General features: G+C 49.7%; 2 protein-coding genes and 1 long non-coding RNA gene across 5 annotated transcripts in view; 1 reads left to right on the top strand and 2 right to left on the bottom strand.

Moving 5' to 3' along the window:
• GTF2A2 (general transcription factor IIA subunit 2) overlaps nt 1-3,970 on the bottom strand; it is a 4,619-nt gene extending 649 nt beyond the window's left edge. Inside the window, exons 1-4 of the mRNA XM_084268092.1 lie at nt 3,934-3,970; nt 3,308-3,451; nt 2,715-2,819; nt 1,292-1,418 (exon numbers count right to left, since the gene is read on the bottom strand). Coding sequence (XP_084124218.1) covers nt 1,292-1,418; nt 2,715-2,819; nt 3,308-3,379 — 304 coding nt within the window. The 5' untranslated portion in view covers nt 3,380-3,451; nt 3,934-3,970. The remainder of the gene's footprint in view (nt 1-1,291; nt 1,419-2,714; nt 2,820-3,307; nt 3,452-3,933) is intronic.
• Nucleotides 3,971-9,519: 5,549 nt separating this feature from the next.
• BNIP2 (BCL2 interacting protein 2) lies at nt 9,520-23,250 on the bottom strand. 3 transcript variants are annotated; one of them, XM_084268090.1, is made up of 11 exons: nt 23,177-23,250; nt 19,847-19,977; nt 19,088-19,155; nt 17,887-18,054; nt 15,923-16,099; nt 15,250-15,352; nt 14,825-14,956; nt 14,156-14,242; nt 13,964-14,062; nt 12,520-12,555; nt 9,520-9,963 (listed from the first exon to the last, which is right to left on the bottom strand). In XM_084268090.1, exons 2-11 carry the CDS (start codon nt 19,894-19,896, stop codon nt 9,915-9,917), a joined length of 969 nt encoding a protein of 322 aa, XP_084124216.1. In that variant the 5' UTR covers nt 19,897-19,977; nt 23,177-23,250; the 3' UTR covers nt 9,520-9,914. The 3 variants fall into 3 exon arrangements, with proteins under 3 accessions (XP_084124216.1, XP_084124215.1, XP_084124217.1); XM_084268089.1 differs by lacking the exon at nt 23,177-23,250 and adding an exon at nt 20,487-20,529; XM_084268091.1 differs by lacking the exons at nt 12,520-12,555; nt 23,177-23,250 and adding an exon at nt 20,487-20,529.
• A 200-nt stretch (nt 23,251-23,450) lies between these two features.
• Nucleotides 23,451-29,079, top strand: LOC311194878. The gene is made up of 4 exons (XR_014617464.1): nt 23,451-23,669; nt 27,924-27,986; nt 28,161-28,216; nt 28,578-29,079. It is a non-coding gene; the product is annotated as an uncharacterized lncRNA (long non-coding RNA).
• Nucleotides 29,080-69,364: the final 40,285 nt, after the last annotated feature.

Consider the following 69,364-nt stretch of genomic DNA (forward strand, 5'->3'; position numbering starts at 1 on the left):
ATGATCTACTAAACAGAAAGGATTTTTCACATCCAGTAGCATAAGCTCCTATGGAGTGTGGTCTACAGTTCATTATGCATTTTGAAACAGATCCAAGAATGAGCATGGTCTTCATGAAATAACTGAGAACAATTCTCTGTCCTGAACTTTTGTCGGAAAGACCAATTAACACCAGTACAATTTCTGGTATTACTACCATTACTGCTGTCCCGTTCTGAGCACTATGGAAAAAAGGTAACTTGGATATGGAGAAAGTCAGTGTTTCCTATGTTCCTTTAGACAACCTCTTGTGGGGGGCAGTAAAAAAAAGGCTGTAATGTTATTAGAAACTTTAAGTCATCCAGTTCTTCAAATCTTATCTGCATAGTTTATCAGGAGTGAAAACAATTAATACTTAGAAAGTAAGGTTTCTTCCCTCTTCTAACTCTAATAAGCACACAAAAAATAAACACAGTAAGATTATGTGCTTGGCTAACACCAGAGGTTGAACAAACAATAAATTCTGTCAGCTCTTTAGAACTGTAACTTAAAGTGACCACTTGAATCACACCAGGATCAGGAAACCAGGAAGAACCTGTTTCAGAGGTGCAGGATATATTTAAAGTCTTTCCATGCTCAGTTCTTCCTTCTAGGGTCTCTCCCCCAGGATGAAACAATTAGCTCCATTTCACACATCTTCAGCAACATTCTGCCATATGGATGGTTTTAAAAGTTATAAACAAGCCGGCCATAGAAGTCAGTAAATTACTTTTTCCAGTAAAGGGTTTCAAGGAACACTGACAAAAGTAATCCAGTGAAGCAGATATGGAATGTAACCTGCCATAAGCAGCGTATAGACAGAGGGCCCCTGGAGCAACATACAAACCTCAGGATTTGCAAATGCTAACCTAAGCTTTTCACGTGCTTCACTTGCCTACCATCAAATCCAGCTAACAGTTGCTTAAACCCTTTTCTGAGACAATTGCTGGCTCAAAGTGATGAAGCACTCCTTCAAGTCAAGAAAACAGATTTATATTAGAAAAATCAGCACAGAAACGTTCAATTGAATTACTTTTAACTTTCTAATCGCTCTAACAGTATGTCTACTCGACAGGTTTACAGCAGACTCTAAGGTTCCCATTTCAGTGCAGACAGCAGCTAGCTTGCTCGTTTCATGTAGGGAAGGAGTGCAGAGTCCTACTTAGGTCTGAATATTACAATCAATCTAGCTTTAATCAGACATTTGGTCAAAGCTTTTGATAAACGATCATGTCTTGTGTCTCAGCTTATTTATATCATATTCCATACTTACTTTTTCCATCACATGCTACAATTTTCACTTTATCCACTTTCACAAGTTCAGTGACCTCCCTAAATTCAACATCATTCAGTACAAATGTCCATACGTTGTCACAGAACCTGTATGTATTCAGAGACCCCTTTAAAAAGACAAGAGACATTTTCTATAGGATGCATCCCAAAAGTAACAGACAATACGATGTTTTCCACGCACTGAACTACATACATTCTAGAACTAGGTTTGACATAAAGCCACCCATGAACCCGAATGCAGACAACTTGGCAAGCAAGCAATTCTGAGGAAAGCTAGTTGAAATGCCCTCCAGTGGCTGACATTTTCATGTAGAGACGTTAAAGTCTGTCCAAGGACAAGCTTCACAGGCATTCTAACAAGTTTTATAACTTTTCTAATGTGCATAAGGAACCAGTTTCAGAAAAGATTTCTTAAAACATGGGCCGTAAGGAAACCCAGTTACAGCAGCGATTGCTTAAACAAAGTGGTTGTTTAAACAAAGTAATAGTTTAAATTAAAAAATAAAGATGACCAGTGACATAAGCTCATGTTTGACGCGTTACTGAGGACATAGATCTGTAAACCTTTTGCATACAATCTTTACATAATCTCAAACTTAAGCTCAAAATAGTTTAAATTTATCGACTAGCCGCATTCTGAGCGGTTTTCTGTACCTTACTACCTTCAAAGAGATAAGCGTGTTAGAGAAGTTACGCCCTTTTAAGCGTATCTATATGGATTAAATATCTAAAATCTTAAGAGCTCGCTTCATTAAAGCATTTTGCAAAGACTGTACAGGCAGTATTAGGACATAATTTAACAGGACAACTGCTTGTTTGTCTGGGTTAGGGTTTTTTTCCTCCCAAAATTATTATCAAGCTGACATTTAATATTTCGCTGTCTATCTGATACTAATTACAGTGGCTGGCTGAAAAAGAAGGCCCAAACTTTGTTTCTTACAATACCTACAAAAATAGCTATAAAATGATCCATTGACCTGCATAAGAGTAAATCTACAACACTCTAGTCTCTCCACATCACACACGGCTGAAAATCTGGCTTGATCTCATTTCTGCAAGGTACAACCAAGACAAGCAAAAGTGTCCCTCCCGGCTGCAAGACACTGAGGATGGCATCAAAGCATTAGTCAAAGCATTTCCCTCTTCCCCTTCTCCTGTTTTCATCCACCCACCAAATCTATTTCTGACTTTTGCATTCCTTAAAAAAAAAAAAAATCCCAGGCAACATAAGAGAACAGCAAGCCTTACAATCACATACAGAAAGCACACGTTAACAGTCACTATTTTAAGTCAAAATGGACCTTCGTAAGTTTTTCCTTAGACCACACAGCTTTTAAGACTGTTGTGTGTCAGCCGCTATTTACTGTAACTCCAGAAGAATTCTGTATATATCGTTATCTTACCCTGAAATTCACTCTGTTCCTGACGCGTTGTGCCAATGCTGAATTTATAGCTTTATCAAACTGCAGTAACACCTGGAGGGCCAGCTGAGGTGTGATTTGCTGCGACTAAAGTAGTTAAAGAAAAAAAGCATTGAGGTGTTTCAAAGCCAACTCCAGAATACAGTAAAAAGTACACTTCAAAATCCCCAGGGAGCAGCTCCCGTAGTATTGCGTTCCTGTGCCTAGTTCCTTTTTCCTATTCGAACCCTAAGAGAAGAAATGGCGTGCGTGCCAGCAGGGGTTCTGTGCTACGCCAGTATTTCTCCTGATATTCACCGGGAAGAACCAGAAGAGCAGAAAGTTGGTTAATGTCACAGAGCAATCTGGCCGTTCGTTTTCTGGGCCATGCAACACGGGATTATGCCATTTACAGAAAACATTTTGCCGCACCAAGAAGGTTAAGAAAAAGACCTCCCACGTGAAGGAGCACCTGTAGCTTTTGATTTCAATCAGTAAGCTTTCCAAACTTGGCCGTCGAGTACCCCTATACAGCTACCACAAACCCATCTCAATCACAAGCCTCCCTCACACAAACTGGCCAGACCCTGACGCACCTGTATGAGCTCGTCCAGGCTCTCCTGAAGGCTGTTCCCCAGCGTGGTGTTCCTGTACAGCTGATAAGCCATGATTTACCCAGATGTGCCGGACTCCTTCCTGATCATCCACGGCTCCGGACGCCAGACGTGTCCTCGCTCTCACTTCAAAAACAAAGCGCAAACAAGAACTTAAAGCATAACCTAAAATCCACGCGGTGCCCTTACTGCGCAACAAGAGCAAACCGAACCCTGAAAGCCGTTCTGCGAGCCCTGAACGACAAGCGGGCCGCCGGGCTAGGGGGCAGGGAGGGAGCCGCTTCGCTGCCGGGCGCGGCAGCCTTTGTTCGCCCCCCGCTCGGCCTCCGAGCCTATCCCGCCCCTCTCGCAGCGCCGGGAGCGCGCTTAGGAGCCGCTGCGCGAACGCAGGGAAGCGCCGGGGCCGGGACATCTCCGTCCCCCCCACCGCCCCGGCGAACCCGGAGAAAGGTGCCGCTCGTCGCAGCACCGCCACGAGCAGCCCCGGCCCGCGGGCGGCGGGTGGTCAGGCCCGCAGGGAGAGGGAGCCGCACACACGGCGCCGACCCGCCGGGCCGAGCTCCAGGGGCCCCCGCGCCAGCAGCCCCCTCCCGCCGCCCCAGCCTCACCCGCTCAGAGCGGCCGGAAGAGGTAGAAGCCCCTTCTCGGCCGCCCCATGGCCCGGAAGCGAAAAGGCGAGGGCGGTGAGCGGGCCCCACCTCTTCCCGCCGCCGGAGAGGGGAGTGCCAGGCTCTTGGCGGAGTGGCGAGGGGCGGGAAGCTCGGGGCCGGGCCTGGTGCGGCGGCGGCGGCGCGCCGGGCTGCTTGGCCTTCCCGGCGCAGCCCCACCCCAGCCCTCAAACGCCGGGTGAGCGCTGGAAAGGGTTAGGGTGAATCCCTAAAATGATGTAACTCCTCAGAACGTCACTGCAGCCGCTGACTGGCACCTACAGTGCTCTGGGAACCAGACGGTCATGTTACTAACAGGGAGCTAGTGTGCGTGCAAGCACAGAAGACTTTCATATTATCAATACATTCCTAAGTGAAATAAAACATTCACACCTCTTCCAAAGACATTGATTGCATAGAGCATTTATTTTTTTTCCTAATTAAAAAGTTTCCCCTAAGTATTAACAGCCAGCACGTTCAGAAACGGGTTTATCACATTACTCCATGACACTGCGGACCAAAGACAGAAAACAGAAGTTCACGTAAATAGAGAGGATCCTAACATTCTGAAGAGGTAGCTAGAGTCTTGTACTTACATAGTTTTGTATTAAAGGGGCAAAGGAAAACAGTCACATCTGTGAAGAATGTTAATTGTCAAGCCAGTTACATCACCTGTGATTCACAAGGTACAGTTCTGCATGAGCTGCATTTTGTTAAATGCTGCACATTTCCCACATACTAAACTTCACTGATGCTAACAGACATCTTTAGCCTTATTCTGGGCAAGAGCCTTCTACTACATGGGCACTTCTTTTTTCATAATTAAAAAAAAAATAAAACCACTGAATAAGAAACACTGCAGTACTGCAGAGCCGCAGGGGACGTAAGCGGCCGTCTTCTGCCCAGAGTATTTTCTGCCGTCGCTAACCTGGAATTCCATGTCATAATTATTAGCCAGCAGCTGAGTAAGTTAGAGTAAGGGGCATGGTGAGATAAGGACTTGCCATCCTGAAAACACTCCAGTAGCTTCTCCTCAGATTATTTTCAGTATGGAAAAAAAAAACCCCAAACCCAATTACAGTAGATCTAAATCAAAGTAACACAGGCAGTCCAGATGGCACAACTGAAAAAGATTCAGTTGAGCAAAGAATGGCTTTGATTTCACTGATCTCAGTCGTGATTCAAGAGAATGCCAAAGAGCTGGAACACGACTGCACCCTCTTCACAAGTGCCCTTTTCCCTGTTAGGTCAACATAGGGAGCAAGATGCGATAAGAAAATGTAGTTTAACTGACAATTCCGAAGCTAGGAAAGCCGCAAAATCTGTCTTTCAGAATATGAGTACTTAAATATTTCCTGTATTTCAGAGGACTACTCTGACTAAATCCAGGTAGCCTTAAAAATGATAGTTAAAGCACTTATTTCAAGCATCTCTGACAACCAGTCAGTAAAGCAAATCCTCTAAAGAATGACCTGCATCCACAAGGATTGAGTAAGAATTTTCAGTGAAAGCTTTGTAAGACTTCGGTGCCTACAAAACACACACAAGCTATTATCCCTCTCCCCACAGTTCCTTGTACAACACTTTACTGAGGGAGACTGCAATGACTTGATAATTAAAATCATCTCCAGAGACAACAGCTTTTGATAAGAGATGCACTTAAGCTATCTTTCTACATAATAAATACCATATAAATGCAGACGATGGACAAACAAATAACACTGGATGAAATACACTTGCCACAAAAAGAGTTATTTGTGACAGATTTAGTTTAGAAAGTGCCCACTGACAATGTAGTTCCATCATTTTCTGATAGCTACAGACATTTCAGTAATGTCATCAGTGAAGCTGACCTATGACTCAGCACCAACACCACACTCTGCTCCCTATGACACACTTTGAGGTCATTTCATAAGATTCCATTACTGCCATCACATAGTCTAATCTTGAATTCTGACGCAAATAAACTGTTGAAAGGATTTAAGCTGTCATTAGAGCATTTAAGTATATAACACAAAAAACCTTCTGAAACACACTAATTAATTCAGGCTATATATACTAATTGTGTGCAATTCAGAATATAACTACGGCTTCTGAGTACAAAATTCCTTGCAGAAAGGAGTACTATTCTCCACTTGTTCACTGAAAACAAAGCAAAAAATATACTCAGCTGCATTGTTATGAAGAAGGCTACATATTCCAACTGGTTTAAGCTTTTTTTGGAACCAAAATTTCTCTATTTTAACATCCCAGAACCTCAAAGACTTCAATCTGCTTCAGCACTAAACCCTTATACAACCCTCTCCATTACCTTTCCCACAGAACATGGCTTAGCCATCGCACACCATGTCAAGAACGTTCAAGCAATCTAAAGTCTACTCACATCAGTTCTTAATGACACTTACTCCAAAATCTTTGCCCCTCTGAACACTTACCCTGTTGTAGAAATCAGTTTACAAAATGTTACATCCGACACAGAGGCACCGCTGGCCCAAAAGTCTCTTCCGGTTGCATGCAGTAACAACCAACGATAACTAACGACTTCTCACCACATACATACATACCTAAGCAAAATAATGAGACCTCCAAATCAAAGGTAAATTAACAACTCATGAAGGTACCTTTTCTTGACAGGGCTCAAGCTGTATTCTTTCACTTTTACAGGGAGGTGCCATGGAAAGGTGAATTACCTACAATACCCTAATTCTTATTACAAAGCATTTCAGGTTTCAAAATAACTTACTGAAGGATGACATTCCAACTTCACATGGCTTTAAATATTAAAATATATTTCTAAATCTGTAAGATAACTTAATATAAGTTTGACAAAAAGTTTTCCATTTGTGTTCAAGATAACTTTGGGACCTCTTCACTTTCTGTAAGCACCCACCTCACCATTAAACAATGAGCTGCACAAGGTGGGAGGGGAGTAATCATTTAGTACACCTTGTTTCCCAAGCTGCCTATCTTTAGGGACAGAAGAACCATTGTCCTCTATATTAATTCACAAAAACTTATACTAGCAAAATAAATCATTAGGTAAGCATCTACACATTTCCAAAAGAAATGTGTAAAGTACTACTGCAGCACAGAATCGTAGAATCACTCAGCCACCAAGAGAGACAACGGTAACAATCCCATCATTTAATTATTTTGCCTATACAGAGGACCAGCTACTCCATACTGCACTATAAACACTGGAAGCAATAGGACACATACAAATACAACCCTTCCGCTAAAAATTATTTTGCTGAGAAGACAACGTCTTTTAATTAGGAAAAATGTGAAACGAGATGATCAGTATGCTTAGCAGGTAGCTTAGGACCCCCACAGGTTCAGTAAAAATCAGGAAGGTTTACAGGTTCGCATGTTCTTACACACTGCACTGTGAAAGCATCCAAAGTAAATAGGCTGTAGGTGTCCTATTTATTGACTGGAACTTTGCAATCATCTGGGCCTTTATCGAAACTGAAGCAGAAGATGAGGCAGCCCCCTTAGCTGTTTCTATCTGTCTCCTGCTTTCAGAGCAAGATCCTAAGCTGTTGAAGCAGATGCAAAGCAACTTGAAATTAGCATTGCCTGTTGAAAGAGAACATCATGCACATTAATCTCAAACAGAAGCTACTACAATAAAAGGGGGTTGGACCCGACGATCTCTCGAGGTCCCTTCCAACCCCTACAATTCTGTGAAAAGCACCTGAAGTGTAGAATTTCACTCCAGAAATATGGGCAGTTTGTCCTCATCTGACATGAATATGGTCTCAGAGTCTATAAACGTATCATTAAGAGACAGTGGATCAATTGTTACTTAGTAATAAATCTTGACAATGGAAATTTCCCCAACTGCTATTTATCAGTGTCAGGCAGCAACCTGGTTGAATGACACTTTGCTCTTTTTTTTTTTTTGGGGGGGGAGAACTGTATAACATTAACTTTTAATGTAATTGAGCACTTATTTTTGGCATCCAGATGAAACGGTGAACACAGAAGCAACAACTGAGTATTTTTGCTGTAATATTGTATTGCTCAACTCCTGGATGGATTTCTGTGCTATCTTCCTGTAGAAACACGTGCATGCAATGATGATCAAAAAACATCTACAAAATATGCACTACTCTCGCCCTGATATACCTATAAACACTAGTTGTCTCCCAGAACACCTGTTACAGACACAAGTTTACTGCCATTGTGGGGAGAAAAAAAAACCCAAAGTGAAATTAGTGCTGGTATCATGTGCCAAACTAACTTTAAAAATGGATGTTTCACCTACAAGGATAACACAGGTAGCATAAGGCTTCCCATACCTCTGCAATCAATGAATTATGGCTAGGGTATCTGTAACTCCCAAGCTGTACTGAGTATGGCCATAGTTCCTACTGGTGACAACCAATATTCATCCAGGAAGAACTTCAATGAACTCATTTCCTACTGAGGGCCAAGAGATTCTGCTTCCGTGAACCAAGGCTAAAATCACAACTTCTGTTGAGAAAGGTCTGATATCTAACTAGTCAGTCAAACTCCTCAGCTTCCACTGTGGCTCGGGCTTAACCCCTTCGGCCAATGGACTGAAGTCTGCATTTTGAAGAGTGGACTAGAAGATACTAGCAGGAGCTTGAGCTTTGGCGAGTTAAACAAATACTGCTTGATTTTACAGGATCACAAGGTTGGAAAAGACCTTTGAAGATCATAAAGTCCAACCATTCCCATCCTAAGCTAAACCATATCCCTAAGTACCTCATCTACTCTTGTTTTGAAGACATCCAGGGACGGTGACTCAACCCCCTCCCTGGGCAGCCTGTTCCAGGCCCTGACAACTCTTTCAGTAAAACGTTTTTTTCTAATATCCAATCTAAACCTGCCCTGGCCCAGCTTCATGCCATTGCCCCTTGTTCTGTCTTCTGTCCCCTGGCTGAAGAGACCATCGCCCACCTCTCTACAACCTCCCTTCAGGTAGTTGTAGGTGGTGATAAGGGGAGCCTCAGCCTCCTCTTCTCCAGGCTGAACACCCCCAGCTCCCTCAGCCGCTCCTCGTATGATTTGCCCTCCAGCCCCTTCACCAGCCTGGTTGCCCTTCTCTGGACTCGCTCCAGGACCTCCAGGTCCTTCTTATGGTGGGGAGCCCAGAACTGCACACAGTACTCAAGGTGTGGCCTCACCAATGCACAGTACAGGGGCACAATTACCTCCCCAGATCTACTGGCCACACTGGTTTTGATACAAGCCGAGATGCCATTGGCCTTCTTGGCCACCCAGGCACACTGCTGGCTCATGTTCAGCCTGCAGTCAACAAACACCTCCAGGTCCTTCTCTGCCTGACAGCTCTCCAGCCACTCTCCCTCAAGCCTGTAGCGCTGCACGGGGTTGTTATGCAGCACTACAGGCTTGGGGGAGACTGGCTGTCCAGATGGACAGATGTCTGTACTTGTGAAAGACTACATTATGTGATTGTTAACGTCCAAGCAAATGAAGGTTTCTGTGACAACAAAGAAATGCACTTGACCATTTACAGCCAGATTCATACAATAACAACAAGAAACTTATGGCCTTGTCTACCCGCAAACAAATTCCTTCAGCAGGTACACACAATATATTGCTCAGTCATAAAAATATATATTATCTCTTTCCTTTAACATTTAGGTATATAAATATTTTGCTGAAGAACATGCATCATTTAGATAAACAACTGCAAAAATGTTCTCTGAAAACACAGGGTTCTTGAGCACATAGCAGTATAAAATGATTACATAGCTATTAAAGTCAGGATAAACCAGTACAGCTGTAAGCAGTCCATTGTGTGCTAGTCCAAAGAAATCAAGCACCTTTTGCAACAGCTTACTTTATATATAGATATATATACACACACACAGTGAATGCATTGTAAGTGGAGCAAAAAATAGCATCATTCCATCTGCATATTCTTCAGTCTTGTTTGGACTCCAAACTTACTGTTCACTTCTCTGCTCTTGTTTTCCATTCAGCTCTTGGTCAACTCTGCTTAGCAAAGAAAGCAGTAAAATTAAAACTACGTTAAAAGAAATTTAGTTTGACAGCTCATCTATTAAGCAAAGCATATTAATCTTAACAGGGAAATACAATGCTTCCACACAGGAAAAAGTTTTAGTAAATAAATATTAAGATTTTTATTCAATGCAGTCACAACAATTCTTAAAAAATTCTAATTTCCTACCTCCCCTTAGCAATTGATTAAAATTGTTAAGAAACCACTCCAGTAACTATAGCGTTTGCAAGGAAGCATTTGAAATGTGTAAGTGAATTTTGACTACAGAAGAGAAAAAGCAGGTTCTGTGCTTTTATTAACAAATGTGAGCAGGAAGGTAAGTTTACAGGTAACATGACAAAACCACCAAGCACTACTATGATGGATGTATACACTGCAGAATAAACACAGTTACCTTTAATGTTAATTAAGTGAAGAAGGTAAGAGCACCAGCTGAATCAACAAAAGCAGCTCCTAAACTGTGATGCAAGAGTCTTATAAATCAATAGAAAAAGTAATTACCCAGGAAAAAAAAAACACCACTCTGCTGTTAGAAGTGGGTTTTTGCCTGTGTTTCTGGTCCAGGGCTTTTCTGTTCTGTGGGTTGGTTTGGGGTTTTTTGGTTTGTGGGGCTGTGGGGAGTTTTTTGGGGTGTGATTTTTTTAATATCTCCTTTGGGACCAGCAAACAAAACGTTGCTTTGTAGATGCCAGGGGATGGTTGATAGCCCTGCACAAGATGTACTTTTCCTCTTTAGAGTAAGAAGCTAGAGCCTTAACTCCATCTTCTGGAAAGTAAAAGTTGTGTATGGAGGCAAGTTAATTTTAAAACCATCAGCAGTTTCGCAGTGAAAGGCACTATAGGTAAATTCATCTAACAACCTAATTGTCTAATCTGACAGTCCAGTGTCTCAAACTACAACCATTTTTTCAAAATCATACAAAGAATTACAACTCCTCTAGGCTGTGTGCCTAGAGAAAGGGGAGTCAATTTTGGCTGGGTTTTTTTCAGCTGTGAGAACTGAACCTGATACACAAGGACTCAATAGGTTTGAAGCAGTGCTGACTAGAAGCAGCAGTCCTGGCTGAACACCTCCTCACCTGCACAGTACACAGCTGCACCTCATCCCTGCCCTCCCTGCATGTTTTGATGTGACTTACGGGACTACTCACAGAAAGCCCAAGAAGGTATGGTAAGCTAATGCAAACAAGCTACGCATAAACATTGAGCTGACTACACAAATCCAGAGAAGCATCATATTCTAGCCTCCAAACCCAAAGAACTCCCAACTGTTATCCTCAACAACTTTAGTTACTAAACTTCAACAGATCTTTTGCCCTGTTATAGTAAGCAATGCCTACAACTGCTTTCAAGCCAATTAAAGTCTCAGCACCAAACAGTGCCAGTGATCTCTCCTCTATACACCAGTTTCACTTTGGAACATTCTTTTTGCCAAGCGAGGGTACTGTAAACGCTGACAGATGGGGACTCCACATAGCGCTTGCCGCACTGGAGATTTTTAGAGGTTTTCACATGACTGCTGGAATGCCTCAGGCTTGCACCCAGAATACAACAGGCTTTGAACAGAACTGGGCCAAGTTACCCATGCTGGGAGATCAAGCAGAACTGTTGCTCAACATTTGTTAAGTTTGACAGGCTTCGTGTTTCAGGTTATACACTGAAAGTTTGTGACTTAACTGGAATAATTCCTAGAGAATGTGCAACACTTGTCACTAGTTTTACCCACTAGCTTTCAGAAAGAATTGAAATTCCTTTTATTTTCATCTCTCAGCATTCCTCTCTATGTCCCTTATCAAATTCAAACAAGCCTCCCTCAACAGTTCTGCACGCACAGGAAGAGCAATTAAAGGGAAAGTTAGTAGCAAAACCTTTCAGTGCATTTGTTAGTGAAAAAAACATATCCATTAAAAAAAAACCAACCAAACCAAGAGTAATCAGCTGCTGGAATAGCTTGGATAGTTAGCAGGAAACTAAAAATCAACAAGATGAATATCCAACATTTATTAGCAAGGAACATATGCACTGCAAATACAAACAGCACTACAACTGCTGATTTCGATTGCATCTGTGCAAGTTAATCACTAAAAAGGTGTAGTGAATACCTAAAATAAAAAATACAAGATTCCATGCTAGAAATTCTTCCAGAGTTGTATAGCTACAGCTTCACAACTAAGAATCTTCCTTCAGGCATCACTTGTTAGCAACAGTGAAACGTGACTTACTGGAGTCATGCAGAAGTACCACTTCTGCCTTTTGAAGATGTGAGAATCCTGTATCCCCGTAAAAGCGAGCATCTCATGTAAGAGACTATTCACGATTACCTGGGTAACATCCAGGATGAGTTCTTTTAGATGATATATATACTGTACTTGCAGGCAGTACAGTTACTTTAATACCTAAAAATTTAGTCACTAGTGCGTGTTTATATTTACAAATGCTTATTCCTTTAGGCAAGCCAATCAGCTGTGAGTTAGTTGCAGTGCAAATTGTCTTATCTAGATGCAACCCTAATCAAAATACAAATATACCTTTTCTCTTTCTTTCTAAACTTTTCTTCTTCATACCTTGGTGAGGAAAAGTTTGATTTCAGTAAATACAACATAAGAAGGCCAAATTCAACAGAAGCTGCAAACTGCTATTAGTGTCAATGCAATTTTTAGAAACATACCAAATTTGGAAAGTGACGTAATTAAGAAGAAACAAACTATCTCCAACACTGATAAGCAGTAAACAAGAAGCATCAAAGATTTAGTTACTATGACATAACATATGAATTCAATACAACTTCTTGCACAGCATTAACACCTAGCATTAAATTTAACCTTTTGAAGCCAGGTGTCATTCTCCGCAAAAGTCTGATCATTGACTTCATAAACAAACCAAGTTCAACCTTTGAAGAACAGTTAAAGGTTCCTCAGTATCAAAAGGAGTCTTTGAAGCCTTGGAATGACAGGCTGAATGTTCACAATCCATCCTTCAAAAGCCCCAGTAAGAAAAACATTCCAAAGATAGTACAAGGCTGCTTTGGTGTTGCCCTGTTTTTCCTTACGACCTCAACAAAACTGCTTTACTCCTATGTAAAAAAGTTGCATTGCACAAATGATACCAGATGGATGTTTACTGCAATAACTAGCCATTTGCAGGGATAGGGAGGGATTTGTCCAACATGGATGTGCCTTTTTGTCCACCATCCTTCCTTCTGGAGTTCCCAGTTTGCTGTCACTTATTGTGATGCATACTCTACAGGTTTTGTACATTAAACCCTCTCTATTTGACCTATTAGTGTAACCGCCCTAATTTTTAGTATTTTCTTCTGGCTTTTATAGGACCCAAGTTTATGGCTTTTACCCTATTGCTGCACCCAGGAACGTTATTAACAGGTGTCAGCACCGAATTTGAGAGCAGAGTTGTGCTGACGTTACAATGGACATTTATACCTGGAGGAAAGGACGATGTGAAAGCCAAGGACATTGATGCCACCTCCACCTTTTCACTAGAGTAGTTTTAGCACTGTTATGGGTTGGGATTTAAGACTTTCGCAGCACAGCTCTTCTTTTAAATGGAATCTCAACCCAAGTGATATTTCATCACATCACTTGTTCCACATTTTAATATGAACACCAAAGATACTGTAACGTCAGTATCAACGTGCCCAGAACTTCTCATGCACAAGCCAGTTCAGTACACTAAGGGGCATAACAGCCTCAAGGAGGGCTTGTCTCTAGAACGCGAGTTCACAACCTGTAACTTGGTAGCTACGTGAGGCACCACCTGTGAAAATCCCTCAATGTTAATGTTTTGGCTAAGCTGCTGCATACCAAACTGTAGTTAGCAACCTGGTCAACGACGATTCTCCTCCTAGAGGCAGATTTATTAAATGCAAACTATGACATTCAAACCAATCGCTGAATACAATATATACCAGTTCTAAAACATGACCAGCATAGAACATGTTGGAGTAATAAGACGTACTGTTTTATGCATTCTGGGATGCCAACGTATTCCATGGGGATGAGCTCAGCTAGTTCTGCCAGGGTAAAGACATACCTAATTTTTTGGCTGAATTTTGAGCTGTAGAAGAACAAATGCAGGGTACAGTTACAACTTTAAAATTTTTCAGTAGGACAGTATTAAAATGTTTTTAAAAAGCTTCCAAAGCATTACCTAATAAAGGGTTTTGTGATGGCCAGAAGTGTTCTGATGAACCAAGAAGGATGAACTATGATTAATGATTTCAGATTTTTCCTTAACCTGAAGAATTCGAACAGCAGACAATTACTTTAACAAAAAGGCAGCATAATAAGTGGGGTTTTAATATATATAAAAAGTATGGTTTTGCATGCACAACTGTAACATATGCTTAGTATTCTGACATTCCATTTTTAGAAACTGCCACTTCCCAGAATAAAAAAAAAAATCACAGCCGTATAGTAAAAATTGAATACGTAGTATCAGTTTGACAACAACAGAGATAAAACATACCAAAGAGGTGTTTCTCTGAGTCTTTTTACACAGCTAATGATGAAGTCGTTCATGAAGCACCCCCATGACTATCATATTAATATACTAATTTTTAATGATACTCTACTTGATAACAGCATTCATTATTCTAACATTACTACTTTCACCAAAACCACAACAAAATCCCCAGGCATGCCTGTAGCGTTGTTCCGTATTACCTAGCTAAGGAAGAGGTTTTCAATACATGAAGCAATTATCTTTAATTGAATCTTAACCAGTAGGTACCAGCCACCACACTAAACAGCAGTTTTTCCTATGCAATCAGTCACTGCGAGTGCGAATACTCTAAGGAAACACTGCAGAGCTGCTTACCTTCTATCAATTTGCTGGTAGCATTTCCTTAGCCAGCCTAAACTCGGCATTTTTCTCCGTGTTGTTGCACCGTTCAGGTAAACTATCATATAGTTCTCTGCTACTAACAACTCTAAAGTGCCAATTACGTACCTGCAGAGAGAAGCAAAGGAAAAATACCCAACACTTTCAAGCAAGGATTTGTGAATGTTATAGTGGTGCTCAAATAAATTTTAAAAAAATACAGAGTTGACAAAAGTGTTGAGGAACACCCAGTAACTTTTTTCCTTCCCAGGAGCGCTGATGCTTTTCAATTTGTTACCTTTCCCTCAGGTGAAATCTAGAGTTTTATTCAAAAAAAGAGAAAGAAGCAGTTACCCTTACGTTAAAATGCTAATTTCACAATGTGAAATGAAGACCGTGTTCAGAGGCAGATGATGACTTACTTAAATAGATTGTCCATTAGGTATCTGTAGTTAGGCTGGCTGCTCTCAGGCATAAAACAAACAGCAAACACAACAATGGCGTTTAATCCATCACCATAATAACCTAAAGCCAAAGAAAAAAGCAGCAGTAGTGACGCTGACTACATTTACACAAAGTCGGGCACAGTCAGTAAGCTTTCTCATTATTGACCTTAGAGAATTACAAACATCTGTGACTGTGTCCATACAGAATAGCTACAGAAAAGCTCCGTTTCCTTTTCAAGTTTGTGTAAAGACATAGCTGAAGTTGATGCAAATCAAATGCCATATCTACAATTGATATCAATATAGAATCTCGTGTTATCCAACCTAGGCTCCACAAACTGGCCGGAAGGGTCACAACATTGATTTATGCCTTAGCGAATCTACAGTTAATGCTTTCAACACCCTTAAAGCAAACAAAAACAATTCCACTGGTAGCACTGACACTATAGAACAGGTCAGTACATTTTACTATGTATGTGCACACTTTGGAACTTTAATAGGAAAACATTAGATCAACCACACGCCTTAATACTGCAACAAATGAATTACCACATGAGTCTTCACGCCCAAAGATCTTCCTATGCCACCTCAACTCAGCTTAAAGAAGTAGTTTCTCATCAGTTCCCCTCAGCACATCACTAATCCTTACCACCGTGACTGATAACTTTTTTATATGGTTCAATTGCCTTCATGTCCACCCTATGGTCCTGTTCTCCAATCCTGAACATTCGCCAGCGTCGACCATCGTCCTTCTCCTCTGCCGCAGTGTATTCAGTAAGTGATCCTTTTCTAATTACATCAGTAGTTTTTGGTTTTGGAAGATCATCTGCCAAAGTTAAAACATGTTCAAGATGCATTAGGAATACTATATATAGCGACAATTGATTACAACACAGGTTAACCACTTTGCTGTTTAATTTATTTTAATATTCTTTAGCCAATCAGACATCTGACTTGGTTCCCTCAGTCACTGCAAAATAGGATCTTATGGGTGTCATCCAGACTTTATAAAAATAATTTATGTTAGCAGTTATCCACTAATTTTTTCTGTTAAAGTACATGTCAAATTTCCATTCATGCAGGAAGCCTATTTAATAGTAAGCATTCAGAACAGACCAAAACAAAGTGGTTACCTCCAATGAGAATTACATAGGTGGCTTGATCACAGATTTACATAGAAGCATGATTTAAAGCAGTAACAGTAGCTTGCAAGCAGACATGCAGGCCAATCTATCAGAAATTAAGTCTAATTCGCATGTGTGCAATCAATATATATGAAATTTATGCTGACAGCAATCTGTAAAACAATTTGCTCCAATTAAATTATGATTCTTGACTTTGTTGCATAGACCTTACCCAAAGCGAGAAAAAACCTACTGCAAGTTAGTTGTCTGTTCCCAAGACAAAGCTGTTAATTGAAACTATCCTTCCAGGAAAATGAAGGCAGCAGCATTAAAGGAAGAAAAGACAGAAACCCTTTTCAGCCACTTTTAAAAACAAGGCACAAATATCCGGAACATTTCCTTCGCATCATTGCAAAACCAGCCCTAAATACCAATTCTTCTTCATCGAAGTGATGAAAATCCTTCTACCCAGGTCAGCCCACAGTCTCTGTTACGAAAACTTCACCTGCAACGTGTCTTCGGCTATTTAAAAAACCCCAAATTATTCTGAAGTGTTTCTTTCTCCATTTATAAGCTATTCTGGAATGAAGAACAGAGAGCTTCCTTTCTATTTCCAGAATAGAGTAATTTAAAAGTTAGTCTACATGTTTGTCATTAAAGACATTCTTAAGTAATTAAGCTTACAGAACTTAAGACTACAACATCTGTTCAATCAACACAACAGTTTTTGACTTCCATAAAAGTGCCTTAAAACGCAATTTAACAGCAAGTTTAAAACTCGTGTTTTAACTGCTATACAGAACTTTCAAATAAAGTTTGCTAGAATTTCCAGGCTTTGCCTGTGAGAGTAAGACGAAGCCTCTATTAATTTCTTTAAGACCATTAGCTAAGTTAGCTTCCTGTCAAGTAATTTCAGAATTCCTTCACACAAAATAGAGGCTCAGTGAATCCAGAAAGCATCCAAACTCTAAGGCTATTGACCTTTTGCTAGTCTCACCACAGTCACACATGAGACCAGGACTTAGGTTTTGAAAAATACCATCCAGGCTTCCTTAAATAGAAAGGCTTGTGATTCATTCATTTCTGACTAGCTAATCTGTACCCCTTTATATGGTTCACCTCCATTTAACACTGATGTACAATGCATGTAAAATAGCCTTCGTGTTGCTTTTTTCCTCCAAGTTGGTTCTCAAAAGCATACTGCAGAGAGAATTTTCTATAACTTCAAGATTTACAGGTGTTCATTCACCCAAGTTTATCTGGAACTGCAGCTATTATTATATTGCCTGTTTACTAATTAGCCATGGTCATCTGACTCGTTCTTTAAAAATGCACCGTGCCTATTTCTAATTTCTAATCTAACCATTCCCTCTGTATTTTTCCTCCTGTTATACCAAGTCACAGTTATTTCCCACCTGAAAAACTGTCGACCTGAACATCAGAAAACAGAAATGCTTTGGGGCATCCAACAAAAGTAAGATATACTTACCTTCCCATTCAAACTCATTGCTGTTTTCTGAAGGAGTATCTAAATCATCCAGATCAATCTCTCCACTCTCATCCAAGTCATCAGACAAAACGGATTCCTCACTGTGATCCAAGTTTAAGCTAATATCTGGAGCCATTAGTTTCTTCCTCACTTTGGTTCCATTAACCTCTGTATTTAAAAAAAAAAAGCAAGCTGTTTCTTTCCAAAGCCAAAGCGAGCTTAGATAAGTATACAAAAAAGACAGAAGAGCACAGTGCATTCTCAGAACACGTTGTAAGTTAGTGCCCATAACTTACATGGTGTATCTTTGAAATAAGAATTAGAGACAGGGTGAAAAGAACAACTCTTTGAGGTCAAAGATCTTCAGCCCTCAAGCTTACCCAACACAATGATCGCTGTGGCAGACCACCGCACTGCCTACAGAAGAAAAACCCAAAGTGTTGCTGCCACCTAAGCAACTATCACCCACAGTAGCTGTACTAAGCTGTACCACAAGTTGGTCTAGATCTGATACTAAACAGTCTTGCAAATAATGCAATAGATTAATGTCCCCAGACCTTGTTTTTCCTAGGTACTTTGATGTAATAAAAAGAAATAATTCTTCGATAAAATAAAAAAATAATACACAAGCTGGAAAAAAGCCAACAGAGAACAGTGAGGACAAAGTTAAATAGCTATTAGGTGAATACACAGCATGCTTTGAGACACACAACAAATACAGGTGTTATTGAGACAGCAGCTGAAGGCAGGGAATAACATGAAATGGCTCATCCAGCACTGGAAACTCCACAACTGCAGCAGAGAGACAATAAAAACTTAAAATTGGACAGGCAACAGTACAAAAAGGCCACCGAAGTCTGAAATGTGGAGTGAATCTAAGGTAGGCCCTAACTGATGCACACAGAAGCCAACTAATAAACCAAGATTTAAGGCAGGTGAGGAAGGTAATGCAATTTTTTTCCAGCATCACCTGAACAGCTCTATTCCGAGGGAAGATGAGAGGCTTAGACTTTCTTCCAAACCCCATTTCTTTCTACATAAGGTGTTTATGAAAAGTACTAACATTTCACATACAACACAGTAATTTAGAACGTGGTTCCCTCAAGACTGATGTGAAAAAACCACCCCAGAACAAACCAAAGCTTCGAAACAGCCATCTAAGTAGGAAGCAACCAGTTTGACTCAAGTGGAATGTTCTTACCAGCTTCACTTTCTGTTCCAGCTGCAGCCAATATATCTGACTCAACAGGATCATCCTCTGGCAGAGGCCTGGTGCATAAAGTAGAAGCTATTATTACATACCATTCACACCATCCCCCCCAGTTTTTAAAGAGCCAGCTAAATGCAAATATTTAGACTTACACACCCTTAGAATGCTGTGGGAATAGTACGGAACTAATTTATAGCCTAAGTTCAAGCTTTCAGCAAACAAAGCGCTGAAGTAGCAGAACATCCCTTTGCAGCATTCAAGGGACCATCTGCTGATGTAAAAATGCCAAAATACTAGTTGACTCTTGTCATATTCTTGCTTGAGAAAATCTGACATTAAATAACGTTGCAGAAGTAGTTTAGATGTTATCAAACGCCTCTGAAGTGCGCTGTGTTGGTTGCTTTGTAGGCCCAAGCAGCCCTAGCAGTCTTAACCGTTAAAAATTTTGCTCAGACACGTTGCTTAGAGAAATATTTGGACTTTTCAGACCCTTGGATTAATATGCAAACAATGTAGTTGCAAAAGATTACCACAGAAAACAAAGCCAAACACCCCCATTTTCCCTTTAGTAACACATGAAGCGATCCCTTTCCAGACCACAAAACAAACACGCCACAAAGCCTTTTCAGGAGCACTGCACTAATGAAAACCACTTCAAGATCACTGCTGAGTGTTAGCTCACCCGGAAGATACAGACGTAGCTTATGATAGATGTTACGCGTTTGAATTACTTTTTAAAAAATTATAAACCTTGGAAAATCTTCATCTTGCCATTCTTCCTTAAACTCAACACCTTCCATTCTCTAGCCAACTTGAATTGCTAATGGAGACTCCTGGTCCACCAGAACCTCTCGTCTTCAGGACAGCGGGCTAAAGAGGAGCTGCAGGAACATAACAGAAGATGCTAGTTCAATACTGTTGTAACGCCCATACTTGCAACACATACCTTGTCACTAAGTTGAGGTTATTACACAGAAAAAAAACAACCTCAAAACAGGGAAAAAGTTTATGGTTCCTCTGCTTCCACCCTCATACAAAACTGCTTGTGGAACGGTTTATCATACAGTAATTTAGGCTGGAAGGGATCTCATGTAGTCCAATGCCCTGCTCAAGCAGGATCAACCTCACAGTTAAAAATCAAAGCCCTGAGCAACCTAATCTATCATTCAGATTACACCAGTTCACTCCAAACTGTAAGAAACCCGACAGCTCTCTACATTCTATAGAAGATCCTGAATAAGTGCATATTTTGAGATCTAACCCCAGAAAATCAGATCTAAAATACAACACCGCTCCTACGCAAAAAGCCCCGAAGACCAACCAACAAAAAAAAACAAACCCCACCCACTTTAAAGATGACTATTGCAGAAAACGTTCTTAGAAAACTCACCCTGTGACAAACAAATCAAGCTGCGTTTTTTCAGGCTCACCCATCACCAGCACCAAGGAATCCCCAATAATGGAATATAATAAACCATTCTGCTGATATACAAATCCAAGCCAGTTGAAGCTCTTGGCTGCGTGCGCTCTAAAGAGTCCAGGGAACATGTAAACTTATCAATGAAGACATTAAGAAAGTCCACAGCAATCAAAACAGAAACACTGGTGGTTTTTAACACAAAGAACCAGTCAAGGCAGAACACCAGTACAAAGTCTGAGTGGAGTCATACATTTAACCAAGCCAGAGAGACAATTTATACAATTAGAGAAGTTACACTTACTGTTCTGTAGGATCACCTTTCATAACAAATCTCAATTTCTCTTCTCCTGCCCAGATTACAACCAGAGACTGGTTTTAAAATGTCTTACGATGCTTAAAGCTACACCACATAAGCCGATTAATTAAAAAAAGAGAGCCTGATTTATTTGTAAAATGGCGGTTCAAATTCAACACTAGCAACCAAAACTTCAGCTTATTCTACTGACGTTTCCCTGCTTCCCTACACCCAGCGAATCGAAATAAAGCTTCTCGCAGGTAGAACCTCGGCCCTTCGCCAGGGCCAGACTCCCCTCCATTCAATCGTTCAGCCCCTGTACCTGCGCACACAACCTCCAACAAGCTGCCCCCAGCGACTGTCCTCCTAGTTCTCCCTCTGTTCATCCTTTTTGACTAATAAGCAGTTTGGAGTAGTTTCTTGCCGCTCCAATCATATGACTATCCTTGTGAAACATGTCCTGCCTTTAAGACATTGGTATTCTCAACACACAGTTTCTCCTGGGTACTAACCTGCTGAGTGTCACAACAATTAATTTTAAGCATTCACTTGAAGCTACTTTGATCCGTAGTAACAGCAAATACACGTATAGCTTTTTATGCATTTGTTTCGGGACACCGAGATGAAGCACAAGAAGTTTCGGAAGCTACTCTATGCAGGTAAGACAACACAGACTGTCTGAGGCAAAAACAGAGCTCACAGTAAACAGACACTGAGCCTAAAAGAAAATCTAAAATAACTTTATTCTTAAGGGCTGTAAAGACAACAAACAAGGTTTTAGTTTACAGCAAACAGAGACTCCAATCTGTCCCGGACACTTAAAAAGGGGGGGGGCGGGGGGAGGATATCAGAACATCAGAAGGCATGAAATCAGTTTATTCATACAGTTAAAGACCCCTTGCAAGAATTTTTTAGGTTTTCACCTTTGAGTGTGCAGAAGAATACACAGATAAATAGTAGTTACGCATTTTACGATCCCACCTGCCTATCCAACACAAAGACCTATATTCAGTCCTTGGCCAGCATCTCAGCATTTGAAATAGCATAAAGCTAATTCTGCAAGATGATGAGCATACCATAGAACTACACATCAGCCTGGTCAGACTGCTTCAGTCTCAAAGTGGAAGTCAACTTAAAAAAAAAAAAAAAAGTCTTGTTTCTACGTCTCACCTTCGGCATTTCAAAAGAAACATCAACTGTTAGTTAAGTGAATTCCAAGATCCAGGTGTGAAAGAGGTGCCTCTATTTTACAGCCATCTAAAAGTAAGGAACAACTGTATTTTCTGGCACACACATCCACATGGTCCAGCTCACTATAATTCCTAAATATTTTTATAACCCCGTTGGCCTTTAGAACGTGGCCACACCAGCTGTGACCACAGGAAACACTTCCCAGATCTGAAAACAGCCATCTGAACTTCTGTTGCTTGCAAGATCGCATAATGTGATGCAAAGACTTCCATTTCAATTCTTCATCTCCTTTTATTCCCTTTTTCCAGCATCAAAGCACGGAGAAATCAGTCAGCTAAAAGAGGAAGCTTTTAAAAAACACTCTTCCTTTCATCTCCAAGGACACTACTTGAAACTCCCCGTTCAGAGCAACGGAAGAACGCGCTGATCTGAAGGCAAATAGTAACCTGACAGACTACAGTCAGAAATAACGAATACCCCGCCTAAAAACAATTACTATTCCTTCGTAAGATTTAAACACGCACACAAGCTAAGCAGAAAGCTACGGTTACTGCTTTGCATATTGTATCAGTAGCCGGAAAGAAGGAGAACCTGTAATAAAGGGCACTAGAAAGCAACTCCAGCTTCCGCCACCCAGCTCTCGGCGAAGCGTTCGCTAGCCCTACCCGGGAAAAGTTCCTCCGGCCGTTCCGCGGGGCGGGGAACCCTCCGTGACTGAAGCCCCGGCCCCGCGGTGCGACTGCCCTCCCGGCGCGGGGAAGGGAACTTCGACTGTAACACGCAGTTGCCGCAGCTCTTCCCCCGCCCTCGCGGCGCCGGCCGCTGCACGCGGCGCCGCCAACGCCGCGCTCTGCGGAGGAAGCGGGACGAGCCCGCTCCGCTCCCCGCGGGGCAGCCCGGCGACGGCGCCCGACCTCCGCGCGGGGAGCGCCGGCCGGGGCGGCGGCCGCCCTCGCCGGGACCGTCACCGGCGCGGCCCGGCAGCGGCTCTGAGGCCCGAAGCACAGGCGGGCGCTGCCCCTGCGGGGCCTGCGGCACCGGAATGCTGCCGACCGAGCCCAGTCACCCCTCGGTCACCGGCGGGCGGCCAGGCCGCGGCCCTGCCCCGTGCCCACGCAGCCCCACCGGGGACAAGGCTCCCGGCTCGCTGTTATCGCCCCGTCCGCGGCCGTACCTGGCGGGAACCGGACGGGGAGAGGCACGAAGAGCGAGACGGGCCGCGGTCCCGGCCCCGCCCGCGCCGCCGCGAAAAGGGCCCGCTCACCCGGAAGCGCATACGCCATCGGACCCGCGTGACGGCACCTCGCTGGGGAGGGCCGGTCCTCTTCCGCACATGCGTAAAGTAAAGCAGCTGAGCCCCGCCTCCCGCACAGCGCCATGGGGGCCGCCCGACGTCGGTGGGAGTGCGCGGGCGCGGCAGCTGTCGGCTCGCTCGCCCCGCCCCGGGGCCGAGGAGCGCTGCCCACCTCCCGGCAGCGCGGGCAGGATTAGTGCTGGCGGGTCGAACTCGGGGGCCGCAGTGAACGTGACACAGGACTGCAGGTTACGGAGTCCGGTCCCTGAGCTCTGTGTCCAGTGTGCTGCGGCTGGTGCCTCAGGTGCTCGGGAAGGTGTGAGAGGGGTGCCAGCAGCGCGCGGACCTTACTCCGTGCGGAAGGAGAGAACAGGTAACACTACATACCGGCCAGGCAGCGGTAGCGGGGTTACTGCGCGAGACACCCGAATCGCCATAGCATTTTAAATTGCAAGGTCAGCTGCATAAATACCGCATCCAAACTGCAGGTCTGCGTGCCGTAGTACGGTGGTAGCACATACTGTCGTGGATCTGCCGCCAGCTGGGAGCTGAGCACCACGCGGCCGTTCACCCAGGGAAGGGGGGTAGGAAAACCCCCCGAGGGGTTCGGGTTGGGATAAGGACAGTTTACTAGCACAGAGGAGACGGAAACAATCATAGGGCTTTTATGGCAAGAATACATGAAGCTGGTGATACACGGTGAACTTTCTCACCAAACTGGGCAACTTGGGCTGTACAGCTCAGAGCTGTCCCCAAAACAATGCGTGTCCTGAAGCCGTGTGCTCCTACCCCCAGGCCTCCCTGTATGCTGCCTCTTCGGCCAGTTTGGGTCACCTGTCCTGGCTGTGTCCCCTCCCAGCTTCCTCGACAGCACCCCCCACCCCCTCCACCCTCCATTAGCGAGGCAGTATGAACAACTGGAAAGTCCTGGACTGCTCAGTAACAACTGAAAACATCAGGGTGTTATCAGCACCGCTCTCATCTTAACTCAAAACCACCATTACATCTACGGCTAGAAAGAAAACCATCCTAGCTGAAACCAGGACACACACACACAAAACCACAGCAGCGTGAGAAGTTAGATAAATCTCATTTTCATCTTCTTCACATACCTGAGAATAGCAATAGTAGTCCACATTACTAGGAGGAGGAGATAAAGATAGAAGGAAGGGTTTGGCTAAGGCTTAGAACCAGCCACTAACACCTAATACACAGGCAGCTAGTGATTTAGTCACAGCTAATCCATTGCCCAAAGGCAAATGATGCAACAGAGTTTGTTTCGGTTTAGAGTACTGAAGAAACTTGGAATAAATGTGACAGATATGGAAGAGTGTGGAACAAATTAAAAAGTGATGCAAGGGGGCACTAAATGAATGCGGGAAAATATGAGAAAGAAAAATTCCACCAAAGAAGAACAGAAAGCACGGGCATCCCCAACAGTGAAGAGAAAATCTATGAATAACAGAAAAAAAAAAAAAAAAAAGTGCAATTATTAAGGTAAATTAATGAGAGCATCAAAAATACCAAGAATTAGTACCATGCACAGCAAATGGCCCGAGGCATTATTGTAACTTGAGTTTATCAGATAATAGTTAAAAATGTAAAGCAAGAGCTATCTTAAGTATAAAGAAAGGGCATGTAACTACTGGTAGGAAAAATACAGTAAAACAGTGAAGGGCAACAGCAAAAGGGAAAAAATACCGTGTCCCAACACCTTTGTTATTTGTTTGTGAAAGGAGGAATTTAACAGAAGATCTCATTAGTCCCAGCTGCACGCCAAAGTTACTGTTACTAGTGTACCTACTTTGGAATTTCCTCTGCACATAGCACTCCAGCTTTTCATAGTGAATCATGGAATGGTTTGGGCTGGAAGGGACCTTAAAGATCATAAAGTTCCAACCCCACTGCAATGGGCAGGAGCAGATCTAATGCGAGGTACTAGCCTAGTATTGAAGAATGAATGGTAAGATACCTCAGCCTGCTCATCTGGAGTATCTGAACAGTTGAAATTGTTCCAGAATGAGCTGGGTCTAACTGAGGTGGAAGGATCAAAGGTGCCTGTGCTTCCTAGAGGGGCACGTTGCTGTGGGGAGAAGTGGAGTTCCCTTTTATGGGCTGCTTAGTTGCAATATGAATCAAAACTTATTAGTCTGACACCTGAGCACCACTTATAGCCAACTTAAGTTTGCAAAGTGTTGGAGTACGGATTTTGAATCAATACAGCTCTATTCTGGTTTAGATAAAGTAGAAAAGGAAATTAAATTATGCTGTAGAGACTGATTTTAATACCCAATAGATAATCTTCCTTGTCTGTCAACAAAGCAGCCATAAACAAAAGGCCACTATGACTGACTTACTAAGTAAAAAGGTTGAAAGTTTTCCAGCAAATTAAAGGTTTGTTTTTTTTTTTAAATAAGTCTCAAATTCTTCTAATGCTTTTCAAAATGACCTTCGGGTGTTAATGAACTTTAATCTCACCTCAGAATGCACATGTTTCATCTGCAGGACACAAATGCCAAGCGGTGGCACAACATAGCTGAAAATTATCAAGTGTTCCAGTGTAACCTAGAAAACAAGCAAACGAGGGGTCAGAGTCAACTACGAGGGAGTGTTTAATAATTCCATTTTTAAAGATTAGACAATTGCAAATACAAGCAAAGAGAACAGGCTTGAAGGAATTATGCTCCATCACATGAATTTCGTGCTTTCAATGGGAAAAGTCAGTTTTCACAATTTCGGGTCTGAAATAATTCACAATTAACCTTAAATAAAAAATAGCTGTCGAAAGAAAAAGAATACCAAAACACTCACCTTTTTGATGGTCTTTTCACATTTAACTTAATAGAAAAATATCTTCTAGTAATCTAAAAAAACCCCAAGCCCCCCAAAACAACCCACAGACCTAAAGATGCCTCCCTTTCAAGTGGTTTAAGCAAGACCTCAGAAATGTTGGAACATTCATTTGAAAGTCTGTGGGGTTGTATGTAGAGACTGCATTTATATAGAATTCCTCCTTGCTATTTTTCCTATGCAGAAGTATGGATACTGCAGGGGTGGGGTGTCCAACTTAATTTTGCACATTTTTAATGATAAGGGATTTGGGCTGTACTTGACCTCTGCTTTTGTAGTCCATGCATGTAATTTGATTCCTTAAACTCCTGTGATACAAAGTGGCAAGAGCAACACATTCTAATGTTAGCTTTCAGACCAGGACACAAAGTGGGTAGAGTGAAATGTTCCATTCTACTTCTAATATTCCCGTCAGGTATGCCATCGCCACTTTAAGCCATTGAACTGTAATGAGTTGTTACACTACTGAAGCTAGCTGAGTTTCATAGCGGCATCCTCATTGCATATCATGAAGTAAATTGCTGAGCAGAAAGTGACCCTCATCACAGTCCCGTGTCCCTGTGTACTTTTTCACTTCGCATACACCCCATGATGCTGTAGTGGACTAGTTCTTAAGCAGACTTGCACTTCACATCTCCTAGCAGTCCTCCCTGATATTATGCCCTTTTCTATGAACAAGTACCTCTCTGTCGAAAAGTAGTCAAGTTCTAAATCAAGTCTAAGTGAAGATCTTGTGTTTGGAATTCAGCTAAAGAAGTGCAGAAATACAAAGAATGTGCATCTTTTGCAACAGCCAAAAGCAGCCCCAGACCTTTGCTATTTCAAGGACAGAGTTGCTACCTGCGTATGAAAGAGAATTGGTTTATCCTCCGTGTATATGACTTTCAGGTTTTTTAATATATTTTTCCTATCAGCATCACACATTTTTGTGTGCAACCAGCCATACCGGTACGAGAAGAAGCAAGAGCCAACTTTCTAGCTATCAAAGTCTTCATATCTACATTTGTGTGTGTATAGTGCTTTATAGAAGCTAAGTCAAGGCAGAAAACCCACTCCAGGGCCTCCAGTGCCTTTAAACTTCCCACAGGCAGGACCCTCCCCTTTCCCAGGGGACTGTGGGAAGGGCAGTGGGAGGGACCAGGGGTATATAAACCACTGGTCTTCCCCTAGCTTATTCTCCCGTTGGCTTTCTCCAGCGTTGGTGCTCTGGCTTCCATTTAGCAGATGGAGCTTAGTTGTCAGCTTGGCTTTTTGGGAAGATGCATCTGAGGTAAGAGCTTAAGGAGTGCTCAATGTTAAGCAGCATCTATATGATAGAAGGTGTGCTCATGAAAAGGTTTGTGGTTTGGTTTTGGGTTTTTTTGTTTATTTAGTATTGTATTTTTAGGAGGTTGTAAGATGACCCTATACAGTTATCTATTGGTCTTTGGTTCTAAGCGTGTGGCCTGTCACTGGCATTCCTGACTCTACTGATGATAGAACCTCACCTTTTATTAACCAGCTTTACTCTCTAATGTCTAAGTAGAGAGCATTGCTTCTCCTAACAGGCTGAATGATGAGATTATCTAGCTGCAGTCAGGGTGAGCCTTTTGTCTGCCTATAGAGCTCTAGCTTTTCCCAGCAATGGAACAGGGATCAAACAGGTAGCTTTTCCCTGGTTCCAGGAGAGCTCACTGCTTTCCTAGCAGTTCCCAGAGCACTGTGGTTTTTTTCTAGCTCATTTGGAGGTCACAGCAGGCCCCTCGTGGACTGTAAGCATTAGCCCTTTATTTCACAGGCCTGTAGCAGAGCCCGGAGTTCAGTGGAAGACCAAACATAGCACTTGCCTGCAAAAGATGAGGTATGCCCCGCAAGTGCGGCTTCTGGGGAACTGTGCCAACTGGGGACCGGGGAGCAAGGGAGGTAAATAATGAGGGAACTGGAGCCTGGGAGGAAGGGAGGCTTCCTGCGGAGACCTGAGGAATCGGTAAACTGTCGGTCTGCATCCGGGTGACTCTCTCAATGCTCTTTGCAGATGCAGCGGGATGAGCGGAGCGCCCTAAGAAAGCAGGTCAGCGTATGTTACGCATGGTAAGATGCCACCGCTGGCTGTATGAGTAGCTTATCCATTTGGGTCTGTGACTTTTTTTGTCTGAATTCTCAAACTGCCAAGCAAAGCCAGATGTCAGCACCAGCGGTGACCTCGGCCAGGTGAGCTGAGACTAGTGGTCTTAAGCAGAGCTTATTTTTTCAGGTGTAATGGTGTCTGTGAAGTTCTAACTGTCTCTTTCACTTTACAGGAGGTACCTGAGGCTTGACACAGCAAAGCGTTCCAGTAAGCAGACATGCAGTAGACATCTTTTTGTGTCAAGAAAGGATTTTGGAACCCCAGACTCCTCAAAGCAAAGCTCTCAGAGCTGAGCCTAAAGTCCCTTTTCTTGCTTTTTTCCAGGGGCTTCAATGTAAATCAGATCCAGATAGAAAACTCTTGTGGCAAACTGGGCTGGAGCAGTAACTTCCCAGAGAAGCGGGAGCGAGCCTGGCGCAGAAGCGATTTCTGAGGCGTTGGGGGATGCGGTCGGGCACTTCAGAGTCAAGCAGCATGAGGAATGAGTTTGAAAAGTGCCGTCGTCGTTTCACCCCAGCCAGCAGCTGAGCGCCACTTGTGGGGTTGTTTTAGCTGGATAGGGGAAGTTGTGTGGTGCCGGCAGGATTTTGGGGATGTGGGGGTGTCTGTGGGGTTTGTGTTGGATTGTGTCTCTTTAATTGCAGCTTTGTTGGCAGCCCCGGTGTGATTTCAGCTCCTTTCCATCAGGACCAACCCCCCCAGGCTCTCCCCATCCCCTGGACTCCTCTTCCCCACCTCCCCCCACCTCCCCCTGCCATCCCAGGCTCTGGCTGCAGCTCTACCCAGGGTCCCCATCCCCATAAAAGACCAGGTGCTGCTCTGGCTGGGACCCCCCTGGAGGAGGGGGTTGCGCTGGGACCCCTCCACAAATTCAGCACCCTGGACGTCACCTCCTGCCTGCTGGGGGGTGAGTGTGGGGGCGCACAGGGAAGCCCCACATGCCAAATAACCCCCCTGAACCCCCTGACATTCCCCTGATCCCCCCTTTTTTCTCCTGGGGGGCATTTAAGGGGGGGCAACTGAACCGCCCAACCCCAAATAACCCCACCTGAGCCCCCCTGTTCCTTACTGGGGGGTGAGTTTGGGGGGGCATGGGAAGCCTCCCACCCCAAATACCTCCCCCGACCCCCATTTTCCCTCCTAGGGGGGGCATTTGAGTGGGCACATGAACCCCCTCATCCCAAATGAGCCCCCTGACCCCCACTTTTCCCTCCTGGTGGGCTGTTTTGGGGTAACCACCCCTTTCCCCACCCCAGGGAAGCTGCACGGGTCTCTCGACTGTGCTGGCAAAGGGAGGGGCCAGACCCCCAAGGTGAGTTGGGGCCCCCTCCCCCTTGGGGTTTGCCCCCCTCCCCCCCCCAGCCTTGACCTTAGGGGCCCCTCCCCTTATCCTTTGTCCCCCTACCTTGTCCTTTAGGGCCCCTCCCTTGACTTTTAGGGACCCCTCTTGTACTTTAAGCACCCCCTCTTGATTTTTGGGGCCCCCCGAGGTGGCAAAGCAGGGGAAGATGATGATGGGCTGGGCCAAGTGCGCCCTGCGGTACAGCCGGCACTTCATCCGCATGGTGCCCGGCTTTGGCAAGAAGGGGCCCAACGCCAACTCCTGAGCGCCCTCAGACACTTCCCCCCCCGAACCGCCCCAACCCCCCCAGCAATAAATGGTCCCCGGGAGCAGCACCATTCGGGGCTCTTCAGGGAGAGTTCAGGGTCTCTGAGGTGGTTTTTGGAGGGGGTCTTAAGGGGCTTTTTTGGCAGGGGGTTGGCTCTTTTTGAGGGACTATGGGGTCTTTGCAGGGTCTCTTTTTGGTGGGGTCTAGGGCTTTTGGGGGGGTTCTCTAAGGGGGGGTGTGGGGTTCTTTGAGGGGATCTTTATGGGGTCTCATTTTGGGGGGGATGTGAGGGGCTTGGGGGCGTCTTTAAGGAGTCTCAGGTTTTTTGGGGGGTGGTTAGGGTTCTTTATGGGGTCTGTTTGGGGGGTCTGGGTTTTTTGGGGGGTCTCTTTGTGGGCTGTGGGGAGTTGGGGGGCCCTAAGGGCCTTTTTAGGGGATCGTGGGGGGACTCTTTGGGGGGGGGGGTGTCTCTGAGGGGTTCTGGGGGGGTCTCTCTAGGGTCTATTTTTGGGGTGTTGGGGGTTCCTTCGGGGGTCTTCTAGGGGGTCAGGGGCCATGCTGGGGTTCGAGGGCTCTCAGAGGGGTCGCAGTAGGGTTGGGAGGGGGGTTGAATTCGCTGGAGGAGATGGGGGGTTGTTAATGAGCGCAGGTCAGCGGCAGACGGGTAATTAGTGGGGCAGGGGGAGCCGAAAAGGGCCGAGCAGAGGCGGAGAGATACGAGCAGAGGCGGAGAGATACGAGCAGAGGCGGAGAGATACGAGCAGAGGCGGAAAGGCCCGAGCACTGGCGGAAAGGCCCGAGCGGGGATTCGAACACGGGGGTCCTCGGTGCTGCCGCCTTGCGGACACGCAGCGGTACTGCGCCCGGGTGGCGCAGCGCACGGAAGCCGCAGCGTTCCGAAAGTTCCCTCCCGGTGAGGCGGGGTTTCCTTCGCCCGTCGCGGGGTCGGCCGGGGCACTGTCAGGTCCGGGGAACCCTCGAAGGTGATGGGACTTCCTCGGGGGGGGTCAGATTTTGGGAGGAGGGGCGCACGTGGCGGGGGCACTGTTAGGTGCGGGGATTCGAAGACGGGGGGAGGTCGCCCATCCGGGCGCTGACCGAACTGGTCCCTGCTTAGCTTCCCGAACGGGGCAGCTGTGCTGTGTAGCCCCCCGCCAAGCTCGCGCCCCCAAACGGGGGCCCGGAAGCCCCCCGGCGGCCATTTTTCCGTCGGAGCCGCACGGAGATGGGCGCCGCCATGCTCGGAAGCCCCCCGGCCGCCTTTTAACCGCCGGAGCCGCACGGAGATGGGCGCCGCCATGCCCGGAAGCCCCCCGGCGGCCATTTTTCCGCCGGAGCCGCACGGAGATGGGCGCCGCCATGCCCGGAAGGCCCCCCGGCCGCCTTTTAACCGCCGAAGCCGCACGGAGATGGGCGCCGCCATGCCCGGAAGCCCCCCGGCGGCCATTTTTCCGCCGTAGCCGCACGGAGAAGGGCGCCGCCATGCCCGTAAGCCCCTCGGTCGCCATTTAACCGCCGGAGCCGTACGGAGATGGGCGCCGCCATGCCCGGAAGCCCCCCGGCGGCCATTTTTCCGCCGGAGCCGCACGGAGATGGGCGCCGCCATGCTCGGAAGCCCCCCGGCCGCCTTTTAACCGCCGGAGCCGCACGGAGATGGGCGCCGCCATGCCCGGAAGCCCCCCGGCGGCCATTTTTCCGCCGGAGCCGCACGGAGATGGGCGCCGCCATGCCCGGAAGCCCCCCGGCCGCCTTTTAACCGCCGGAGCCGTACGGATATGGGCGCCGCCATGCCCGGAAGTCCTCCGGCGGCCATTTTTCCGCCGGAGCCGCACTGGAATGTATCCCGGCATGCCCCGCTCCCTTGCGGGGGAGTATATCCCGGCATGCCCCGCTCCTTTCCGGGGCAGTATATCCCGGCATGCCCCGCTCCTTTCCGGGCAGTATAACCGCGGAGCTGCCACGAGGAGCCTGCCCGTGCTTTCCGGGGCGATGAGGGGGCCCGTCGGGATGCCGGCGCTCCCTCCCGGTGAGGCTCCGGTTCCGCCGCCCGTCGCGGGGTCGGCCGGGGCCGGGCGGTCGGCGGGTCGCGGCGCGAGTGGTCGCGGCGGGCCGGGGGTCGGTGCGGGGCGCGCGGGCGGCGAGGCGCCGCGCCTTCCACCCCCCCCCAGCCGCGGCCGGCCTTCTGCCGGCGCCGGTCCGTGCCGGGACGTGTCTCCGCGGCGTCCGGCGGGGTGTCTGGGCCGGGAGGGGGGGCTCCGCGCCGCGCGGGCAGTGCGCGGAGGGGGTCGCGGCGGGGGCTTGGGGGTGCGGCCGGGCCAGAGCTCCCGTTCCCCGAGCAGCCGGCACGGGAGACACGGGGCACCGAAGGGGCCGGCGGGGCGGGGCGCGACTGGACTCTTCCGGTCAGTCTGAGCGTGTCCGGGCCGCGGGGCTGGCAGGTTTGGGGGGATTTGGGGGTTTGCGTGGGTCTGTGTCTCTCTCTAGTTGCGGCTTGTGGGTTTTCTGTCTCGCGGGGCTGTTTTGGCAGAGGAGGGCTTAGGGCTTCTCTTGTGGCTGCTGTGGCGTTCAGTGGTTATCGGGGGTTCTTGTGGTGTCTGGGGTTTCCGGGTTTGCTGGTTTCTTCGGCTCGGTGGTTATTTTGCTCTGGTCTTTTGTTGGTTTTCTGGTTTGGGTTTCTTTTGTGGTTTTAATTGGGTTTTTGGGGGTTCCGTGGCTCGCGGGGTTTCTATAATTTTTTATGGTAAATGAAAATGGAGCACAGGTTCTGCTCTGCCTTTTGTTTCCTTGTCAGCCTTTGTTGCCCTTGTGAAATGTCCAAGCCCATTGGAGACATTACTGTTTGGCTTGCTATTTGAGCTTTCTTCTTGGATACCTTGTACCCATTAAGTCCCCAAAAGTTTAAGAGTTGGGTGGTTACCCATCCAGAACCTGTTGTCCTTCTTGTGAGTCTTGGTCCTTCCCAGCCCTCCACTGACCCCTGCCCTTTCTTACTACTCCTCTGATTTTTTTTTTTTTTTTTCCCCTTGCCTGTACTTCTCTATTCTACTGTCCTGCTCCCTTTTCTTCTCTCCCTTTCTCTTTCTTCATCTCCCTCTCCCTTTTCTTTTTCTCTCTGTGCTTTTTTCCTGCTTTCTCTTCCTCCTTTTTTCGTCTTCCATCTCTGTCCTGCAGGCCACTGCAGTTACTTTCCTTTTCCATCTCTTTGTCGTGATCTGCACCTGTCTTGTTTTCTCCAAAAATTTCTCTAGCCTGTTGTCTGGTGTTCTTTTTTTTTTTTTTCATTCTATATCTCACTGTCCCAGGCAGCAAGCTGGCCCTTGAATATGCTTTATTCTCCATAAATGCAGGTGCTGTTGGCAGCAGTTCATGAAACGAGGGGCATCTCCAGCAGATCCTGTAGAAGACAGAGTTGCTGCCTGAGGAGAGCACGCCTCAAAGTGTGCATCGTCGGATTTGCGCTCGCTAGAGAGTATGGGACGAAGCTGGCATTGGCGTCCTGTCCAGCCAGTGTCAGGTGACACCCACTTTGCTGCGCACTGGTTACAGGAGGATCTAGAGTAATACAGATGTACTTCTCAGCGAAGGCAGCGAAGCAACACTTTCCTTTCAAACGGTGAGGCTGGTAAGGAAAGCGCAGTTTGTCTCTGACTGTCTCTATTCCCTTTGTCTCAGGGAGGCTGAATGAAAATGATGACTTCTTGACTGTGTTATCACACTGGGTGAGTAGGTGTGACATGCTGGAGCTGGATACTGAAGTTGAGTACGTGGTGGAATCGATGGATCTGTGTTTTCTGCATGGAGAAGGTAACCTGTCATTCGTTTATTTTTCTTAAAATGAAGCAAAGGACTAGGGAAGGTGGGTTCTTCTTCACAGCGCAGATTTTGATGACATTGTTGGAGTAGAAATCCATCCAAGGGTGGTCCTAAAGTTGGCAACATCAGTAGCATAACAAGAGAGTCTCATGGTTCCGCTGTAAAGTGGAAGTACAGAAAGCTGTTCAGCTCGCAGAGTGCAGGCCTGTGTGACCTGGGAATCTACTGATGGACTCTGCCTTATGAGGTGAGATATTTTCGATCGAGCAGGGGGAGTCATCGTGACTTAACAATGTGGTAGCTACACTTGTGATGGGCTCCTGCAGTTTTATCAGCTCTCGGACCCCGGAAGGCCTTCATCCTCCCTCCGTCTCTAGGATGAAAAGGCAAAAAATGCCATATTGTGAGGATGATTGAGTACAATTTTCTGCCGCTCCATAAATAACTTTGATACTTAGTATATGTTAGGAGTGCTTGTGGGAGCTTCAGCCTCTTCTCGAAGCAGTCCCGTCTGTCTAAAGCGCGTGCTTTTAAAAACATCTGTGTGTTACATACATTAGGAACTAAAACTGCAGCTTGATTTTCCTCCTCTAGGGCTGATTTTTCATAATTGCTTCACCCCGGTAACAGAAACGGATAGGCCCTGTTTCGTCAGGGTCAGTCCTGACCTCGTTTAAATGCTGCTGCAAAGCTTCAGTGTTTCAGTTTGCAAGCTGTAAAAATACTTTGTTAAAGATAAGAGTGCTTCTTGGAACTTAAGTGGTAGAACCACCTTCTCAATGGTAGCTTTTGCTGGCTTGCTTTTGTGCAATGTACATCTTTGCCATTGTGATTTAGCGTGCCTGATTGGTTTAGCATACAGACATTGGCACCCGCTGAGTTGATAAACAGGTCTTTCTCACTGTGCCATTTTTCCACTTCCTTTAATTGTATCTTTTTCAGTCTGTAACCACAGTTAATGTCTTTTTTTTTTTAAAAAAGCACACTACAGCAGCTTGCTTTGTTCATGTGTTCAAAAGATGTTTGTGGTTGCTTTTCCCCCAGTTGTTGCTTGGTTTTTTTTCCTCTTTAAATGCTTTCTGAAAGGTAGAACTGCATTTCCTTGTAGGGTGCACTTAGACTTTTTCCATGTTATCGGAGTTGTAAGAACATGTCAGTTTCAACACAGAAAAAAGGTCCAGCTTTTGCCACGAGGCTTTTGCCATTAGGGTTTAGCCTAATGTTGCCGAGGAAGCTTTCTTTCTGCTTCCCTCTAAGCCTTACTGTAAAAAAGAAAAAAAGCTGTCATGGGAAAGCCGGTTAAATCGGGCTCGGACCCCAGATTGTCACCGGTTTAATGCAATGAAAGTGTCCTGACTGGACTGAAGCACCCTAAAACACTTTGCGTGCTGCAGCATAAGAATGCAGATGGCTTATCACGCAGTAACTTGGGGATCAGCACCGTTTGCTGCCACTGGCAGAGGCTTTTTTCTTATTCCTTCTGACTGACACGGCCATAGGAGGTGCCTGTTTTGTGGCAGTAGTGCAGCAGCACCATCTCTCGACCCTGCTGCCTCAGACATTGCTTAGCCTCACTGCATTTTGTTTCCTGGTTTTGCTCGGCAGGACAAGTCCTGTTTGGCTGTAATTGCAGGGTTAGAGTGTAATATGAGGAAAGGAGGGTGTTGGCTTAGGAATTTCTGTTCCGCTTGCCACAGTTTTGCCACCAGTATTGCAGTTGGCGAGGTGGCTGTCGGGCGTGGGAATCGCGGGGGTGAGTCTCAGTGTGGGGACAGGTTTGTTGCTGACGCTTCAGCTGTTGGGGTTTTTGAGTTGCTGATGTGTGTTTTCTCATTCTACAGAACCACCTTCATGTTGCGTTCCAGGGAGTGTACTGTGGATGTACAGGAAAGATCTTTCCTGGTGAGACTGTCTATAACCACCGAAGATGTTCGCCAGCTCTGCGCTGAGAAGTTCGAGGTGGACAAGCCGGCAGAGTGCAGCCCGTTTCTTGTTGTCGACGACACCTGGCAGCAGCTGACGGAGCATACCTGCCCTCGGGAAATGAAGGCTGAGTTGCACAGCTGTCCCCAACCCCAGGTCTTCCACTTTGTCTACAAATGTGTTAACAGAGATCTGCGTGGTGCCATTTGTCACAATGATGACTCCACGTTTTAAAAGCAGCAGCTCGTCGTTGGATTTCTGTTCCTCTTGTTAACGGCTGAAAACATCTTTGTTGGCTGGCATTCCTTAGGAGCCGAGACTGGTCTTAAACCAGGATTGCCCAGTAAAAATCCCTTAGCCACATCAGGCATAGCTTAGAAAACCCCATGTAAATCGTGCACAGGGCCGGTTATGCAGACTATGCCACCAGCGTGTTTGAGCGAACAGCCACAAGACTCTGCTGCAGCATATCATATCGTGGCCCTCGGCAGGTTGTCTGCTGTGGTGTGCAAATGTCTTATTTTTTTTGCACCTGGCCTCTAGCCACATGTCATTTTGATTTATATACGTGTATGCTAGACAAGCATTGCAGTAAACTGGCTGGTGTTAGCTTGGGTTCGACTTGTCCCATTCAGGGCATCAGTTAACTCAGAATTACCTGGATGATTGATTGCATTCTTTCCTGGTTTTTTTTTTTGTTTTGTTTTTTTTTTAATTACAGAAAATTGTGGGGGTTTATTATAGACATCTTGCAGCAGTTGCAGGTAGACTGTCAGGGTCGTCTTCTAAAAATATTTTTTCAGCTGTAAAGAATTCAGTAATTATGCATGTGATTTTAACATTCAATATACAAGAATAAGTCTCTTTCGGGTTTTGGCGTATTGCATTTAAGGTCTCTATGGTTTCTCCTCTTTTCCTGTTACAGGTGAGTTCTTGGGAGCTTGTGGTACCTGTAAGAAGGTCGTAGTATTGGCGCTGGTGATTTCATTGCCTTTATCTGAACTGGATGTACTGTTACCTGGGTTAGTGTTTCTATCCATTGGTTTAGACAGCCTTGTGGGTAGGAAGAGGAAGTTGAAAGAAAAGGATGTAGAGAAGGGGCAGAGAAAGAACGCAGAGAACCGAGTTTAGGAGTAAAATGTGTTAGTCTGTCTGCTGGTGCAGGCTCCTCTCAGAAAATGAGCCAAGGAGGTTGGTAAGGTGTTTGTAGTTTTACTGATTTTTTTTTCTTTTTTCCTGGTTTTTGTGGCTATAGGGGTTGGGTGGGTTGGTTTTTTTACAGGGTCTGGGATTTGTGGGGTTAGTGTGGGCTTGTGAGGTTTTTCTGTTGGTTTGTTTTTTTTAACTGGGGTTCTAAGGGGGGGTTTTGGTTCTCTGCCTTTTGAAGGCTTTGGGGTTCTGTGGGTTGCGGGTTTGGGGGAGGGCTAGGGGCTTCTGTGGTGTTTTGAGTTCCCGCAGCTTTTCTTGTGGGGTCTGGGGTTTGTGTGTGTCTTTAATGGGGGTTTGTGGCTTCTTTGGTTTTTGGGCTTTGTGGGGGTTTCTAGTTTGTGGGAATTCTTTGGGTATTTTGGTTTGGTTTTTCTTAGGCTGAGAGGCTTTAGGAGGAAAGCCTGTTCTGAGCGTGGTGTTCTCCTTGTAACAGAAGCAGGGTCTCACTGTGGCATGCCAGCTGTCGTGGCTAACAAGGGAGCTTTTTTGTTTTGTGTTGTTATCAATATTACAAGAGTTCCACTTTGTAAAATGCTTTTGTGATGAGTTCAGGCTACGTCTTGCATCCATTGAAAGCAGTATTTACTGGGGCCGAGTCTTCCTGTTTGGAGCTGAGGAAGGAAGTATGGATTGAATAACAATGTATTGGTTTTTGACCTGCAGATGGTGGAAGAAAGTGAGGAAAGACTAACAGAAGAGCAGATTGAGTCACTTCTCCAGGCAGTCTACCAGTCTTCTTCCAGGGGATCCAGAAGAACAGCCAAGAGACTTGGCAATGTTGGCTGAAGACGAAGGTGACCAAACCTTGGAGGCATCTCAGCCCAAAGCTGGCAACGGTTTCGACAGAGGAGAATCGGCTGACAATTTTCTGGGTTATACTTGGCAGCAGTTTACTGTTGTATTGGACATTGTTGTAAAATGCCTTAGAATTTTTATTATTCAGAGGTGATGAGGGAACCAGTTGTTTCCAAGAAAGCGTGGCCAAGGCCACTGTTGTTGTGGCATCTTTCCATCGATGGGGCTGGCAGCAGCTGAGTCAGGGCGGTTGGCTCTTTTTGGGGGACTATGGGGTCTTTACAGGGTCTCTTTTTGGTGGGGTCTAGGGCTTTTGGGGGGGGTTCTCTAAGGGGGGGTGTGGGGTTCTTTGAGGGGATCTTTATGGGGTCTCATTTTGGGGGGGATGTGAGGGGCTTGGGGGCGTCTTTAAGGAGTCTCAGGTTTTTTGGGGGGTGGTTAGGGTTCTTTATGGGGTCTGTTTGGGGGGTCTGGGTTTTTTGGGGGGGCTCTTTGGGGAGTTGGGGGGCCCTAAGGGCCTTTTTAGGGGATCGTGGGGGGGCTCTTTGGGGGGGGGGTGTGTCTCTGAGGGGTTCTGGGGGGGTCTCTCTAGGGTCTATTTTTGGGGTGTTGGGGGTTCCTTCGGGGGTCTTCTAGGGGGTCAGGGGCCAGGGTGGGGTTCGAGGGCTCTCAGAGGGGTCGCAGTAGAGTTGGGAGGGGGGTTGAATTCGCTGGAGGAGATGGGGGGTTGTTAATGAGCGCAGGTCAGCGGCAGACGGGTAATTAGTGGGGCAGGGGGAGCCGAAAAGGGCCGAGCAGAGGCGGAGAGATACGAGCAGAGGCGGAGAGATACGAGCACTGGCGGAAAGGCCCGAGCGGGGATTCGAACACGGGGGTCCTCGGTGCTGCCGCCTTGCGGACACGCAGCGGTACTGCGCCCGGGTGGCGCAGCGCACGGAAGCCGCCGCGTTCTGCTGCCTCCGTGCACACTCGCCGCGTTCCTGCGCGGGTGCGCGCAGAGCCCGCTGCGTGCGGACTGCGGCCGGGCGGCGCAGCGCGAGCGGCAGGGCGCTTTAACGAGGGACGCCGCCATTGCGGGGCGGCCGCTCCCTCCCGGTGAGGGGGGGGTTCCGCCGCCCGTCGCGGGGTCGGCCGGGGCACTGTCAGGTCCGGGGAACCCCCGAAGGCGATGGGACTCCCTCGGGGGGGCAGATTTTGGGAGGGGGCGCGCGGGGGGGGGGGGGGTCACTGTCATGTGCGGGGATTCGAACACGGGGTGAGGTCGCCCATCCGGGCGCTGACCGAGCTGGTACCTGCTTAGCTTCCCGGACGGGGAAGCTGTGAGGTCACCGGACGCTCCCTCCCGGAGAGGCGCCGGTACCCCCCCCCCCCATCCCCCTCGCGGGATCGCTCGGTGCTGCCGCCTTGCGGACACGCAGCGGTACTGCGCCCGGGTGGCGCAGCGCACGGAAGCCGCAGCGTTCCGAAAGTTCCCTCCCGGTGAGGCGGGGTTTCCTTCGCCCGTCGCGGGGTCGGCCGGGGCACTGTCAGGTCCGGGGAACCCTCGAAGGTGATGGGACTCCCTCGGGGGGGGTCAGATTTTGGGAGGAGGGGCGCACGTGGCGGGGGCACTGTTAGGTGCGGGGATTCGAAGACGGGGGGAGGTCGCCCATCCGGGCGCTGACCGAACTGGTCCCTGCTTAGCTTCCCGAACGGGGCAGCTGTGCTGTGTAGCCCCCCGCCAAGCTCGCGCCCCCAAACGGGGGCCCGGAAGCCCCCCGGCGGCCATTTTTCCGTCGGAGCCGCACGGAGATGGGCGCCGCCATGCTCGGAAGCCCCCCGGCCGCCTTTTAACCGCCGGAGCCGCACGGAGATGGGCGCCGCCATGCCCGGAAGCCCCCCGGCGGCCATTTTTCCGCCGGAGCCGCACGGAGATGGGCGCCGCCATGCCCGGAAGGCCCCCCGGCCGCCTTTTAACCGCCGAAGCCGCACGGAGATGGGCGCCGCCATGCCCGGAAGCCCCCCGGCGGCCATTTTTCCGCCGTAGCCGCACGGAGAAGGGCGCCGCCATGCCCGTAAGCCCCTCGGTCGCCATTTAACCGCCGGAGCCGTACGGAGATGGGCGCCGCCATGCCCGGAAGCCCCCCGGCGGCCATTTTTCCGCCGGAGCCGCACGGAGATGGGCGCCGCCATGCCCGGAAGCCCCCCGGCCGCCTTTTAACCGCCGAAGCCGCACGGAGATGGGCGCCGCCATGCCCGGAAGCCCCCCGGCGGCCATTTTTCCGCCTGAGCCGCACGGAGATGGGCGCCGCCATGCCCGTAAGCCCCTCGGTCGCCATTTAACCGCCGGAGCCGTACGGAGATGGGCGCCGCCATGCCCGGAAGTCCTCCGGCGGCCATTTTTCCGCCGGAGCCGCACTGGAATGTATCCCGGCATGCCCCGCTCCCTTGCGGGGGAGTATATCCCGGCATGCCCCGCTCCTTTCCGGGGCAGTATATCCCGGCATGCCCCGCTCCTTTCCGGGCAGTATAACCGCGGAGCTGCCACGAGGAGCCTGCCCGTGCTTTCCGGGGCGATGAGGGGGCCCGTCGGGATGCCGGCGCTCCCTCCCGGTGAGGCTCCGGTTCCGCCGCCCGTCGCGGGGTCGGCCGGGGCCGGGCGGTCGGCGGGTCGCGGCGCGAGTGGTCGCGGCGGGCCGGGGGTCGGTGCGGGGCGCGCGGGCGGCGAGGCGCCGCGCCTTCCACCCCCCCCCAGCCGCGGCCGGCCTTCTGCCGGCGCCGGTCCGTGCCGGGACGTGTCTCCGCGGCGTCCGGCGGGGTGTCTGGGCCGGGAGGGGGGGCTCCGCGCCGCGCGGGCAGTGCGCGGAGGGGGTCGCGGCGGGGGCTTGGGGGTGCGGCCGGGCCAGAGCTCCCGTTCCCCGAGCAGCCGGCACGGGAGACACGGGGCACCGAAGGGGCCGGCGGGGCGGGGCGCGACTGGACTCTTCCGGTCAGTCTGAGCGTGTCCGGGCCGCGGGGCTGGCAGGTTTGGGGGGATTTGGGGGTTTGCGTGGGTCTGTGTCTCTCTCTAGTTGCGGCTTGTGGGTTTTCTGTCTCGCGGGGCTGTTTTGGCAGAGGAGGGCTTAGGGCTTCTCTTGTGGCTGCTGTGGCGTTCAGTGGTTATCGGGGGTTCTTGTGGTGTCTGGGGTTTCCGGGTTTGCTGGTTTCTTCGGCTCGGTGGTTATTTTGCTCTGGTCTTTTGTTGGTTTTCTGGTTTGGGTTTCTTTTGTGGTTTTAATTGGGTTTTTGGGGGTTCCGTGGCTCGCGGGGTTTCTATAATTTTTTATGGTAAATGAAAATGGAGCACAGGTTCTGCTCTGCCTTTTGTTTCCTTGTCAGCCTTTGTTGCCCTTGTGAAATGTCCAAGCCCATTGGAGACATTACTGTTTGGCTTGCTATTTGAGCTTTCTTCTTGGATACCTTGTACCCATTAAGTCCCCAAAAGTTTAAGAGTTGGGTGGTTACCCATCCAGAACCTGTTGTCCTTCTTGTGAGTCTTGGTCCTTCCCAGCCCTCCACTGACCCCTGCCCTTTCTTACTACTCCTCTGATTTTATTTTTTTTTTTCCCCTTGCCTGTACTTCTCTATTCTACTGTCCTGCTCCCTTTTCTTCTCTCCCTTTCTCTTTCTTCATCTCCCTCTCCCTTTTCTTTTTCTCTCTGTGCTTTTTTCCTGCTTTCTCTTCCTCCTTTTTTCGTCTTCCATCTCTGTCCTGCAGGCCACTGCAGTTACTTTCCTTTTCCATCTCTTTGTCGTGATCTGCACCTGTCTTGTTTTCTCCAAAAATTTCTCTAGCCTGTTGTCTGGTGTTCTTTTTTTTTTTTTTTTCATTCTATATCTCACTGTCCCAGGCAGCAAGCTGGCCCTTGAATATGCTTTATTCTCCATAAATGCAGGTGCTGTTGGCAGCAGTTCATGAAACGAGGGGCATCTCCAGCAGATCCTGTAGAAGACAGAGTTGCTGCCTGAGGAGAGCACGCCTCAAAGTGTGCATCGTCGGATTTGCGCTCGCTAGAGAGTATGGGACAAAGCTGGCATTGGCGTCCTGTCCAGCCAGTGTCAGGTGACACCCACTTTGCTGCGCACTGGTTACAGGAGGATCTAGAGTAATACAGATGTACTTCTCAGCGAAGGCAGCGAAGCAACACTTTCCTTTCAAACGGTGAGGCTGGTAAGGAAAGCGCAGTTTGTCTCTGACTGTCTCTATTCCCTTTGTCTCAGGGAGGCTGAATGAAAATGATGACTTCTTGACTGTGTTATCACACTGGGTGAGTAGGTGTGACATGCTGGAGCTGGATACTGAAGTTGAGTACGTGGTGGAATCGATGGATCTGTGTTTTCTGCATGGAGAAGGTAACCTGTCATTCGTTTATTTTTCTTAAAATGAAGCAAAGGACTAGGGAAGGTGGGTTCTTCTTCACAGCGCAGATTTTGATGACATTGTTGGAGTAGAAATCCATCCAAGGGTGGTCCTAAAGTTGGCAACATCAGTAGCATAACAAGAGAGTCTCATGGTTCCGCTGTAAAGTGGAAGTACAGAAAGCTGTTCAGCTCGCAGAGTGCAGGCCTGTGTGACCTGGGAATCTACTGATGGACTCTGCCTTATGAGGTGAGATATTTTCGATCGAGCAGGGGGAGTCATCGTGACTTAACAATGTGGTAGCTACACTTGTGATGGGCTCCTGCAGTTTTATCAGCTCTCGGACCCCGGAAGGCCTTCATCCTCCCTCCGTCTCTAGGATGAAAAGGCAAAACATGCCATATTGTGAGGATGATTGAGTACAATTTTCTGCCGCTCCATAAATAACTTTGATACTTAGTATATGTTAGGAGTGCTTGTGGGAGCTTCAGCCTCTTCTCGAAGCAGTCCCGTCTGTCTAAAGCGCGTGCTTTTAAAAACATCTGTGTGTTACATACATTAGGAACTAAAACTGCAGCTTGATTTTCCTCCTCTAGGGCTGATTTTTCATAATTGCTTCACCCCGGTAACAGAAACGGATAGGCCCTGTTTCGTCAGGGTCAGTCCTGACCTCGTTTAAATGCTGCTGCAAAGCTTCAGTGTTTCAGTTTGCAAGCTGTAAAAATACTTTGTTAAAGATAAGAGTGCTTCTTGGAACTTAAGTGGTAGAACCACCTTCTCAATGGTAGCTTTTGCTGGCTTGCTTTTGTGCAATGTACATCTTTGCCATTGTGATTTAGCGTGCCTGATTGGTTTAGCATACAGACATTGGCACCCGCTGAGTTGATAAACAGGTCTTTCTCACTGTGCCATTTTTCCACTTCCTTTAATTGTATCTTTTTCAGTCTGTAACCACAGTTAATGTCTTTTTTTTTTTAAAAAAGCACACTACAGCAGCTTGCTTTGTTCATGTGTTCAAAAGATGTTTGTGGTTGCTTTTCCCCCAGTTGTTGCTTGGTTTTTTTTTCCTCTTTAAATGCTTTCTGAAAGGTAGAACTGCATTTCCTTGTAGGGTGCACTTAGACTTTTTCCATGTTATCGGAGTTGTAAGAACATGTCAGTTTCAACACAGAAAAAAGGTCCAGCTTTTGCCACGAGGCTTTTGCCATTAGGGTTTAGCCTAATGTTGCCGAGGAAGCTTTCTTTCTGCTTCCCTCTAAGCCTTACTGTAAAAAAGAAAAAAAGCTGTCATGGGAAAGCCGGTTAAATCGGGCTCGGACCCCAGATTGTCACCGGTTTAATGCAATGAAAGTGTCCTGACTGGACTGAAGCACCCTAAAACACTTTGCGTGCTGCAGCATAAGAATGCAGATGGCTTATCACGCAGTAACTTGGGGATCAGCACCGTTTGCTGCCACTGGCAGAGGCTTTTTTCTTATTCCTTCTGACTGACACGGCCATAGGAGGTGCCTGTTTTGTGGCAGTAGTGCAGCAGCACCATCTCTCGACCCTGCTGCCTCAGACATTGCTTAGCCTCACTGCATTTTGTTTCCTGGTTTTGCTCGGCAGGACAAGTCCTGTTTGGCTGTAATTGCAGGGTTAGAGTGTAATATGAGGAAAGGAGGGTGTTGGCTTAGGAATTTCTGTTCCGCTTGCCACAGTTTTGCCACCAGTATTGCAGTTGGCGAGGTGGCTGTCGGGCGTGGGAATCGCGGGGGTGAGTCTCAGTGTGGGGACAGGTTTGTTGCTGACGCTTCAGCTGTTGGGGTTTTTGAGTTGCTGATGTGTGTTTTCTCATTCTACAGAACCACCTTCATGTTGCGTTCCAGGGAGTGTACTGTGGATGTACAGGAAAGATCTTTCCTGGTGAGACTGTCTATAACCACCGAAGATGTTCGCCAGCTCTGCGCTGAGAAGTTCGAGGTGGACAAGCCGGCAGAGTGCAGCCCGTTTCTTGTTGTCGACGACACCTGGCAGCAGCTGACGGAGCATACCTGCCCTCGGGAAATGAAGGCTGAGTTGCACAGCTGTCCCCAACCCCAGGTCTTCCACTTTGTCTACAAATGTGTTAACAGAGATCTGCGTGGTGCCATTTGTCACAATGATGACTCCACGTTTTAAAAGCAGCAGCTCGTCGTTGGATTTCTGTTCCTCTTGTTAACGGCTGAAAACATCTTTGTTGGCTGGCATTCCTTAGGAGCCGAGACTGGTCTTAAACCAGGATTGCCCAGTAAAAATCCCTTAGCCACATCAGGCATAGCTTAGAAAACCCCATGTAAATCGTGCACAGGGCCGGTTATGCAGACTATGCCACCAGCGTGTTTGAGCGAACAGCCACAAGACTCTGCTGCAGCATATCATATCGTGGCCCTCGGCAGGTTGTCTGCTGTGGTGTGCAAATGTCTTATTTTTTTTGCACCTGGCCTCTAGCCACATGTCATTTTGATTTATATACGTGTATGCTAGACAAGCATTGCAGTAAACTGGCTGGTGTTAGCTTGGGTTCGACTTGTCCCATTCAGGGCATCAGTTAACTCAGAATTACCTGGATGATTGATTGCATTCTTTCCTGGTTTTTTTTTTTGTTTTGTTTTTTTTTTAATTACAGAAAATTGTGGGGGTTTATTATAGACATCTTGCAGCAGTTGCAGGTAGACTGTCAGGGTCGTCTTCTAAAAATATTTTTTCAGCTGTAAAGAATTCAGTAATTATGCATGTGATTTTAACATTCAATATACAAGAATAAGTCTCTTTCGGGTTTTGGCGTATTGCATTTAAGGTCTCTATGGTTTCTCCTCTTTTCCTGTTACAGGTGAGTTCTTGGGAGCTTGTGGTACCTGTAAGAAGGTCGTAGTATTGGCGCTGGTGATTTCATTGCCTTTATCTGAACTGGATGTACTGTTACCTGGGTTAGTGTTTCTATCCATTGGTTTAGACAGCCTTGTGGGTAGGAAGAGGAAGTTGAAAGAAAAGGATGTAGAGAAGGGGCAGAGAAAGAACGCAGAGAACCGAGTTTAGGAGTAAAATGTGTTAGTCTGTCTGCTGGTGCAGGCTCCTCTCAGAAAATGAGCCAAGGAGGTTGGTAAGGTGTTTGTAGTTTTACTGATTTTTTTTTTTTTTTTTCCTGGTTTTTGTGGCTATAGGGGTTGGGTGGGTTGGTTTTTTTACAGGGTCTGGGATTTGTGGGGTTAGTGTGGGCTTGTGAGGTTTTTCTGTTGGTTTGTTTTTTTTAACTGGGGTTCTAAGGGGGGGTTTTGGTTCTCTGCCTTTTGAAGGCTTTGGGGTTCTGTGGGTTGCGGGTTTGGGGGAGGGCTAGGGGCTTCTGTGGTGTTTTGAGTTCCCGCAGCTTTTCTTGTGGGGTCTGGGGTTTGTGTGTGTCTTTAATGGGGGTTTGTGGCTTCTTTGGTTTTTGGGCTTTGTGGGGGTTTCTAGTTTGTGGGAATTCTTTGGGTATTTTGGTTTGGTTTTTCTTAGGCTGAGAGGCTTTAGGAGGAAAGCCTGTTCTGAGCGTGGTGTTCTCCTTGTAACAGAAGCAGGGTCTCACTGTGGCATGCCAGCTGTCGTGGCTAACAAGGGAGCTTTTTTGTTTTGTGTTGTTATCAATATTACAAGAGTTCCACTTTGTAAAATGCTTTTGTGATGAGTTCAGGCTACGTCTTGCATCCATTGAAAGCAGTATTTACTGGGGCCGAGTCTTCCTGTTTGGAGCTGAGGAAGGAAGTATGGATTGAATAACAATGTATTGGTTTTTGACCTGCAGATGGTGGAAGAAAGTGAGGAAAGACTAACAGAAGAGCAGATTGAGTCACTTCTCCAGGCAGTCTACCAGTCTTCTTCCAGGGGATCCAGAAGAACAGCCAAGAGACTTGGCAATGTTGGCTGAAGACGAAGGTGACCAAACCTTGGAGGCATCTCAGCCCAAAGCTGGCAACGGTTTCGACAGAGGAGAATCGGCTGACAATTTTCTGGGTTATACTTGGCAGCAGTTTACTGTTGTATTGGACATTGTTGTAAAATGCCTTAGAATTTTTATTATTCAGAGGTGATGAGGGAACCAGTTGTTTCCAAGAAAGCGTGGCCAAGGCCACTGTTGTTGTGGCATCTTTCCATCGATGGGGCTGGCAGCAGCTGAGTCAGGGCGGTTGGCTCTTTTTGGGGGACTATGGGGTCTTTACAGGGTCTCTTTTTGGTGGGGTCTAGGGCTTTTGGGGGGGGTTCTCTAAGGGGGGGTGTGGGGTTCTTTGAGGGGATCTTTATGGGGTCTCATTTTGGGGGGGATGTGAGGGGCTTGGGGGCGTCTTTAAGGAGTCTCAGGTTTTTTGGGGGGTGGTTAGGGTTCTTTATGGGGTCTGTTTGGGGGGTCTGGGTTTTTTGGGGGGGCTCTTTGGGGAGTTGGGGGGCCCTAAGGGCCTTTTTAGGGGATCGTGGGGGGGCTCTTTGGGGGGGGGGTGTGTCTCTGAGGGGTTCTGGGGGGGTCTCTCTAGGGTCTATTTTTGGGGTGTTGGGGGTTCCTTCGGGGGTCTTCTAGGGGGTCAGGGGCCAGGGTGGGGTTCGAGGGCTCTCAGAGGGGTCGCAGTAGAGTTGGGAGGGGGGTTGAATTCGCTGGAGGAGATGGGGGGTTGTTAATGAGCGCAGGTCAGCGGCAGACGGGTAATTAGTGGGGCAGGGGGAGCCGAAAAGGGCCGAGCAGAGGCGGAGAGATACGAGCAGAGGCGGAGAGATACGAGCACTGGCGGAAAGGCCCGAGCGGGGATTCGAACACGGGGGTCCTCGGTGCTGCCGCCTTGCGGACACGCAGCGGTACTGCGCCCGGGTGGCGCAGCGCACGGAAGCCGCCGCGTTCTGCTGCCTCCGTGCACACTCGCCGCGTTCCTGCGCGGGTGCGCGCAGAGCCCGCTGCGTGCGGACTGCGGCCGGGCGGCGCAGCGCGAGCGGCAGGGCGCTTTAACGAGGGACGCCGCCATTGCGGGGCGGCCGCTCCCTCCCGGTGAGGGGGGGGTTCCGCCGCCCGTCGCGGGGTCGGCCGGGGCACTGTCAGGTCCGGGGAACCCCCGAAGGCGATGGGACTCCCTCGGGGGGGCAGATTTTGGGAGGGGGCGCGCGGGGGGGGGGGGGGTCACTGTCATGTGCGGGGATTCGAACACGGGGTGAGGTCGCCCATCCGGGCGCTGACCGAGCTGGTACCTGCTTAGCTTCCCGGACGGGGAAGCTGTGAGGTCACCGGACGCTCCCTCCCGGAGAGGCGCCGGTACCCCCCCCCCCCATCCCCCTCGCGGGATCGCTCGGTGCTGCCGCCTTGCGGACACGCAGCGGTACTGCGCCCGGGTGGCGCAGCGCACGGAAGCCGCAGCGTTCCGAAAGTTCCCTCCCGGTGAGGCGGGGTTTCCTTCGCCCGTCGCGGGGTCGGCCGGGGCACTGTCAGGTCCGGGGAACCCTCGAAGGTGATGGGACTCCCTCGGGGGGGGTCAGATTTTGGGAGGAGGGGCGCACGTGGCGGGGGCACTGTTAGGTGCGGGGATTCGAAGACGGGGGGAGGTCGCCCATCCGGGCGCTGACCGAACTGGTCCCTGCTTAGCTTCCCGAACGGGGCAGCTGTGCTGTGTAGCCCCCCGCCAAGCTCGCGCCCCCAAACGGGGGCCCGGAAGCCCCCCGGCGGCCATTTTTCCGTCGGAGCCGCACGGAGATGGGCGCCGCCATGCTCGGAAGCCCCCCGGCCGCCTTTTAACCGCCGGAGCCGCACGGAGATGGGCGCCGCCATGCCCGGAAGCCCCCCGGCGGCCATTTTTCCGCCGGAGCCGCACGGAGATGGGCGCCGCCATGCCCGGAAGGCCCCCCGGCCGCCTTTTAACCGCCGAAGCCGCACGGAGATGGGCGCCGCCATGCCCGGAAGCCCCCCGGCGGCCATTTTTCCGCCGTAGCCGCACGGATAAGGGCGCCGCCATGCCCGTAAGCCCCTCGGTCGCCATTTAACCGCCGGAGCCGTACGGAGATGGGCGCCGCCATGCCCGGAAGCCCCCCGGCGGCCATTTTTCCGCCGGAGCCGCACGGAGATGGGCGCCGCCATGCCCGGAAGCCCCCCGGCCGCCTTTTAACCGCCGAAGCCGCACGGAGATGGGCGCCGCCATGCCCGGAAGCCCCCCGGCGGCCATTTTTCCGCCTGAGCCGCACGGAGATGGGCGCCGCCATGCCCGTAAGCCCCTCGGTCGCCATTTAACCGCCGGAGCCGTACGGAGATGGGCGCCGCCATGCCCGGAAGTCCTCCGGCGGCCATTTTTCCGCCGGAGCCGCACTGGAATGTATCCCGGCATGCCCCGCTCCCTTGCGGGGGAGTATATCCCGGCATGCCCCGCTCCTTTCCGGGGCAGTATATCCCGGCATGCCCCGCTCCTTTCCGGGCAGTATAACCGCGGAGCTGCCACGAGGAGCCTGCCCGTGCTTTCCGGGGCGATGAGGGGGCCCGTCGGGATGCCGGCGCTCCCTCCCGGTGAGGCTCCGGTTCCGCCGCCCGTCGCGGGGTCGGCCGGGGCCGGGCGGTCGGCGGGTCGCGGCGCGAGTGGTCGCGGCGGGCCGGGGGTCGGTGCGGGGCGCGCGGGCGGCGAGGCGCCGCGCCTTCCACCCCCCCCCAGCCGCGGCCGGCCTTCTGCCGGCGCCGGTCCGTGCCGGGACGTGTCTCCGCGGCGTCCGGCGGGGTGTCTGGGCCGGGAGGGGGGGCTCCGCGCCGCGCGGGCAGTGCGCGGAGGGGGTCGCGGCGGGGGCTTGGGGGTGCGGCCGGGCCAGAGCTCCCGTTCCCCGAGCAGCCGGCACGGGAGACACGGGGCACCGAAGGGGCCGGCGGGGCGGGGCGCGACTGGACTCTTCCGGTCAGTCTGAGCGTGTCCGGGCCGCGGGGCTGGCAGGTTTGGGGGGATTTGGGGGTTTGCGTGGGTCTGTGTCTCTCTCTAGTTGCGGCTTGTGGGTTTTCTGTCTCGCGGGGCTGTTTTGGCAGAGGAGGGCTTAGGGCTTCTCTTGTGGCTGCTGTGGCGTTCAGTGGTTATCGGGGGTTCTTGTGGTGTCTGGGGTTTCCGGGTTTGCTGGTTTCTTCGGCTCGGTGGTTATTTTGCTCTGGTCTTTTGTTGGTTTTCTGGTTTGGGTTTCTTTTGTGGTTTTAATTGGGTTTTTGGGGGTTCCGTGGCTCGCGGGGTTTCTATAATTTTTTATGGTAAATGAAAATGGAGCACAGGTTCTGCTCTGCCTTTTGTTTCCTTGTCAGCCTTTGTTGCCCTTGTGAAATGTCCAAGCCCATTGGAGACATTACTGTTTGGCTTGCTATTTGAGCTTTCTTCTTGGATACCTTGTACCCATTAAGTCCCCAAAAGTTTAAGAGTTGGGTGGTTACCCATCCAGAACCTGTTGTCCTTCTTGTGAGTCTTGGTCCTTCCCAGCCCTCCACTGACCCCTGCCCTTTCTTACTACTCCTCTGATTTTTTTTTTTTTTTTCCCCTTGCCTGTACTTCTCTATTCTACTGTCCTGCTCCCTTTTCTTCTCTCCCTTTCTCTTTCTTCATCTCCCTCTCCCTTTTCTTTTTCTCTCTGTGCTTTTTTCCTGCTTTCTCTTCCTCCTTTTTTCGTCTTCCATCTCTGTCCTGCAGGCCACTGCAGTTACTTTCCTTTTCCATCTCTTTGTCGTGATCTGCACCTGTCTTGTTTTCTCCAAAAATTTCTCTAGCCTGTTGTCTGGTGTTCTTTTTTTTTTTTTTTTCATTCTATATCTCACTGTCCCAGGCAGCAAGCTGACCCTTGAATATGCTTTATTCTCCATAAATGCAGGTGCTGTTGGCAGCAGTTCATGAAACGAGGGGCATCTCCAGCAGATCCTGCAGAAGACAGAGTTGCTGCCTGAGGAGAGCACGCCTCAAAGTGTGCATCGTCGGATTTGCGCTCGCTAGAGAGTATGGGACGAAGCTGGCATTGGCGTCCTGTCCAGCCAGTGTCAGGTGACACCCACTTTGCTGCGCACTGGTTACAGGAGGATCTAGAGTAATACAGATGTACTTCTCAGCGAAGGCAGCGAAGCAACACTTTCCTTTCAAACGGTGAGGCTGGTAAGGAAAGCGCAGTTTGTCTCTGACTGTCTCTATTCCCTTTGTCTCAGGGAGGCTGAATGAAAATGATGACTTCTTGACTGTGTTATCACACTGGGTGAGTAGGTGTGACATGCTGGAGCTGGATACTGAAGTTGAGTACGTGGTGGAATCGATGGATCTGTGTTTTCTGCATGGAGAAGGTAACCTGTCATTCGTTTATTTTTCTTAAAATGAAGCAAAGGACTAGGGAAGGTGGGTTCTTCTTCACAGCGCAGATTTTGATGACATTGTTGGAGTAGAAATCCATCCAAGGGTGGTCCTAAAGTTGGCAACATCAGTAGCATAACAAGAGAGTCTCATGGTTCCGCTGTAAAGTGGAAGTACAGAAAGCTGTTCAGCTCGCAGAGTGCAGGCCTGTGTGACCTGGGAATCTACTGATGGACTCTGCCTTATGAGGTGAGATATTTTCGATCGAGCAGGGGGAGTCATCGTGACTTAACAATGTGGTAGCTACACTTGTGATGGGCTCCTGCAGTTTTATCAGCTCTCGGACCCCGGAAGGCCTTCATCCTCCCTCCGTCTCTAGGATGAAAAGGCAAAAAATGCCATATTGTGAGGATGATTGAGTACAATTTTCTGCCGCTCCATAAATAACTTTGATACTTAGTATATGTTAGGAGTGCTTGTGGGAGCTTCAGCCTCTTCTCGAAGCAGTCCCGTCTGTCTAAAGCGCGTGCTTTTAAAAACATCTGTGTGTTACATACATTAGGAACTAAAACTGCAGCTTGATTTTCCTCCTCTAGGGCTGATTTTTCATAATTGCTTCACCCCGGTAACAGAAACGGATAGGCCCTGTTTCGTCAGGGTCAGTCCTGACCTCGTTTAAATGCTGCTGCAAAGCTTCAGTGTTTCAGTTTGCAAGCTGTAAAAATACTTTGTTAAAGATAAGAGTGCTTCTTGGAACTTAAGTGGTAGAACCACCTTCTCAATGGTAGCTTTTGCTGGCTTGCTTTTGTGCAATGTACATCTTTGCCATTGTGATTTAGCGTGCCTGATTGGTTTAGCATACAGACATTGGCACCCGCTGAGTTGATAAACAGGTCTTTCTCACTGTGCCATTTTTCCACTTCCTTTAATTGTATCTTTTTCAGTCTGTAACCACAGTTAATGTCTTTTTTTTTTTAAAAAAGCACACTACAGCAGCTTGCTTTGTTCATGTGTTCAAAAGATGTTTGTGGTTGCTTTTCCCCCAGTTGTTGCTTGGTTTTTTTTCCTCTTTAAATGCTTTCTGAAAGGTAGAACTGCATTTCCTTGTAGGGTGCACTTAGACTTTTTCCATGTTATCGGAGTTGTAAGAACATGTCAGTTTCAACACAGAAAAAAGGTCCAGCTTTTGCCACGAGGCTTTTGCCATTAGGGTTTAGCCTAATGTTGCCGAGGAAGCTTTCTTTCTGCTTCCCTCTAAGCCTTACTGTAAAAAAGAAAAAAAGCTGTCATGGGAAAGCCGGTTAAATCGGGCTCGGACCCCAGATTGTCACCGGTTTAATGCAATGAAAGTGTCCTGACTGGACTGAAGCACCCTAAAACACTTTGCGTGCTGCAGCATAAGAATGCAGATGGCTTATCACGCAGTAACTTGGGGATCAGCACCGTTTGCTGCCACTGGCAGAGGCTTTTTTCTTATTCCTTCTGACTGACACGGCCATAGGAGGTGCCTGTTTTGTGGCAGTAGTGCAGCAGCACCATCTCTCGACCCTGCTGCCTCAGACATTGCTTAGCCTCACTGCATTTTGTTTCCTGGTTTTGCTCGGCAGGACAAGTCCTGTTTGGCTGTAATTGCAGGGTTAGAGTGTAATATGAGGAAAGGAGGGTGTTGGCTTAGGAATTTCTGTTCCGCTTGCCACAGTTTTGCCACCAGTATTGCAGTTGGCGAGGTGGCTGTCGGGCGTGGGAATCGCGGGGGTGAGTCTCAGTGTGGGGACAGGTTTGTTGCTGACGCTTCAGCTGTTGGGGTTTTTGAGTTGCTGATGTGTGTTTTCTCATTCTACAGAACCACCTTCATGTTGCGTTCCAGGGAGTGTACTGTGGATGTACAGGAAAGATCTTTCCTGGTGAGACTGTCTATAACCACCGAAGATGTTCGCCAGCTCTGCGCTGAGAAGTTCGAGGTGGACAAGCCGGCAGAGTGCAGCCCGTTTCTTGTTGTCGACGACACCTGGCAGCAGCTGACGGAGCATACCTGCCCTCGGGAAATGAAGGCTGAGTTGCACAGCTGTCCCCAACCCCAGGTCTTCCACTTTGTCTACAAATGTGTTAACAGAGATCTGCGTGGTGCCATTTGTCACAATGATGACTCCACGTTTTAAAAGCAGCAGCTCGTCGTTGGATTTCTGTTCCTCTTGTTAACGGCTGAAAACATCTTTGTTGGCTGGCATTCCTTAGGAGCCGAGACTGGTCTTAAACCAGGATTGCCCAGTAAAAATCCCTTAGCCACATCAGGCATAGCTTAGAAAACCCCATGTAAATCGTGCACAGGGCCGGTTATGCAGACTATGCCACCAGCGTGTTTGAGCGAACAGCCACAAGACTCTGCTGCAGCATATCATATCGTGGCCCTCGGCAGGTTGTCTGCTGTGGTGTGCAAATGTCTTATTTTTTTTGCACCTGGCCTCTAGCCACATGTCATTTTGATTTATATACGTGTATGCTAGACAAGCATTGCAGTAAACTGGCTGGTGTTAGCTTGGGTTCGACTTGTCCCATTCAGGGCATCAGTTAACTCAGAATTACCTGGATGATTGATTGCATTCTTTCCTGGTTTTTTTTTTTGTTTTGTTTTTTTTTTAATTACAGAAAATTGTGGGGGTTTATTATAGACATCTTGCAGCAGTTGCAGGTAGACTGTCAGGGTCGTCTTCTAAAAATATTTTTTCAGCTGTAAAGAATTCAGTAATTATGCATGTGATTTTAACATTCAATATACAAGAATAAGTCTCTTTCGGGTTTTGGCGTATTGCATTTAAGGTCTCTATGGTTTCTCCTCTTTTCCTGTTACAGGTGAGTTCTTGGGAGCTTGTGGTACCTGTAAGAAGGTCGTAGTATTGGCGCTGGTGATTTCATTGCCTTTATCTGAACTGGATGTACTGTTACCTGGGTTAGTGTTTCTATCCATTGGTTTAGACAGCCTTGTGGGTAGGAAGAGGAAGTTGAAAGAAAAGGATGTAGAGAAGGGGCAGAGAAAGAACGCAGAGAACCGAGTTTAGGAGTAAAATGTGTTAGTCTGTCTGCTGGTGCAGGCTCCTCTCAGAAAATGAGCCAAGGAGGTTGGTAAGGTGTTTGTAGTTTTACTGATTTTTTTTTTTTTTTTTCCTGGTTTTTGTGGCTATAGGGGTTGGGTGGGTTGGTTTTTTTACAGGGTCTGGGATTTGTGGGGTTAGTGTGGGCTTGTGAGGTTTTTCTGTTGGTTTGTTTTTTTTAACTGGGGTTCTAAGGGGGGGTTTTGGTTCTCTGCCTTTTGAAGGCTTTGGGGTTCTGTGGGTTGCGGGTTTGGGGGAGGGCTAGGGGCTTCTGTGGTGTTTTGAGTTCCCGCAGCTTTTCTTGTGGGGTCTGGGGTTTGTGTGTGTCTTTAATGGGGGTTTGTGGCTTCTTTGGTTTTTGGGCTTTGTGGGGGTTTCTAGTTTGTGGGAATTCTTTGGGTATTTTGGTTTGGTTTTTCTTAGGCTGAGAGGCTTTAGGAGGAAAGCCTGTTCTGAGCGTGGTGTTCTCCTTGTAACAGAAGCAGGGTCTCACTGTGGCATGCCAGCTGTCGTGGCTAACAAGGGAGCTTTTTTGTTTTGTGTTGTTATCAATATTACAAGAGTTCCACTTTGTAAAATGCTTTTGTGATGAGTTCAGGCTACGTCTTGCATCCATTGAAAGCAGTATTTACTGGGGCCGAGTCTTCCTGTTTGGAGCTGAGGAAGGAAGTATGGATTGAATAACAATGTATTGGTTTTTGACCTGCAGATGGTGGAAGAAAGTGAGGAAAGACTAACAGAAGAGCAGATTGAGTCACTTCTCCAGGCAGTCTACCAGTCTTCTTCCAGGGGATCCAGAAGAACAGCCAAGAGACTTGGCAATGTTGGCTGAAGACGAAGGTGACCAAACCTTGGAGGCATCTCAGCCCAAAGCTGGCAACGGTTTCGACAGAGGAGAATCGGCTGACAATTTTCTGGGTTATACTTGGCAGCAGTTTACTGTTGTATTGGACATTGTTGTAAAATGCCTTAGAATTTTTATTATTCAGAGGTGATGAGGGAACCAGTTGTTTCCAAGAAAGCGTGGCCAAGGCCACTGTTGTTGTGGCATCTTTCCATCGATGGGGCTGGCAGCAGCTGAGTCAGGGCGGTTGGCTCTTTTTGGGGGACTATGGGGTCTTTACAGGGTCTCTTTTTGGTGGGGTCTAGGGCTTTTGGGGGGGGTTCTCTAAGGGGGGGTGTGGGGTTCTTTGAGGGGATCTTTATGGGGTCTCATTTTGGGGGGGATGTGAGGGGCTTGGGGGCGTCTTTAAGGAGTCTCAGGTTTTTTGGGGGGTGGTTAGGGTTCTTTATGGGGTCTGTTTGGGGGGTCTGGGTTTTTTGGGGGGGCTCTTTGGGGAGTTGGGGGGCCCTAAGGGCCTTTTTAGGGGATCGTGGGGGGGCTCTTTGGGGGGGGGGTGTGTCTCTGAGGGGTTCTGGGGGGGTCTCTCTAGGGTCTATTTTTGGGGTGTTGGGGGTTCCTTCGGGGGTCTTCTAGGGGGTCAGGGGCCAGGGTGGGGTTCGAGGGCTCTCAGAGGGGTCGCAGTAGAGTTGGGAGGGGGGTTGAATTCGCTGGAGGAGATGGGGGGTTGTTAATGAGCGCAGGTCAGCGGCAGACGGGTAATTAGTGGGGCAGGGGGAGCCGAAAAGGGCCGAGCAGAGGCGGAGAGATACGAGCAGAGGCGGAGAGATACGAGCACTGGCGGAAAGGCCCGAGCGGGGATTCGAACACGGGGGTCCTCGGTGCTGCCGCCTTGCGGACACGCAGCGGTACTGCGCCCGGGTGGCGCAGCGCACGGAAGCCGCCGCGTTCTGCTGCCTCCGTGCACACTCGCCGCGTTCCTGCGCGGGTGCGCGCAGAGCCCGCTGCGTGCGGACTGCGGCCGGGCGGCGCAGCGCGAGCGGCAGGGCGCTTTAACGAGGGACGCCGCCATTGCGGGGCGGCCGCTCCCTCCCGGTGAGGGGGGGGTTCCGCCGCCCGTCGCGGGGTCGGCCGGGGCACTGTCAGGTCCGGGGAACCCCCGAAGGCGATGGGACTCCCTCGGGGGGGCAGATTTTGGGAGGGGGCGCGCGGGGGGGGGGGGGGTCACTGTCATGTGCGGGGATTCGAACACGGGGTGAGGTCGCCCATCCGGGCGCTGACCGAGCTGGTACCTGCTTAGCTTCCCGGACGGGGAAGCTGTGAGGTCACCGGACGCTCCCTCCCGGAGAGGCGCCGGTACCCCCCCCCCCCATCCCCCTCGCGGGATCGCTCGGTGCTGCCGCCTTGCGGACACGCAGCGGTACTGCGCCCGGGTGGCGCAGCGCACGGAAGCCGCAGCGTTCCGAAAGTTCCCTCCCGGTGAGGCGGGGTTTCCTTCGCCCGTCGCGGGGTCGGCCGGGGCACTGTCAGGTCCGGGGAACCCTCGAAGGTGATGGGACTCCCTCGGGGGGGGTCAGATTTTGGGAGGAGGGGCGCACGTGGCGGGGGCACTGTTAGGTGCGGGGATTCGAAGACGGGGGGAGGTCGCCCATCCGGGCGCTGACCGAACTGGTCCCTGCTTAGCTTCCCGAACGGGGCAGCTGTGCTGTGTAGCCCCCCGCCAAGCTCGCGCCCCCAAACGGGGGCCCGGAAGCCCCCCGGCGGCCATTTTTCCGTCGGAGCCGCACGGAGATGGGCGCCGCCATGCTCGGAAGCCCCCCGGCCGCCTTTTAACCGCCGGAGCCGCACGGAGATGGGCGCCGCCATGCCCGGAAGCCCCCCGGCGGCCATTTTTCCGCCGGAGCCGCACGGAGATGGGCGCCGCCATGCCCGGAAGGCCCCCCGGCCGCCTTTTAACCGCCGAAGCCGCACGGAGATGGGCGCCGCCATGCCCGGAAGCCCCCCGGCGGCCATTTTTCCGCCGTAGCCGCACGGAGAAGGGCGCCGCCATGCCCGTAAGCCCCTCGGTCGCCATTTAACCGCCGGAGCCGTACGGAGATGGGCGCCGCCATGCCCGGAAGCCCCCCGGCGGCCATTTTTCCGCCGGAGCCGCACGGAGATGGGCGCCGCCATGCCCGGAAGCCCCCCGGCCGCCTTTTAACCGCCGAAGCCGCACGGAGATGGGCGCCGCCATGCCCGGAAGCCCCCCGGCGGCCATTTTTCCGCCTGAGCCGCACGGAGATGGGCGCCGCCATGCCCGTAAGCCCCTCGGTCGCCATTTAACCGCCGGAGCCGTACGGAGATGGGCGCCGCCATGCCCGGAAGTCCTCCGGCGGCCATTTTTCCGCCGGAGCCGCACTGGAATGTATCCCGGCATGCCCCGCTCCCTTGCGGGGGAGTATATCCCGGCATGCCCCGCTCCTTTCCGGGGCAGTATATCCCGGCATGCCCCGCTCCTTTCCGGGCAGTATAACCGCGGAGCTGCCACGAGGAGCCTGCCCGTGCTTTCCGGGGCGATGAGGGGGCCCGTCGGGATGCCGGCGCTCCCTCCCGGTGAGGCTCCGGTTCCGCCGCCCGTCGCGGGGTCGGCCGGGGCCGGGCGGTCGGCGGGTCGCGGCGCGAGTGGTCGCGGCGGGCCGGGGGTCGGTGCGGGGCGCGCGGGCGGCGAGGCGCCGCGCCTTCCACCCCCCCCCAGCCGCGGCCGGCCTTCTGCCGGCGCCGGTCCGTGCCGGGACGTGTCTCCGCGGCGTCCGGCGGGGTGTCTGGGCCGGGAGGGGGGGCTCCGCGCCGCGCGGGCAGTGCGCGGAGGGGGTCGCGGCGGGGGCTTGGGGGTGCGGCCGGGCCAGAGCTCCCGTTCCCCGAGCAGCCGGCACGGGAGACACGGGGCACCGAAGGGGCCGGCGGGGCGGGGCGCGACTGGACTCTTCCGGTCAGTCTGAGCGTGTCCGGGCCGCGGGGCTGGCAGGTTTGGGGGGATTTGGGGGTTTGCGTGGGTCTGTGTCTCTCTCTAGTTGCGGCTTGTGGGTTTTCTGTCTCGCGGGGCTGTTTTGGCAGAGGAGGGCTTAGGGCTTCTCTTGTGGCTGCTGTGGCGTTCAGTGGTTATCGGGGGTTCTTGTGGTGTCTGGGGTTTCCGGGTTTGCTGGTTTCTTCGGCTCGGTGGTTATTTTGCTCTGGTCTTTTGTTGGTTTTCTGGTTTGGGTTTCTTTTGTGGTTTTAATTGGGTTTTTGGGGGTTCCGTGGCTCGCGGGGTTTCTATAATTTTTTATGGTAAATGAAAATGGAGCACAGGTTCTGCTCTGCCTTTTGTTTCCTTGTCAGCCTTTGTTGCCCTTGTGAAATGTCCAAGCCCATTGGAGACATTACTGTTTGGCTTGCTATTTGAGCTTTCTTCTTGGATACCTTGTACCCATTAAGTCCCCAAAAGTTTAAGAGTTGGGTGGTTACCCATCCAGAACCTGTTGTCCTTCTTGTGAGTCTTGGTCCTTCCCAGCCCTCCACTGACCCCTGCCCTTTCTTACTACTCCTCTGATTTTATTTTTTTTTTTCCCCTTGCCTGTACTTCTCTATTCTACTGTCCTGCTCCCTTTTCTTCTCTCCCTTTCTCTTTCTTCATCTCCCTCTCCCTTTTCTTTTTCTCTCTGTGCTTTTTTCCTGCTTTCTCTTCCTCCTTTTTTCGTCTTCCATCTCTGTCCTGCAGGCCACTGCAGTTACTTTCCTTTTCCATCTCTTTGTCGTGATCTGCACCTGTCTTGTTTTCTCCAAAAATTTCTCTAGCCTGTTGTCTGGTGTTCTTTTTTTTTTTTTTTTCATTCTATATCTCACTGTCCCAGGCAGCAAGCTGGCCCTTGAATATGCTTTATTCTCCATAAATGCAGGTGCTGTTGGCAGCAGTTCATGAAACGAGGGGCATCTCCAGCAGATCCTGCAGAAGACAGAGTTGCTGCCTGAGGAGAGCACGCCTCAAAGTGTGCATCGTCGGATTTGCGCTCGCTAGAGAGTATGGGACGAAGCTGGCATTGGCGTCCTGTCCAGCCAGTGTCAGGTGACACCCACTTTGCTGCGCACTGGTTACAGGAGGATCTAGAGTAATACAGATGTACTTCTCAGCGAAGGCAGCGAAGCAACACTTTCCTTTCAAACGGTGAGGCTGGTAAGGAAAGCGCAGTTTGTCTCTGACTGTCTCTATTCCCTTTGTCTCAGGGAGGCTGAATGAAAATGATGACTTCTTGACTGTGTTATCACACTGGGTGAGTAGGTGTGACATGCTGGAGCTGGATACTGAAGTTGAGTACGTGGTGGAATCGATGGATCTGTGTTTTCTGCATGGAGAAGGTAACCTGTCATTCGTTTATTTTTCTTAAAATGAAGCAAAGGACTAGGGAAGGTGGGTTCTTCTTCACAGCGCAGATTTTGATGACATTGTTGGAGTAGAAATCCATCCAAGGGTGGTCCTAAAGTTGGCAACATCAGTAGCATAACAAGAGAGTCTCATGGTTCCGCTGTAAAGTGGAAGTACAGAAAGCTGTTCAGCTCGCAGAGTGCAGGCCTGTGTGACCTGGGAATCTACTGATGGACTCTGCCTTATGAGGTGAGATATTTTCGATCGAGCAGGGGGAGTCATCGTGACTTAACAATGTGGTAGCTACACTTGTGATGGGCTCCTGCAGTTTTATCAGCTCTCGGACCCCGGAAGGCCTTCATCCTCCCTCCGTCTCTAGGATGAAAAGGCAAAAAATGCCATATTGTGAGGATGATTGAGTACAATTTTCTGCCGCTCCATAAATAACTTTGATACTTAGTATATGTTAGGAGTGCTTGTGGGAGCTTCAGCCTCTTCTCGAAGCAGTCCCGTCTGTCTAAAGCGCGTGCTTTTAAAAACATCTGTGTGTTACATACATTAGGAACTAAAACTGCAGCTTGATTTTCCTCCTCTAGGGCTGATTTTTCATAATTGCTTCACCCCGGTAACAGAAACGGATAGGCCCTGTTTCGTCAGGGTCAGTCCTGACCTCGTTTAAATGCTGCTGCAAAGCTTCAGTGTTTCAGTTTGCAAGCTGTAAAAATACTTTGTTAAAGATAAGAGTGCTTCTTGGAACTTAAGTGGTAGAACCACCTTCTCAATGGTAGCTTTTGCTGGCTTGCTTTTGTGCAATGTACATCTTTGCCATTGTGATTTAGCGTGCCTGATTGGTTTAGCATACAGACATTGGCACCCGCTGAGTTGATAAACAGGTCTTTCTCACTGTGCCATTTTTCCACTTCCTTTAATTGTATCTTTTTCAGTCTGTAACCACAGTTAATGTCTTTTTTTTTTTAAAAAAGCACACTACAGCAGCTTGCTTTGTTCATGTGTTCAAAAGATGTTTGTGGTTGCTTTTCCCCCAGTTGTTGCTTGGTTTTTTTTCCTCTTTAAATGCTTTCTGAAAGGTAGAACTGCATTTCCTTGTAGGGTGCACTTAGACTTTTTCCATGTTATCGGAGTTGTAAGAACATGTCAGTTTCAACACAGAAAAAAGGTCCAGCTTTTGCCACGAGGCTTTTGCCATTAGGGTTTAGCCTAATGTTGCCGAGGAAGCTTTCTTTCTGCTTCCCTCTAAGCCTTACTGTAAAAAAGAAAAAAAGCTGTCATGGGAAAGCCGGTTAAATCGGGCTCGGACCCCAGATTGTCACCGGTTTAATGCAATGAAAGTGTCCTGACTGGACTGAAGCACCCTAAAACACTTTGCGTGCTGCAGCATAAGAATGCAGATGGCTTATCACGCAGTAACTTGGGGATCAGCACCGTTTGCTGCCACTGGCAGAGGCTTTTTTCTTATTCCTTCTGACTGACACGGCCATAGGAGGTGCCTGTTTTGTGGCAGTAGTGCAGCAGCACCATCTCTCGACCCTGCTGCCTCAGACATTGCTTAGCCTCACTGCATTTTGTTTCCTGGTTTTGCTCGGCAGGACAAGTCCTGTTTGGCTGTAATTGCAGGGTTAGAGTGTAATATGAGGAAAGGAGGGTGTTGGCTTAGGAATTTCTGTTCCGCTTGCCACAGTTTTGCCACCAGTATTGCAGTTGGCGAGGTGGCTGTCGGGCGTGGGAATCGCGGGGGTGAGTCTCAGTGTGGGGACAGGTTTGTTGCTGACGCTTCAGCTGTTGGGGTTTTTGAGTTGCTGATGTGTGTTTTCTCATTCTACAGAACCACCTTCATGTTGCGTTCCAGGGAGTGTACTGTGGATGTACAGGAAAGATCTTTCCTGGTGAGACTGTCTATAACCACCGAAGATGTTCGCCAGCTCTGCGCTGAGAAGTTCGAGGTGGACAAGCCGGCAGAGTGCAGCCCGTTTCTTGTTGTCGACGACACCTGGCAGCAGCTGACGGAGCATACCTGCCCTCGGGAAATGAAGGCTGAGTTGCACAGCTGTCCCCAACCCCAGGTCTTCCACTTTGTCTACAAATGTGTTAACAGAGATCTGCGTGGTGCCATTTGTCACAATGATGACTCCACGTTTTAAAAGCAGCAGCTCGTCGTTGGATTTCTGTTCCTCTTGTTAACGGCTGAAAACATCTTTGTTGGCTGGCATTCCTTAGGAGCCGAGACTGGTCTTAAACCAGGATTGCCCAGTAAAAATCCCTTAGCCACATCAGGCATAGCTTAGAAAACCCCATGTAAATCGTGCACAGGGCCGGTTATGCAGACTATGCCACCAGCGTGTTTGAGCGAACAGCCACAAGACTCTGCTGCAGCATATCATATCGTGGCCCTCGGCAGGTTGTCTGCTGTGGTGTGCAAATGTCTTATTTTTTTTGCACCTGGCCTCTAGCCACATGTCATTTTGATTTATATACGTGTATGCTAGACAAGCATTGCAGTAAACTGGCTGGTGTTAGCTTGGGTTCGACTTGTCCCATTCAGGGCATCAGTTAACTCAGAATTACCTGGATGATTGATTGCATTCTTTCCTGGTTTTTTTTTTTGTTTTGTTTTTTTTTTAATTACAGAAAATTGTGGGGGTTTATTATAGACATCTTGCAGCAGTTGCAGGTAGACTGTCAGGGTCGTCTTCTAAAAATATTTTTTCAGCTGTAAAGAATTCAGTAATTATGCATGTGATTTTAACATTCAATATACAAGAATAAGTCTCTTTCGGGTTTTGGCGTATTGCATTTAAGGTCTCTATGGTTTCTCCTCTTTTCCTGTTACAGGTGAGTTCTTGGGAGCTTGTGGTACCTGTAAGAAGGTCGTAGTATTGGCGCTGGTGATTTCATTGCCTTTATCTGAACTGGATGTACTGTTACCTGGGTTAGTGTTTCTATCCATTGGTTTAGACAGCCTTGTGGGTAGGAAGAGGAAGTTGAAAGAAAAGGATGTAGAGAAGGGGCAGAGAAAGAACGCAGAGAACCGAGTTTAGGAGTAAAATGTGTTAGTCTGTCTGCTGGTGCAGGCTCCTCTCAGAAAATGAGCCAAGGAGGTTGGTAAGGTGTTTGTAGTTTTACTGATTTTTTTTTTTTTTTTTCCTGGTTTTTGTGGCTATAGGGGTTGGGTGGGTTGGTTTTTTTACAGGGTCTGGGATTTGTGGGGTTAGTGTGGGCTTGTGAGGTTTTTCTGTTGGTTTGTTTTTTTTAACTGGGGTTCTAAGGGGGGGTTTTGGTTCTCTGCCTTTTGAAGGCTTTGGGGTTCTGTGGGTTGCGGGTTTGGGGGAGGGCTAGGGGCTTCTGTGGTGTTTTGAGTTCCCGCAGCTTTTCTTGTGGGGTCTGGGGTTTGTGTGTGTCTTTAATGGGGGTTTGTGGCTTCTTTGGTTTTTGGGCTTTGTGGGGGTTTCTAGTTTGTGGGAATTCTTTGGGTATTTTGGTTTGGTTTTTCTTAGGCTGAGAGGCTTTAGGAGGAAAGCCTGTTCTGAGCGTGGTGTTCTCCTTGTAACAGAAGCAGGGTCTCACTGTGGCATGCCAGCTGTCGTGGCTAACAAGGGAGCTTTTTTGTTTTGTGTTGTTATCAATATTACAAGAGTTCCACTTTGTAAAATGCTTTTGTGATGAGTTCAGGCTACGTCTTGCATCCATTGAAAGCAGTATTTACTGGGGCCGAGTCTTCCTGTTTGGAGCTGAGGAAGGAAGTATGGATTGAATAACAATGTATTGGTTTTTGACCTGCAGATGGTGGAAGAAAGTGAGGAAAGACTAACAGAAGAGCAGATTGAGTCACTTCTCCAGGCAGTCTACCAGTCTTCTTCCAGGGGATCCAGAAGAACAGCCAAGAGACTTGGCAATGTTGGCTGAAGACGAAGGTGACCAAACCTTGGAGGCATCTCAGCCCAAAGCTGGCAACGGTTTCGACAGAGGAGAATCGGCTGACAATTTTCTGGGTTATACTTGGCAGCAGTTTACTGTTGTATTGGACATTGTTGTAAAATGCCTTAGAATTTTTATTATTCAGAGGTGATGAGGGAACCAGTTGTTTCCAAGAAAGCGTGGCCAAGGCCACTGTTGTTGTGGCATCTTTCCATCGATGGGGCTGGCAGCAGCTGAGTCAGGGCGGTTGGCTCTTTTTGGGGGACTATGGGGTCTTTACAGGGTCTCTTTTTGGTGGGGTCTAGGGCTTTTGGGGGGGGTTCTCTAAGGGGGGGTGTGGGGTTCTTTGAGGGGATCTTTATGGGGTCTCATTTTGGGGGGGATGTGAGGGGCTTGGGGGCGTCTTTAAGGAGTCTCAGGTTTTTTGGGGGGTGGTTAGGGTTCTTTATGGGGTCTGTTTGGGGGGTCTGGGTTTTTTGGGGGGGCTCTTTGGGGAGTTGGGGGGCCCTAAGGGCCTTTTTAGGGGATCGTGGGGGGGCTCTTTGGGGGGGGGGTGTGTCTCTGAGGGGTTCTGGGGGGGTCTCTCTAGGGTCTATTTTTGGGGTGTTGGGGGTTCCTTCGGGGGTCTTCTAGGGGGTCAGGGGCCAGGGTGGGGTTCGAGGGCTCTCAGAGGGGTCGCAGTAGAGTTGGGAGGGGGGTTGAATTCGCTGGAGGAGATGGGGGGTTGTTAATGAGCGCAGGTCAGCGGCAGACGGGTAATTAGTGGGGCAGGGGGAGCCGAAAAGGGCCGAGCAGAGGCGGAGAGATACGAGCAGAGGCGGAGAGATACGAGCACTGGCGGAAAGGCCCGAGCGGGGATTCGAACACGGGGGTCCTCGGTGCTGCCGCCTTGCGGACACGCAGCGGTACTGCGCCCGGGTGGCGCAGCGCACGGAAGCCGCCGCGTTCTGCTGCCTCCGTGCACACTCGCCGCGTTCCTGCGCGGGTGCGCGCAGAGCCCGCTGCGTGCGGACTGCGGCCGGGCGGCGCAGCGCGAGCGGCAGGGCGCTTTAACGAGGGACGCCGCCATTGCGGGGCGGCCGCTCCCTCCCGGTGAGGGGGGGGTTCCGCCGCCCGTCGCGGGGTCGGCCGGGGCACTGTCAGGTCCGGGGAACCCCCGAAGGCGATGGGACTCCCTCGGGGGGGCAGATTTTGGGAGGGGGCGCGCGGGGGGGGGGGGGGTCACTGTCATGTGCGGGGATTCGAACACGGGGTGAGGTCGCCCATCCGGGCGCTGACCGAGCTGGTACCTGCTTAGCTTCCCGGACGGGGAAGCTGTGAGGTCACCGGACGCTCCCTCCCGGAGAGGCGCCGGTACCCCCCCCCCCCATCCCCCTCGCGGGATCGCTCGGTGCTGCCGCCTTGCGGACACGCAGCGGTACTGCGCCCGGGTGGCGCAGCGCACGGAAGCCGCAGCGTTCCGAAAGTTCCCTCCCGGTGAGGCGGGGTTTCCTTCGCCCGTCGCGGGGTCGGCCGGGGCACTGTCAGGTCCGGGGAACCCTCGAAGGTGATGGGACTCCCTCGGGGGGGGTCAGATTTTGGGAGGAGGGGCGCACGTGGCGGGGGCACTGTTAGGTGCGGGGATTCGAAGACGGGGGGAGGTCGCCCATCCGGGCGCTGACCGAACTGGTCCCTGCTTAGCTTCCCGAACGGGGCAGCTGTGCTGTGTAGCCCCCCGCCAAGCTCGCGCCCCCAAACGGGGGCCCGGAAGCCCCCCGGCGGCCATTTTTCCGTCGGAGCCGCACGGAGATGGGCGCCGCCATGCTCGGAAGCCCCCCGGCCGCCTTTTAACCGCCGGAGCCGCACGGAGATGGGCGCCGCCATGCCCGGAAGCCCCCCGGCGGCCATTTTTCCGCCGGAGCCGCACGGAGATGGGCGCCGCCATGCCCGGAAGGCCCCCCGGCCGCCTTTTAACCGCCGAAGCCGCACGGAGATGGGCGCCGCCATGCCCGGAAGCCCCCCGGCGGCCATTTTTCCGCCGTAGCCGCACGGATAAGGGCGCCGCCATGCCCGTAAGCCCCTCGGTCGCCATTTAACCGCCGGAGCCGTACGGAGATGGGCGCCGCCATGCCCGGAAGCCCCCCGGCGGCCATTTTTCCGCCGGAGCCGCACGGAGATGGGCGCCGCCATGCCCGGAAGCCCCCCGGCCGCCTTTTAACCGCCGAAGCCGCACGGAGATGGGCGCCGCCATGCCCGGAAGCCCCCCGGCGGCCATTTTTCCGCCTGAGCCGCACGGAGATGGGCGCCGCCATGCCCGTAAGCCCCTCGGTCGCCATTTAACCGCCGGAGCCGTACGGAGATGGGCGCCGCCATGCCCGGAAGTCCTCCGGCGGCCATTTTTCCGCCGGAGCCGCACTGGAATGTATCCCGGCATGCCCCGCTCCCTTGCGGGGGAGTATATCCCGGCATGCCCCGCTCCTTTCCGGGGCAGTATATCCCGGCATGCCCCGCTCCTTTCCGGGCAGTATAACCGCGGAGCTGCCACGAGGAGCCTGCCCGTGCTTTCCGGGGCGATGAGGGGGCCCGTCGGGATGCCGGCGCTCCCTCCCGGTGAGGCTCCGGTTCCGCCGCCCGTCGCGGGGTCGGCCGGGGCCGGGCGGTCGGCGGGTCGCGGCGCGAGTGGTCGCGGCGGGCCGGGGGTCGGTGCGGGGCGCGCGGGCGGCGAGGCGCCGCGCCTTCCACCCCCCCCCAGCCGCGGCCGGCCTTCTGCCGGCGCCGGTCCGTGCCGGGACGTGTCTCCGCGGCGTCCGGCGGGGTGTCTGGGCCGGGAGGGGGGGCTCCGCGCCGCGCGGGCAGTGCGCGGAGGGGGTCGCGGCGGGGGCTTGGGGGTGCGGCCGGGCCAGAGCTCCCGTTCCCCGAGCAGCCGGCACGGGAGACACGGGGCACCGAAGGGGCCGGCGGGGCGGGGCGCGACTGGACTCTTCCGGTCAGTCTGAGCGTGTCCGGGCCGCGGGGCTGGCAGGTTTGGGGGGATTTGGGGGTTTGCGTGGGTCTGTGTCTCTCTCTAGTTGCGGCTTGTGGGTTTTCTGTCTCGCGGGGCTGTTTTGGCAGAGGAGGGCTTAGGGCTTCTCTTGTGGCTGCTGTGGCGTTCAGTGGTTATCGGGGGTTCTTGTGGTGTCTGGGGTTTCCGGGTTTGCTGGTTTCTTCGGCTCGGTGGTTATTTTGCTCTGGTCTTTTGTTGGTTTTCTGGTTTGGGTTTCTTTTGTGGTTTTAATTGGGTTTTTGGGGGTTCCGTGGCTCGCGGGGTTTCTATAATTTTTTATGGTAAATGAAAATGGAGCACAGGTTCTGCTCTGCCTTTTGTTTCCTTGTCAGCCTTTGTTGCCCTTGTGAAATGTCCAAGCCCATTGGAGACATTACTGTTTGGCTTGCTATTTGAGCTTTCTTCTTGGATACCTTGTACCCATTAAGTCCCCAAAAGTTTAAGAGTTGGGTGGTTACCCATCCAGAACCTGTTGTCCTTCTTGTGAGTCTTGGTCCTTCCCAGCCCTCCACTGACCCCTGCCCTTTCTTACTACTCCTCTGATTTTTTTTTTTTTTTTCCCCTTGCCTGTACTTCTCTATTCTACTGTCCTGCTCCCTTTTCTTCTCTCCCTTTCTCTTTCTTCATCTCCCTCTCCCTTTTCTTTTTCTCTCTGTGCTTTTTTCCTGCTTTCTCTTCCTCCTTTTTTCGTCTTCCATCTCTGTCCTGCAGGCCACTGCAGTTACTTTCCTTTTCCATCTCTTTGTCGTGATCTGCACCTGTCTTGTTTTCTCCAAAAATTTCTCTAGCCTGTTGTCTGGTGTTCTTTTTTTTTTTTTTTTCATTCTATATCTCACTGTCCCAGGCAGCAAGCTGACCCTTGAATATGCTTTATTCTCCATAAATGCAGGTGCTGTTGGCAGCAGTTCATGAAACGAGGGGCATCTCCAGCAGATCCTGCAGAAGACAGAGTTGCTGCCTGAGGAGAGCACGCCTCAAAGTGTGCATCGTCGGATTTGCGCTCGCTAGAGAGTATGGGACGAAGCTGGCATTGGCGTCCTGTCCAGCCAGTGTCAGGTGACACCCACTTTGCTGCGCACTGGTTACAGGAGGATCTAGAGTAATACAGATGTACTTCTCAGCGAAGGCAGCGAAGCAACACTTTCCTTTCAAACGGTGAGGCTGGTAAGGAAAGCGCAGTTTGTCTCTGACTGTCTCTATTCCCTTTGTCTCAGGGAGGCTGAATGAAAATGATGACTTCTTGACTGTGTTATCACACTGGGTGAGTAGGTGTGACATGCTGGAGCTGGATACTGAAGTTGAGTACGTGGTGGAATCGATGGATCTGTGTTTTCTGCATGGAGAAGGTAACCTGTCATTCGTTTATTTTTCTTAAAATGAAGCAAAGGACTAGGGAAGGTGGGTTCTTCTTCACAGCGCAGATTTTGATGACATTGTTGGAGTAGAAATCCATCCAAGGGTGGTCCTAAAGTTGGCAACATCAGTAGCATAACAAGAGAGTCTCATGGTTCCGCTGTAAAGTGGAAGTACAGAAAGCTGTTCAGCTCGCAGAGTGCAGGCCTGTGTGACCTGGGAATCTACTGATGGACTCTGCCTTATGAGGTGAGATATTTTCGATCGAGCAGGGGGAGTCATCGTGACTTAACAATGTGGTAGCTACACTTGTGATGGGCTCCTGCAGTTTTATCAGCTCTCGGACCCCGGAAGGCCTTCATCCTCCCTCCGTCTCTAGGATGAAAAGGCAAAAAATGCCATATTGTGAGGATGATTGAGTACAATTTTCTGCCGCTCCATAAATAACTTTGATACTTAGTATATGTTAGGAGTGCTTGTGGGAGCTTCAGCCTCTTCTCGAAGCAGTCCCGTCTGTCTAAAGCGCGTGCTTTTAAAAACATCTGTGTGTTACATACATTAGGAACTAAAACTGCAGCTTGATTTTCCTCCTCTAGGGCTGATTTTTCATAATTGCTTCACCCCGGTAACAGAAACGGATAGGCCCTGTTTCGTCAGGGTCAGTCCTGACCTCGTTTAAATGCTGCTGCAAAGCTTCAGTGTTTCAGTTTGCAAGCTGTAAAAATACTTTGTTAAAGATAAGAGTGCTTCTTGGAACTTAAGTGGTAGAACCACCTTCTCAATGGTAGCTTTTGCTGGCTTGCTTTTGTGCAATGTACATCTTTGCCATTGTGATTTAGCGTGCCTGATTGGTTTAGCATACAGACATTGGCACCCGCTGAGTTGATAAACAGGTCTTTCTCACTGTGCCATTTTTCCACTTCCTTTAATTGTATCTTTTTCAGTCTGTAACCACAGTTAATGTCTTTTTTTTTTTAAAAAAGCACACTACAGCAGCTTGCTTTGTTCATGTGTTCAAAAGATGTTTGTGGTTGCTTTTCCCCCAGTTGTTGCTTGGTTTTTTTTCCTCTTTAAATGCTTTCTGAAAGGTAGAACTGCATTTCCTTGTAGGGTGCACTTAGACTTTTTCCATGTTATCGGAGTTGTAAGAACATGTCAGTTTCAACACAGAAAAAAGGTCCAGCTTTTGCCACGAGGCTTTTGCCATTAGGGTTTAGCCTAATGTTGCCGAGGAAGCTTTCTTTCTGCTTCCCTCTAAGCCTTACTGTAAAAAAGAAAAAAAGCTGTCATGGGAAAGCCGGTTAAATCGGGCTCGGACCCCAGATTGTCACCGGTTTAATGCAATGAAAGTGTCCTGACTGGACTGAAGCACCCTAAAACACTTTGCGTGCTGCAGCATAAGAATGCAGATGGCTTATCACGCAGTAACTTGGGGATCAGCACCGTTTGCTGCCACTGGCAGAGGCTTTTTTCTTATTCCTTCTGACTGACACGGCCATAGGAGGTGCCTGTTTTGTGGCAGTAGTGCAGCAGCACCATCTCTCGACCCTGCTGCCTCAGACATTGCTTAGCCTCACTGCATTTTGTTTCCTGGTTTTGCTCGGCAGGACAAGTCCTGTTTGGCTGTAATTGCAGGGTTAGAGTGTAATATGAGGAAAGGAGGGTGTTGGCTTAGGAATTTCTGTTCCGCTTGCCACAGTTTTGCCACCAGTATTGCAGTTGGCGAGGTGGCTGTCGGGCGTGGGAATCGCGGGGGTGAGTCTCAGTGTGGGGACAGGTTTGTTGCTGACGCTTCAGCTGTTGGGGTTTTTGAGTTGCTGATGTGTGTTTTCTCATTCTACAGAACCACCTTCATGTTGCGTTCCAGGGAGTGTACTGTGGATGTACAGGAAAGATCTTTCCTGGTGAGACTGTCTATAACCACCGAAGATGTTCGCCAGCTCTGCGCTGAGAAGTTCGAGGTGGACAAGCCGGCAGAGTGCAGCCCGTTTCTTGTTGTCGACGACACCTGGCAGCAGCTGACGGAGCATACCTGCCCTCGGGAAATGAAGGCTGAGTTGCACAGCTGTCCCCAACCCCAGGTCTTCCACTTTGTCTACAAATGTGTTAACAGAGATCTGCGTGGTGCCATTTGTCACAATGATGACTCCACGTTTTAAAAGCAGCAGCTCGTCGTTGGATTTCTGTTCCTCTTGTTAACGGCTGAAAACATCTTTGTTGGCTGGCATTCCTTAGGAGCCGAGACTGGTCTTAAACCAGGATTGCCCAGTAAAAATCCCTTAGCCACATCAGGCATAGCTTAGAAAACCCCATGTAAATCGTGCACAGGGCCGGTTATGCAGACTATGCCACCAGCGTGTTTGAGCGAACAGCCACAAGACTCTGCTGCAGCATATCATATCGTGGCCCTCGGCAGGTTGTCTGCTGTGGTGTGCAAATGTCTTATTTTTTTTGCACC

This window comes from Gallinula chloropus (assembly GCF_964237585.1).
Source record: "Gallinula chloropus genome assembly, chromosome: 9".
Taxonomy (NCBI): Eukaryota; Metazoa; Chordata; class Aves; order Gruiformes; family Rallidae; genus Gallinula; species Gallinula chloropus.

Coding starts and splice junctions, on each gene's coding strand:
- BNIP2 (XM_084268090.1), bottom strand. CDS start 19,896: ATGGAAGGTGTTGAGTTTAAGGAAGAATGGCAAGATGAAGATTTTCCA. Junction 15,353..15,922: donor AAAAGTTATCAGTCACGGTG/GTAAGGATTAGT, acceptor CTTTGGCTTTAG/GTTATTATGGTGATGGATTA. Junction 14,243..14,824: donor TACCAGCAAATTGATAGAAG/GTAAGCAGCTCT, acceptor CGAATTCTTCAG/GTTAAGGAAAAATCTGAAAT.